The sequence below is a fragment of the Lindgomyces ingoldianus genome, assembly GCF_010093535.1.
Source record: "Lindgomyces ingoldianus strain ATCC 200398 unplaced genomic scaffold BDR25scaffold_45, whole genome shotgun sequence".
In the NCBI taxonomy this organism is placed as follows: domain Eukaryota; kingdom Fungi; phylum Ascomycota; class Dothideomycetes; order Pleosporales; family Lindgomycetaceae; genus Lindgomyces; species Lindgomyces ingoldianus.
The window spans coordinates 885-68,517 of record NW_022985206.1 but is presented as its reverse complement, the minus strand read 5'-3'; the positions used below and the strand labels follow the sequence as shown (position 1 = coordinate 68,517).

The 67,633-nt window shown below is 42.5% G+C and overlaps 16 protein-coding genes across 16 annotated transcripts; 8 read left to right on the top strand and 8 right to left on the bottom strand.

The window, feature by feature from the left end:
* The first annotated feature begins 20,598 nt into the window (after positions 1-20,598).
* BDR25DRAFT_96328 (uncharacterized protein) lies at positions 20,599-21,881 on the top strand. The gene has a single exon (XM_033699311.1). It carries the CDS (start codon positions 20,819-20,821, stop codon positions 21,638-21,640), a length of 822 nt encoding a protein of 273 aa, XP_033541286.1. The 5' UTR covers positions 20,599-20,818; the 3' UTR covers positions 21,641-21,881.
* Positions 21,882-22,123: 242 nt separating this feature from the next.
* On the bottom strand, positions 22,124-23,214 carry BDR25DRAFT_361509 (uncharacterized protein; the record flags this gene model as incomplete). The annotated part of the gene is made up of 8 exons (XM_033696427.1): positions 22,124-22,135; positions 22,168-22,431; positions 22,512-22,546; positions 22,587-22,597; positions 22,657-22,782; positions 22,895-22,971; positions 23,019-23,097; positions 23,126-23,214. The coding sequence occupies 8 exons, from the start codon at positions 23,212-23,214 to the stop codon at positions 22,124-22,126; spliced, it is 693 nt and encodes a 230-aa protein (XP_033541285.1).
* Positions 23,215-23,886: 672 nt separating this feature from the next.
* On the top strand, positions 23,887-27,111 carry BDR25DRAFT_242350 (Arginase/deacetylase; the record flags this gene model as incomplete). Its single annotated transcript, XM_033685780.1, has 1 exon — positions 23,887-27,111. The coding sequence occupies one exon, from the start codon at positions 23,887-23,889 to the stop codon at positions 27,109-27,111; it is 3,225 nt and encodes a 1,074-aa protein (XP_033541284.1).
* Positions 27,112-28,065: 954 nt separating this feature from the next.
* Positions 28,066-29,746, top strand: BDR25DRAFT_296669 (DUF1774-domain-containing protein). The gene is made up of 3 exons (XM_033688946.1): positions 28,066-28,484; positions 28,571-29,010; positions 29,070-29,746. The coding sequence occupies exons 1-3, from the start codon at positions 28,105-28,107 to the stop codon at positions 29,258-29,260; spliced, it is 1,011 nt and encodes a 336-aa protein (XP_033541283.1). The 5' UTR covers positions 28,066-28,104; the 3' UTR covers positions 29,261-29,746.
* A 3,137-nt stretch (positions 29,747-32,883) lies between these two features.
* On the bottom strand, positions 32,884-35,797 carry BDR25DRAFT_346668 (AP-2 complex subunit beta; the record flags this gene model as incomplete). Its single annotated transcript, XM_033694166.1, has 3 exons — positions 35,464-35,797; positions 34,053-35,107; positions 32,884-33,973 (listed from the first exon to the last, which is right to left on the bottom strand). The coding sequence occupies exons 1-3, from the start codon at positions 35,500-35,502 to the stop codon at positions 32,884-32,886; spliced, it is 2,184 nt and encodes a 727-aa protein (XP_033541282.1). The 5' UTR covers positions 35,503-35,797.
* A 258-nt stretch (positions 35,798-36,055) lies between these two features.
* BDR25DRAFT_242381 (uncharacterized protein) lies at positions 36,056-37,083 on the top strand (the record flags this gene model as incomplete). The annotated part of the gene is made up of 2 exons (XM_033685783.1): positions 36,056-36,312; positions 36,750-37,083. The coding sequence occupies 2 exons, from the start codon at positions 36,056-36,058 to the stop codon at positions 37,081-37,083; spliced, it is 591 nt and encodes a 196-aa protein (XP_033541281.1).
* Positions 37,084-38,120: 1,037 nt separating this feature from the next.
* On the bottom strand, positions 38,121-39,035 carry BDR25DRAFT_346666 (uncharacterized protein). The gene has a single exon (XM_033694165.1). The coding sequence runs from the start codon at positions 38,978-38,980 to the stop codon at positions 38,132-38,134; it is 849 nt and encodes a 282-aa protein (XP_033541280.1). The 5' UTR covers positions 38,981-39,035; the 3' UTR covers positions 38,121-38,131.
* Positions 39,036-41,454: 2,419 nt separating this feature from the next.
* Positions 41,455-42,998, bottom strand: BDR25DRAFT_307171 (uncharacterized protein). Its single transcript, XM_033690792.1, has 5 exons — positions 42,800-42,998; positions 42,701-42,744; positions 42,473-42,642; positions 41,834-42,414; positions 41,455-41,782 (listed from the first exon to the last, which is right to left on the bottom strand). The coding sequence occupies exons 1-5, from the start codon at positions 42,938-42,940 to the stop codon at positions 41,465-41,467; spliced, it is 1,254 nt and encodes a 417-aa protein (XP_033541279.1). The 5' UTR covers positions 42,941-42,998; the 3' UTR covers positions 41,455-41,464.
* A 538-nt stretch (positions 42,999-43,536) lies between these two features.
* Positions 43,537-44,751, bottom strand: BDR25DRAFT_296663 (uncharacterized protein; the record flags this gene model as incomplete). Its single annotated transcript, XM_033688945.1, has 2 exons — positions 44,254-44,751; positions 43,537-44,184 (listed from the first exon to the last, which is right to left on the bottom strand). Exons 1-2 carry the CDS (start codon positions 44,710-44,712, stop codon positions 43,537-43,539), a joined length of 1,107 nt encoding a protein of 368 aa, XP_033541278.1. The 5' UTR covers positions 44,713-44,751.
* Positions 44,752-48,181: 3,430 nt separating this feature from the next.
* On the top strand, positions 48,182-49,194 carry BDR25DRAFT_307170 (uncharacterized protein; the record flags this gene model as incomplete). Its single annotated transcript, XM_033690791.1, has 2 exons — positions 48,182-48,242; positions 48,330-49,194. A coding segment is annotated over exon 2 (367 nt), but the record flags the coding sequence as incomplete, so codon positions are not given.
* A 2,855-nt stretch (positions 49,195-52,049) lies between these two features.
* BDR25DRAFT_361503 (uncharacterized protein) lies at positions 52,050-52,639 on the bottom strand (the record flags this gene model as incomplete). Its single annotated transcript, XM_033696426.1, has 5 exons — positions 52,050-52,241; positions 52,271-52,319; positions 52,373-52,448; positions 52,498-52,540; positions 52,574-52,639. 5 exons carry the CDS (start codon positions 52,637-52,639, stop codon positions 52,050-52,052), a joined length of 426 nt encoding a protein of 141 aa, XP_033541276.1.
* Positions 52,640-52,664: 25 nt separating this feature from the next.
* Positions 52,665-54,792, top strand: BDR25DRAFT_361502 (uncharacterized protein; the record flags this gene model as incomplete). Its single annotated transcript, XM_033696425.1, has 15 exons — positions 52,665-52,748; positions 52,780-52,818; positions 52,850-52,869; positions 52,908-52,969; positions 53,032-53,304; positions 53,344-53,439; positions 53,466-53,529; positions 53,561-53,619; positions 53,685-53,894; positions 53,935-54,013; positions 54,061-54,253; positions 54,326-54,422; positions 54,449-54,566; positions 54,626-54,742; positions 54,774-54,792. The coding sequence occupies 15 exons, from the start codon at positions 52,665-52,667 to the stop codon at positions 54,790-54,792; spliced, it is 1,530 nt and encodes a 509-aa protein (XP_033541275.1).
* On the top strand, positions 54,775-56,956 carry BDR25DRAFT_271722 (MFS general substrate transporter). Its single transcript, XM_033687273.1, has one exon. It carries the CDS (start codon positions 54,876-54,878, stop codon positions 56,772-56,774), a length of 1,899 nt encoding a protein of 632 aa, XP_033541274.1. The 5' UTR covers positions 54,775-54,875; the 3' UTR covers positions 56,775-56,956.
* A 289-nt stretch (positions 56,957-57,245) lies between these two features.
* BDR25DRAFT_346662 (glycosyl transferas-like protein) lies at positions 57,246-58,937 on the top strand. The gene is made up of 2 exons (XM_033694164.1): positions 57,246-57,957; positions 58,084-58,937. Exons 1-2 carry the CDS (start codon positions 57,423-57,425, stop codon positions 58,767-58,769), a joined length of 1,221 nt encoding a protein of 406 aa, XP_033541273.1. The 5' UTR covers positions 57,246-57,422; the 3' UTR covers positions 58,770-58,937.
* On the bottom strand, positions 58,808-62,674 carry BDR25DRAFT_361500 (uncharacterized protein; the record flags this gene model as incomplete). The annotated part of the gene is made up of 24 exons (XM_033696424.1): positions 58,808-58,826; positions 58,858-59,029; positions 59,058-59,108; positions 59,179-59,230; positions 59,296-59,350; positions 59,388-59,408; positions 59,446-59,735; positions 59,768-59,807; positions 59,874-59,946; positions 60,003-60,071; positions 60,112-60,141; positions 60,189-60,206; positions 60,239-60,342; positions 60,401-60,456; positions 60,489-60,509; positions 60,576-60,731; positions 60,832-60,961; positions 60,987-61,084; positions 61,125-61,188; positions 61,238-61,267; positions 61,309-61,375; positions 61,414-61,592; positions 61,820-61,872; positions 61,925-62,674. The coding sequence occupies 24 exons, from the start codon at positions 62,672-62,674 to the stop codon at positions 58,808-58,810; spliced, it is 2,598 nt and encodes an 865-aa protein (XP_033541272.1).
* Positions 62,675-62,697: 23 nt separating this feature from the next.
* Positions 62,698-64,388, bottom strand: BDR25DRAFT_361499 (uncharacterized protein; the record flags this gene model as incomplete). Its single annotated transcript, XM_033696423.1, has 9 exons — positions 62,698-63,011; positions 63,077-63,133; positions 63,218-63,305; positions 63,352-63,522; positions 63,681-63,888; positions 63,940-63,982; positions 64,060-64,077; positions 64,112-64,243; positions 64,304-64,388. The coding sequence occupies 9 exons, from the start codon at positions 64,386-64,388 to the stop codon at positions 62,698-62,700; spliced, it is 1,116 nt and encodes a 371-aa protein (XP_033541271.1).
* Between the last annotated feature and the right edge of the window lie 3,245 nt (positions 64,389-67,633).

The following is a 67,633-nucleotide window of genomic DNA, read 5'->3' as shown; positions in this document are numbered from 1 at the left end:
TATGCACATTAATAAGCTAACTACTCTAAATAACTATATTATAAAAGTAATAACTTATAATAATTACTATAAAGAGTGTAAAAAAGAAAAGAAATAAAAAAGAACTCTTTAAAAGCTAAAGTTTATCCCTAAAAAAAAACTTTTATAATATAATAAAAAACTAATAGACTTTAGCTATATAAAGCATATATAAAGCTCTCTCTTAAAAAAAAAACTAAGTTTTAAGACATATTAAGTGGATTTAACAAAGAAATAATAAAAGTAGTTAAAAAATAAAGCCTACTTAAACTATAAAAAAGTAAAACATTTTTACTAAAATTACTTAGACTTTTAAAAAAGAAAGAATAAAAATACTACTATAATAATAAAAACTATTACTGCTAAATACAGCCTTATAAATAAGGAAATATTAAAAAGACTAAATAATAGACTTTACTAGTAATGTAAAAGAAACTACTTTTTAAATAACTGTTTTAAAGTGTATTAAAAAGTAGCTATTTAAGACTTTAGTAGCCTAAATATAGTGTTATAGGACTTTATAATTTTTAAAAGATACAAAAAAGAGACCTAGATCTAAGAATATATTATAAATATTTAAAAAAAAAACGTTTCTCTTTTTATAACTAAACTCTTAGCACTTTAGTAAGAGAACTCTTTAAAAGGTTCTAGAAATGTAAATACTAAAAGTGTAGGCTATAACATAACTACTTAAGCTACTGTATAGTTATGCTCTACTAGATAAACATTAGTAACAACTACCTTACATTTAACATTATACAGTAGATAGCTAAAGTTAAGTATAATGTTATAAATAAAAAGAAATAATAGCAGTTTTTTATTAAGATTAGAGATTAAAAACTAAAAAAACTAGGCAGACCTGCTAGGTTTAAAGCCCTAGAGCTAGTACCTAGAAAACCTAAAACACTACTCCTAAGCCTTATAATTAGTAGGAAGGCTTTAGTAATGCAGTAAAGCCATAGCTAGTGCGTGCTCTGCAGAAGCAATGCCTATAGCACTAACAATTACTAATAGAAGGGGCACCCTGTGCAGATAGTATAGACACAGGAATACCCTTAGTAGACTTAAGAAAGCCCCCTTAATATGCTACATAGGCCTAATAATTATCTATACTCTTAGTACTAATGCACACAACGCTATTATGTTAAACATTAGAATAATAAACACTAAGTAGGCTAGTAGCCTACATAGAAAAAGAACTATAATAGATGCCTATAGCAGGGAACAGCCTTAGCCTGTAAAACTACTAACTGTTATACTTGCTAAACAGCTCCTCCCTATAAATAAAAAAAATAAGTAAAATGTAAAAAGTAAAATAACTATAAGTTCTATTATTTTTAATAAAAAGTAGCAAGAAAGAAAGACTATTTAATATTACACTACTTAGTTAAAGACTATAAGTGTAAAGCAGCTAACTGCTATAATAAAAAGCATTAAATTTATAAAGAAGAAAAAAATTAATTTAATAATAACTTATAAAACATTAATTTTTACTTTTTTTTAAACAAAGAAGTTTTTTATAATATATTAGCCTTAGTTATAGTAAGATAAGAAGTAGGCTACAGCCTAACTACTACTTTTATGTATAAAGGACAACTAGGACTAGCCCTTATAGACAGCAAATGCATGTTTACTGTAATAGATAAAAATTAAGTAGAATAATAGAACATTTTATTTTAAATTAAAATAGACTTATTTAAAGTAACCCTTACTAACACCTTATTAATAAAGTATAGTAGAGGATAAATTAACTTAAAGATATATAAAAAAAATCTTAAAACTTTAAATATAAGAAATTAAAGATCTATAAACATACTTTCTTTAAAAAGCAAGTATAACATAATTTTAGAATATAATTAGCTTAGAAAACATAACTTAGTAATTAACTAGAGAATAATAACTATAAAAACCTCTAAAGACTACGCACACATAACCTAGTTAGTATGCTATAATAATAGATACCTAGTCTATAAGTAAGTAAAACAGGGCAGTAGTTACTACTCTACGAAAAAGAAACTTTAAAAGTTTCTCTACTAAAAAATTAAAGCATAAGTAATAAAGTTAATAAAAAAAAGACTTAAAAAAGTCTTTTATAAAAAAATTATAATGTCACGATTGTGCACGAGTAAGGTTATAGAGCTTCACGAAGGTCTAGTTTAATTACTACGTAAGGTATTATAGTAGGTACAAGATGTTGTGTGAGGAATAGGAAGGTTTAAAAGAAAATTAGTAATTAAATACTTAGCTTAGAAGTCTAAGCGCTTTAGGTATAAATTAAGCCTGTTCTAAGTTTAGTTAGTGTTAAGGCAGTTTATGCTTAAGTTTATGTCTATATTATGTTATGTTTATGTTAAACGTGCACTAATAATACTCTAGTACACGTCTAATACAGTTATGTCTAGGATCTAGGGAGGATACTGTAACAGTACTCCCCCTCTTATTAGAAAGAGAATCTTTTACATTAGTAGTTCTAGCATTAAGTTATCTTTATTAGGGTACAGGTTTAGTTTAGATAGGTATTAAGCGTAGAATTAGGTTACTGCAGAGTTCTTTTATAGAGCTTTTATAGGTTTTTATAATAGTTTATTATATCTAGTCTATTTTATAAAGTATTTATAGATATGTTTTTTCTTATTAAACTAGATCTGTTTAACATCTTCTATAACATATTCTAGTTTATTATTTATAATAATAGGTTTAGGTAGCAGGTTTAGCTGTCTAGGTAGATAGTTAGATTTAAGGGCTGCTTAGCGCAGCAATAATACGTGGAACACAGGGTGTATTTTTATGCTGTTAGGTAGGATTAATTAGTAAGTGTAAGGCTAAGATAGTGCTTACGTGCGACAGGTATATATACTATTCTGTACGCAATAATTAACTGTTAGTTAATTATTTACACCTTTTTAGTTGTATTAGCGTAGTAGTACAGAGCTCTGTCCTTACATAATAATTAACTAATAACAAGGACAGTCGCGCGTTTAACCTACACCTTAGACAGCTTTACTAGTTTTTAGACTAAAACGTGAGGCGGCCTCTTCTAGCGCCACGTTGTAGCTGCTAGGAGGTCTAGTGTGTATAGCTTAGCTAGCGTGGCCACTAAGCGTTGCGTCGTGTTTATCCCGCGCCTCTAGGCCGCAGGTGGTCAGCCTCTGGCCGGTAACCAAGACATGCGCATAGGCGCCTCTGAGCTGCGGGTAGGTCATGTGACGCCTAGGACATGCGTCTGCTAAGAAGGGGGATAATGTAAGGCTAGGATGGCGCTTACGTGTAAGGCCGAGATGGTGCTTACGTGCGACAGGTATATATACTATTCTGTACGCAATAATTAACTGTTAGTTAATTATTCGCACCTTTTTAGTTGTATTAGCGTAGTGGTACAGAGCTCTGTCCTTACAGTAAGCATGTAATAAGACTATATAGGCTACTGTAAAGGGGCTAAGGTTCTTCTAATTAAGTTTCTTTAATTATTAGTTTGTTTAGATATTTCTAGTGTCTAGCTAGACCTTCTCGCTAGCTGCATACGCAGGGGTAGGGGTTTAAGATTAGTTTACGTACTTTTATTAAAAAGCTTAAGCCTATATAAGCTTTTTATAAATATATTTAAATATGTTTTAGATTTTATTAATAAGTCTATTTACATCTATTACTTATATAGATTAATAAGTTAGTTAGAGAGTATTTAAAAGTAGTTTAAATTTTATTTAAAGGTAGTATTTATAGTTTGCTAAGAATAGAAATACTTATGTTAATTTAGATGTTATGTTATTAGCTTTAAACTATGCTATAGCTAACTATTTTACTTAGTTATCCTACTAGTAGTTTGTGTACACTTATAAGACTTATTTTATTACAGTGTTTATGTTTTTAGTCTAGCTGTTAGTCTCTAGGTAAAAAGCTATAGATAGATAAGGAATAATTTAAAGCTATTTATAGAGTTTGTCCTAGAAGGCTAAGACAAACTGTGTACCTCTGTCTAATATAATTATGTTAGGCAGGCTATAGTAAACCTATACATATTAGTAGAATAACTAGGCTATATTAGGGGCAGTTATAAAGGAACATAGTATTAAGTGTTAATACTTAGTTAAGTAATTAACAACTACTATAATATTTATGTACCCTTTAGATAAGGGTAGGTCTATAATAAAATTAATTAATATGTCTTTTTAAGTTTATTTAAGAATTAGGAGTAGTTTAAGTAGGCTATTATACCTTTTTTAAGAGGCTTTTACTTTACAGCAAGTATAGCAACATAATACGTATTAGCGTACAGTATAGAACATACAGGGCTAGTAGTACTCTCTTTGTAGTAGGTTAAGAGTCTTTTCTCTGCCTAGGTGTTCTCTAACAGGTAAGTTATGTATAATTTAGAGTAGTTTAATTCTTAGTTTATTAAAATTAAAAATTATAAGTTAGTTATAGTAATATAGCTTACTATTTTAGTTTTTATAGTTAGCTAGTGTTACTTTTTTTAACTAACTAGTGCTGTTTTAGAGTAGGTCTAAGGTTTCTTAGATAAATTTATTATTTAGATACTTATTAGTAATAATTTAATTAATTATCTAATCTATTTTATTTAGGTTAAAGTCTAAAAATAGCTTAAGTTAGAGTAAAGTTTAGTATTAAGCCTTTTACACTTTTTTTTAAGTAAGGATGTTTTAGAATTACCTTATAAAGGCATCTAGTTTCCCTTTGTTTTAACTAGAATAATAAGTAATTTTAAAATTAAAATAAGATAAGTATTTAAACTAATAAGCTTATTAGTAGCTAAGTTATTTTATAGTTACAAAGTACTGTAAGTTCTTGTAGTTAAATAGAACCTATATTAGATACGCTGCACCTTCTAGTTTAGGTTGCTATTATTTAAAGTAGTGTACTATAGCAAGTAATTTCTTGTTGTAGATCTTATAATTACCTTTTATAAAACTTATTTTTTTTAAGAAATATATAATAGGCCTAATAGTCTTATCTAGCTTAGTCTAGAAAAGAACTTCTGCTACTACATAGTCTAAGGCATTAGCTTCTACAAGTATTAGTAGTTTAAAGTTAAAGTAGTAGAGTATTAAGGCTTTAGTAAAGGCTTTTTTTAGCTAGTTAAAAAACTATTAGTAATTTAAGTTAAAGTTAAATTAAATCTTTTTTTTAGTAAGTGTAATTATAAGGCTTACTTGCTGTAAGAAGTTGTTAATAAATTATTAATAAAAGTTAGTAAATTTTATAAAGGCTTAAACATCTTTTACATTTTTTAGGTATTACTAATCTAGCATAGTCTAAACCTTAACAGGGTCTATTTAGATGCTATTTATAGAGATTACATATTCTAAATACATAACCTTTAATTAGTAGAACTTGCATTTATTTACATTAAGTTATAGACCTACTTCTTTTATAGCCTTTAGCACTAGGCGTACATGCTGTTTGTGCTTTAAAAGGCTATTGCTGTAGATTAGAATGTTGTTAATATATGTAGTGTAGAACATGTCTAGGTAGGGTTAGAGCAAGTTGTTTATAAAATGTTAAAAAGTACTAGGCGTGTTAGCTAAGCTAAAAAGCATTACTAGGTACTTAAATAGTTTATATTAGGTCTAAAACGCTGTTAGCTACTTATTACCTTTTACTATTCTTAGCTTATTAAAAGCAGCAATAATATCTAACTTTATAAAATACTTTGCTTTGCTTAGTTAGCTTAGAGTTTCCTGTAAAAAAGAAATTAAGTATTAGTTTTTAATAGTAACAGCATTTAGTTTTTAGTAGTTAATATAGAATTAAAGCCTACTTTTAGGTTTCTTTATAAATAGTATAGGTAACACTACTAGTAAGAAGCTAGCTTAAATAAACTCTTTTTTTAAGTTCTTGTTAAGGTATTTTTAGAGCACTTTTAATTTATTTAGTAACATTCTATATAGTAGCCTATAACTAGGTTGTTTACTAGGCTTAAGAGTTATCTAGTAATTATATAGATGTTGTATTAGAAGCTTATTAGACTTGTCTTAGAAAAAGACATATAACAGGTTATAGTAGTCTTAAGGGACTATTATTCTTAGGTTAGTGTGTTTTTAGGGAGCTAGAGCTTAGTCTATATTAGAAATTATAACTATGTAGATTTTGTAATCTTGTCACAGTATCCTCCCTAGATCCTAGACATAACTATATTAGACGCGTACTAGAGTATTATTAGTGCACGTCTAATATAAATATAACACAACATAGACATAAACTTAAGCATAAACTGCCTTAACACTAACTAAACCTAAAACAAGCTTAATTTATACCTAAAGCGCTTAGACTTCTAAGCTAAGTATTTAATTACTAATTTCTTTTTAAACTTTTTTGTTTCTTACATAACATCTTGTACTTACTATAATACCTTACATAGTAATTAAACTAGACTTTTATAAAGCTCTATAACCTTACTTGTGCATAATTATAACATTATGTTATGTTAAAACTTTAGCTAAGAATAGCCTTTAAATCTAATCTAATAAGCTTAGTACTTGCATAACTCTAAGCTATTAAAGTAAGCTAAAAAGCTTTTTAAAAAGCGCTTACTTTATAAAAAAGCTACTATGTTATAAGCTTTAAAGCTTTTTAAAAAAACTTTAAAGAATAGCTTTATATTATTAAGTAGTCTGTTTCTGCCTTAACTTTTGTTATAGTAGTAGAAACTAAGAACTTACTAGCCTTAAAGCTTACCTAAAAGTCTAGAGATAGCTTAACTTTTTTCTGCCTAACACTACCTATAACTTGTAACCCTTTTAACTTAGTAATAAAATCTAACTAACTTTCTAATCCCCTACTGTTTAATAAAAAATAAAAAGACCTACCTTTCTTTCTACACAAGCTCTAATATAAACTTAAAGGAAACATAGACTAATTCCTCTCTAAACACTTTTAGTTACTATATGCCTACTTTTAACTTAACTATAACATAACAGCCTTAATTAACTTACTAATAAATAAGGATATTATTAACTTAGATTAGTTTATAGCGTTTTTATAAGTAACTTATAGAGACTTAAATAAAAAGTTAACAGCTCTAAGTTGCCTAAACACTTTATAATAAAAAAAGAAAAGCTTTACTTTACACTTTACTAAGTTCTGCTAACTTACATCTAATATAGGCCTAAATAAGATAAGTTTAATTATAGCCTTATATAACTCCCTCTTAACTAAACTGTAACGCGCTATAGTAGGAGAACCCCTTCTAAACAACTTTAACGCGTATGCAAACTTAATTACTACCTATAATAATAACATAAGGTTCCTCCTTGTACAAGCCCTAATACGCCCCTAAACTAGCGCAGTTGCAAATAAGAACTCTAACATAATAAAAATTAATTTAAATTATGCTTTAGTTAGTTCTAGAAAGTGTAAAAATTATAAAAAAAAAAGTTAATGCTTTAAGTGTAGTAAGCATAGTTATATCTTTTAAAACTGCTTTATTTTTTTTTAAGTTTACACAAGTAGCGCTGCTAGTACTTGTTAAAAATTTTTACTATTTTAATTTTATTTTTATAAGGGCTTTAACTTATATTTAAGCTCTAATCTTCTTTGCTACTCTTAACATAGCTGCAGCTATAGTAGTAGAAGCCTGCAAAAAGGCTTGTTTTAGGGCTAAGTTGCCCTTTAGGACTAATTTAACACTAGATCTTTGCTAACTTATAAGCTAAGTCCCCTACTAATAACTAAAAGTACTAAGTTAATATTTCTATATATTTATAATAAGAAACTATATTAGCCCTAATATAAGCTCTTATTAACTTAGGAGTAAATAGCATAGGTTACATTAATAGAGAACTAGCGCGTAAACTAAATCTTTAATTAATACTACTTACTTAAATAATTTACTTAACTAGATTTAATAAAAAATAACTTAAAAAAGGTTTTATCTTTTATACTATAACTATTATAATTACCTACTAACACTATAAGGAGTAGATTAAGCTCTATGTAATAAATATAGGATATTATAACCTAATCCTAAAACAACTATAGCTATATTAGCATAAGGTTGCCTTTAATTACTAAAAGTAAGTTCTAAACTTTAACTCTTTCTAATACTAAGATATATGCTTACACTTACACCTAAACAACACCTAAATAGCACTTAATATAGAAAGTTTTTAAACTTACTTTTTAATAACCTAGAGAAAAACTACTTAAGTAAGGCTAATAAGCTAGGCCTTTTACTAAAATAAGCTATGTAAAATAATTTAATAACTGCTTAAACTTAAAAAAGAGAAAGCCTTTAAGAAACCTTTACCTACTTAATTTAGACATAAACTAGGACTTAAACAGCAGATAGACATCTGCTACATAGGACTTGCCCTATTTGTGACCCTAGCTTAATAACTAGATTATAAAATCTACGCAGTTACAATTTCTAATATAGACTAAGCTTTAGCTTTTTAAAAACATACTAACTTAAGGACAATAGTCTCTTAAGACTACTATAACCTGTTGCATGTTTTTTTCTAAGATAAGTTTAATAAGCTTTTAATATAACATTTATATAATTACTAAATAACTTTTAAGCTTAGTAAACAACCTAGTTATAGGCCACTATATAGAATGTTACTAAATAAATTAAAAGTGCTTTAAAAATACCTTAATAAGAACTTAAAAAAAAGGTTTATTTAAGCTAGCTTCTTACTAGTAGTGTTACTTATACTATTTATAAAGAAACTTAAAAGTAGGCTTTAATTCTGCATTAACTACTAAGAACTAAATGCTGTTACTATTAAAAACTAATACTTAATTTCTTTTTTATAAGAAACTCTAAGCTAACTAAGTAAAGTAAAGTATTTTATAAAGTTAGATATTATTACTGCCTTTAATAAGCTAAAGATAGTAAAGGGTAATAAGTAGCTAACAGCGTTTTAGACCTAATATAGACTATTTAAGTACTTAGTAATGCCCTTTAGCTTAGCTAACGCGCCTAGTACTTTTTAACATTTTATAAAAAACTTACTCTAACTTTACCTAGACATGTTCTGCACTATGTATATTAACAATATTCTAATTTACAGTAATAGCCTTTTAGAGCACAAACAGCATGTATGCTTAGTGCTAAAGGCTATAGAAGAAGTAGGTTTATAACTTAACATAAATAAATGTAAGTTCTACTAATTAAAGGTTACATATTTAGGATATATAATCTTTATAGATAGCATTTAAATAGACTCTGTTAAGGTTTAGACTATGCTAGATTAGTAATACCTAAAGGACATAAAGGATGTTTAAGCTTTTATAAGATTTACTAACTTTTACTAATAATTTATTAACAACTTCTTGTAGCTAGTAAGCCTTATAATTACACTTACTAAAAAAAAGGTTTAATTTAACTTTAACTTAAATTACTAATAGTCTTTTAACTAGCTAAAAAAAGCCTTTACTAAAGCTCTAATACTCTGCTACTTTAACTTTAAACTACTAATACTTGTAGAAGCTAATGCCTTAGACTACATAGTAGCAGGAGTTTTTTTCTAGACTAAGCTAGACAAGACTATTAAGCCTATTACATACTTTTTAAAAAGAATAAGTTTTATAAAAAGTAATTATAAAATCTACAATAAGAAATTACTTACTATAGTATGCTACTTTAAATAATAGCAACCTAAACTAGAAAGTGCAGCGCATCTAATATAGGTTTTATTTAACTATAAGAACTTATAGTACTTTACAACTATAAAATAACTTAGCTACTAATAAGCTTATTAGTTTAAATACTTATCTTATTTTAATTTTAAGATTACTTATTATTCTAGTTAAAACAGAAGGAAACTAGATGCTTTTATAAGGTAATCCTAAAACATCTCTGCTTAAAAAGAAGTGTAAAAGGCTTAACACTAAACTTTACTTTAACCTAAGCTATTTTTAGACTTTAACCTAAATAAAATAAATTAGATAATTAATTAAATTATTACTAATAAGTATTTAAATAATAAATTTATCTAAGAAACTTTAGACCTGCTCTAAAACAGCGCTAGTTAGTTAAAAAAAGTAACACTAGCTAACTATAAAAACTAAAATAGTAAGCTATATTACTATAACTAACTTATAATCTCTAATTTTAATAAACTAAGAATTAAACTACTTTAAATTATACATAACTTGCCTGTTAAAGAACACCTAGGTAGAGGAAAGACTCTTAACCTACTACAGAGAGAGTACTACTAGCCCCGCATGTTCTATACTATACACTAATATGTATTATGTTGCTATACTTGCTGTAAAGTAAAAGCCTCTTAAAAAAAGTATAATAGCCTGCTTAAACTACTTCTAATCTTTAAATAAGCTTAGAAAGACATATTAATTAATTTTATTATAAACTTACTTTTATTTAAAGAGTACATAAATATTATAGTAGTTGTTAATTACTTAACTAAGTATTAACACTTAATACTATGTTCCTCTATAACTGCCCCTAATATAGCCTAGTTATTCTACTAATATGTATAGGTTTACTATAGCCTGCCTAACATAATTATATTAGATAGAGGTACGCAGTTTGTCTTAGCCTTCTAGGATAAACTCTGTAAATAGCTTTAAATTATTCTTTATCTATTTACAGCTTTTTACCTAGAGACTAACAGCTAGACTAAGAACATAAATGCTATAATAAAATAAGTCTTATAAGTGTACATAAACTACTAGTAAGATAACTAGGTAAAATAGTTAGCTATAGCATAGTTTAAAGCTAATAATATAACATCTAAATTAACATAAGTATCCCTGTTTTTAGTAAACTATAGATACTACCTTTAAATAGGATTTAAACTACTTATAAATACCCTTTAACTAACTTATTAATCTATATAAGTAATAGATGTAAATAGACTTATTAATAAAATTTAAAATATATCTAAATATATTTATAAAAAGCTTACATAAGCTTAAGCTTTTTAACAAGAGTACATAAACTAATTTTAAACCTCTGCCCCTGCGTATGCAGCTAGCAAGAAGGTCTAGCTAGACGCTAGAAATATTTAAATAAACTAATAATTAAAAAAACTTAATTAAAAGAACCTTAGCCCTTTTATAGTAGCTTATATAGTCTTATTGCACGCTTACTAATTAATTCTACCTAACAGCATAAAGATACACCCTGTGTTCTACGTATTATTGCTGCGCTAAGCAGCCTCTAAATCTAACTATCTACCTAGACAGCTAAACCTGCTACTTAAACCTATTATTATAAATAATAAACTAAAATATGTTATAAAAAATGTTAAATAAATTTAGTTTAATAAGAAGAAACATATCTATAAATACTTTATAAAATAGACTAGATATAACAAACTGTTGTAAGAACTTGCAAAAGCTTTATAAGAGAACTCTATAGTAACCTAATTCTACGCCTAATACTTATCTAAACTAAACCTGTACTCTAATAAAGACAACTTAATACTAGAACTACTAATGTAAAGGATTCTCTTTCTAATAAGAGGGGGAGTACTGTTACAGTATCCTCCCTAGATTCTAGACATAACTATATTAGACGTGTACTAAAGTATTATTAGTGCATGTCTAACATAAATATAACATAACATAGATATAAACTTAAGTATAAACTACCTTAACACTAACTAAACCTAAAACAAGCTTAATTTATACTTAAAGTGCTTAGACTTTTAAGCTAAGTATTTAATTACTAATTTCCTTCTAAACCTTTCTATTCCTTACACAACGTCTTGTACCTACTATGATACCTCACGTAGTAATTGAACTAGACCTCTGTGAAGCTCTATAACCTTACTCGTGCACAATCGTGACAGATCTAGTTATTAAGCTAGGGTTATAAATAGGGCAGGTCCTATGTAGTAGATGTCTATCTACTGTTTAAGTCTTAGTTTGTGTCTAAATTAGGTAAGTAAAAATTTTTTAAAGGCTTTCTCTTTTTTAAGTTTAGGCAGTTGTTAAATTATTTTATGTAGCTTATCTTAGTAAGAGGCCTAGCTTGTTAGCCTTACTTAGGTAGTTCTTTTCTAGGTTATTAAGAAGTAGGTCTAGAGACCTTTTATATTAAGTGCTACTTAAGTGTTGTTTAGGTGTAAGCATAAGCATATGTCTTAGCATTAGAAAGAGTTAAAGTTTAGAACTTACTCTTAGTAATTAAAGGCAACCTTGTGCTAATACAGCTATAGTTGTCCTAGGATTAGGTTATAATGTCCTGTGTTTGTTACATAGAGCTTAATCTGCTTCTTATAGTGTTAGTAGGTAATTGTAACAGTTATAGTACAGAAGATAGAACCTCCTTTAAGTTGTTTTCTATTAAATCTAGTTAGGTAAATTATTTAGGTAAGCAGTGTTAATTAGAGATTTAGTTTGTGCGCTAGTTCTCTATTAATGTAACCTATGCTGTTTACTTCTAAGTTAATAAGAGCCTGTATTAGGGCTTGTACAGAGAGGAACTTTATGTTATTATTGTAGGTAGCAATTAGGTTCGCATACGCGTTAAGGTTGTTTAGGAGGGGTTCTTCTACTATAGCGCGTTGCAGTTTAGTTAAGAGGGAGTTACATAAAGCTGCAATTAGACCTATCTTATTTAGGCCTATATTAAATGCAAGTTAGTAGAACTTAGTAAAGTGTAAAGTAAAGCTTTTTTTTTTTATTATAAGGTGTTTAGGCAACTTAGAGCTGTTAACTTTTTATTTAAGTCTCTATAAGTTACTTATAAGAACGCTATAAATTAATCTAGGTTAATAATATTTTTATTTATTAGTAAGTTAATTAAGGCTGTTATATTATAGTTAAGTTAAAAGTAGGCGTATAGTAACTAAAAGCGTTTAGAAGGGAATTAGTCTATGTTTCCTTTAAGTTTGTATTAGAGCTTGTGTAAAAAGGAAAGTAGGTCTTTCTATTTTCTATTAAATAGTAGGGGATTAGGGAGTTAGTTAGATTTTATTACTAGGTTAAAAAAGTTACAGGTTATAAGCAGTGTTAGGCAGAAAAGAGTTAAGCTATCTCTAGACTTTTAAGTAAGCTTTAAGGCTAGTAAGTTCTTAGTTCCTACTACTATAACAGAAGTTAAGGCAGAAATAGACTACTTAATAATATAAAGCTGTTCTTTAAAGTTCTTTTAAAAAGCTTTAAAGCTTATAACATAGCAGCTTTTTTATAAAGTAAGCGCTTTTTAAAAGGCTTTTTAGCTTACTTTAATAGCTTAGAGTTATGTAAGTACTAAGCTTATTAAATTAGATTTAGAGGCTATTCTTAGCTAAGGTTTTAACACAATATAATGTTATAATTATGCATAAGTAAGGTTATAGAGCTTTATAGAGGTCTAGTTTAATTACTATGTAAGGTATTATAGTAGGTATAAGACATTATGTAAGGAATAAAAAGGTTTAGAAGGAAATTAGTAATTAAATACTTAGCTTAAAAGTTTAAGCGCTTTAGGTATAAATTAAGCCTGTTTTAGGTTTAGTTAGTGTTAAAGCAGTTTATGCTTAAGTTTATGTCTGTGTTGTGTTGTGTTTGTGTTAGACATGCACTAATAATACTCTAGTACGCGTCTAATACAGTTATGTCTGGGATCCGGGGAGGATACCGTGACATATAGCTAATAAAGATGTAGATTAAGTTAAAATCTTTAAAATTTAAAAAAAAGCATGTTTATAAAATATAAAAATTATAAAGATATGTTTAAGACGCTTAACAACTTAGAAGAATTACTGCTATATTAGCCTTAGGACTACACTATTAACTTAATAAAAAACTACAACTTAAAAACCTACAGACTTTGTCCTCTAACTAGAATATAAAAAGAAGCCCTACAGGAATATGTTAACTAAATGCTAGTGTAAGGCTACATTTAAAAAAGCTATAGTCTAGTTGCCTTAGCAGTAGTTTTTATAAAGAAAAAAAAGAAAAAAAATCTAAGTTTATTAAAACTATAGAACTGTCTGTACGTAAGTACAGCTATGTCTGTACACGCGTACAGCTAAATTAGGTTGCCTAAAACGTTAGCTATCTAGCCTATGTGTTAGGGGCTATGTGTACTTAAGAGCCCTCTTTCTTTGTATAAAGAGAAAGGGTAGTAGTTAATAATAAAAAGATCTTTACCTACTTACCTTTTAGTACGCCTTTTAGGTGTATGTTTGTTTAATTAAACCTAGGTTAACTAACACTAATTAGTCTATTAATAAACTATTTACTGCGTGCATAGCTACGCAGAGGATATTGTCTTTAACAGACAGATTTGTAAGGATTAATAAAACTGCCACTATACAAACAGCTTACTCCCACTGTGTGCGTAGCCACGCAGAGAGGGCTTAGACAAGCATTGTGCGCGCCCCTAGATTAACTAATTACATAAAGACAAGATTAGTAACCTGCTGTGTGCGTAGCTACATAAAGAGGGCTTACTGCTAAGCCTTTATGCGCCCTAGAGCCTTCTGTTAATACAGGCTGTGCAACTACTTGCCTACTGCGTGCATAGCCACGCAGAGGAGACAATACAGGCTGCATAATTAGAAACCTACTGCGTGCGTAGCTACGCAGAGGAGGCTCCTTATTAGCAGCCCACCTTGCTAACACCCCCCCCTAAGAACAGCCGTACAAACACACAACTAGCACCACCTACCCCCCCTAGACAACAGCTGTACAAACGCAACCAGCCCCCCCTACCCTAGAGCTAACCTGCTACTCTGCACAACAGCTTGCTCTTTAAGAGCTACTGTACAGTTAACTACTACTACCTAGACAACTACTATACAAACGCAACTAGCACCTACCCCCCCCTTAATTAATTGCCTACATAAAAGGTAATAACTAACTAACACCTTCTCTTCCCCCCCCTTTTCTTAGAGATTAATTACTTATATAGAAGGTAATTAACCTACACCCCCTTTAAGCTATAGCGTCTTTGTACACCTTATATAAAAAGTTGTTAGGGGTTACACATGTGTCTAAAATAATCTTACACAGAGAGGTAGATTTAGATTTTCTATATAATAAAATAAATATAGACTCTCTTCTACTAAAATAATAAGCTTTATACATAGTGTACATCTTTTTAGACATGCGTAAGCTGCTAAGAGAAAAGTACACACTATAAAAGTAAAATAACTTTAAGGGATAGATAATACATAATTTTAATAACTTTTTTTATATAGTTAAGTAAGAACTTTCTTTTACTCTAGCTAAGTATAGGCACTATCTTAAAAGTAAGTTAAATTATACATAAGCTAAAAAGCTAAAGGATATTATAAATAAAAAAAGCACTAAAAGTTAGCTCTAGAAAAAGAAGTAAAAAAGTAAAATTAACATATAAATAAGTAAGTAACTTTATAAAAGTAAAAAGTTACTAGTGTTTATACATAAGTACAGCTATATCTGTACACGCATATAGCTAAATTAGGTTGCCTAAAACATTAGCTATCTAGCCTATGTGTTAAAGGCTATATGTACTTAAAAGCCCTCTTTCTTTATACAAAGAGAGAGAGTAGTAGTTAATAATAAGAAGATCTTTGCCTGCTTACCTCTTAGTACGCCCCTTAGGCGTACGTTTGTTCAATTAAACCTAGGTTAACTAACAAGAACTTTAAATAACAATATAATTTAAAACTAATTTCCTTTACTAATTATATAAGACATTATAAACTAACTAAAAGGAACCTAGTATTTTATAAAGTTTAACATACAAGATAGATTTAATAAAATAAAGATAAAAAAAAAAAGAATAAGTAGCTTATAGTATTTTAAACTTTATAAAGACTTTATAAATTATTAGTAATGCTATTTAGCTTAATAAACGCTTTAGTAACATTCTAGTAAATTATTAATATAGCTCTTAACCTTTACTTTAATATCTTTACCCTAGTATACCTAGACAATGTCCTTATCTATTTAAAGGATACTCTAGAGGACTATGTACAGAAAGTATAAAAAGTTTTAGAAAAGCTAAAAAAAATATAGGCTACACCTGCAGCTCTCTAAGTGCAAATTTTATATTACTAAAATAGAATATCTAGAATTTATAATTAATAGTAAAGAAATAAAAATTAACTTAGCTAAAATATAAAAAGTACTTAAATAGCTAAAACTTATAATAGTTAAAAAAGTTAAAGAATTCCTTAGACTATTAAAATATGTTAGATAAATAATTAAAAATTACTTAAAAATTACTATACCCTTAATAAATACTACTACTAAGAAATAGGTAATAGTAAAGTTTGTCTAAACTTTATAAATAAGTAAAGCATTTATAGCGCTAAAACAAGCTATAACAGCTAAACTAGTATTAAGAATATACAACCTACAATTAGATACTAAGATCTATACAGATGCGTCCCTAGAAGCTAGCAGAGCTACACTATATTAGAAAGAAGAGAATAGAAAATAGCACCTAGTAGCCTATTACTCTGCTAAATTTTTAGGACCTAAAGCTAGCTATAGTATACCTAACAAAGAACTTAAAGCAATACTAAACGCAGTTAGAGTATAGGCTACAAAGCTACATAGGATAGTAAAACTCTTTAATATTATAACTAACTATGCAAATTTAGTTACATTTTTAATAGTAAAGAAACTCTTCTTTATGCATGTTTAATAAGTAATAGAACTTGCGCAGTTTAACTGCACTATTAAACATATTCTAGGGACTTAAAATTAGCAGGCTAATGCTCTTAGCTAAAGGCTAGATTACTTTAATAAAAAAAAAAGAACTAAGAAATTTACTTTTTTTAAAAAAACTAATAAAGAATAGATTTATAATAAGCCTTAACTTATAAAAAAACTTTGCATACTAATAGTAAGTAAGTAAAAATAAAAAAACTTAATTTATAAATACTATAAGTCTCTAATGTTTAAACACCTAGAAATAGGCCCTTTTTAGAAGAAATTAAAGGCTGCTATACTTTAACGCATACTAAAGGTAAAACAGCTATGCATAGAAGTACTTAGAAAATATAACACCTGCAACAAAAATAACTTATAAAAGTATAAGGCTTATAGATACTTATAACTAATTAAAGCCTTAAAGTAACTATAGATAATAATTACTATAAACTTTATTATAAGACTTCCCTTATCTAGAGAACTAAAAATAGAAAGAATGTGTAATATAATTATAGTAGCTTTTAATAAAACTACTAAATATTTATACACTTAGCCCTTAAAAAAACAATAATAGCTAAAAAATTTATATATAAACTTAAATAAAATGTTATATTAGTGTATAAATGTCCTAAGACTATTATCTTTAATAGGAATAAACTGTTTACTAGCAGATTCTAGAAAGCAGCTATGCAGCATCTTAGCATAACGCATAAACTATCTACAGCATACCACCTACAGACAGACAGCTAGACAGAGAGGGTAAATGCTAAAGTAGAGAAATACCTAAGGAAGTACATCTTACATACCTAGAATAATTAGGCAGAATAGCTTCTAATAGCTTAGTTAGCTATTAACACTATAGAATCTACTATAATAAAAAAATACTATATAAAGCTAATTTTAGCTACAACTTATATTTTAAACTATAAAGAAACTAGCCTATAAACTTTTAAAAATTAGTAGACTAGTTACTAAACTTATAAAATATATATAAAAAGTTAGTAATTAAAGCTAGATCTAGTTAAGAAATAATAAAACAGTATATAAATAAATTATAATAACTAAGACTAGAGATCTACCTAGGAGACTATGTCTACCTTAACACTAAGAACCTTAAGATATCTAGACCTTTCTAGAAGCTAGCAGAAAAAAAATAAGACTATATAAAGTTCTATAAACCTAACAAGACAACTACAAACTTAAGCTTCCCCTATACATAAAGATACACCTATAGTTTTACATCTCTAAATTAGAAAAAGCACTTAAAAAAATTCCTCTATCTACATAAAAATAAAAAAACAAAGAGGCTAAATATAAAGTTAAACACATTATTAGTAACTAAAGAAATAAAAAAAAGTTTTTAGTAAAATAAAAAAGATAGCTTACTAGTAAAAACATATAAAAACTAGCTAAGAATTTATAGAACACGCAGCTATTAGTATAAAAGTACCTCTAGGCTTATCTAAAAGAAACTAGCTAGGTAATAAAGCACTTATCTTAAAAAAAATAGCTATGTTATTACTAAATAGCAGCAGCCTTTAGAGACAAGTGCTTACTAATAAAGGCTATAAAGAAGGACAACTCTCTACTTTAGCCTTAAAGGCTTTTATTTTATCTAAAAAAAAAAGGTCCCTTTTTAGATACTTAGTGTAATAGGCCTCTAGCAAGTCTAGTAACTTTTAAATATAATCTTATTTAGAACACTTTTTATCTCTTACTACTAGCATCTTCTTCTATAAATAAAGCTATTTTTAGTTATAAACTAGCTATTTATCTAATAAGACGCAGTCCTAGGCCTATAAAGCCTTAGTAGACTAAAAAAGCTTTTCTCTCTCTCTCTCTAAGCACTCTTACATAGTGTTAGATATAAAAGTGTTACATCTATTATTTTTTCTTACACACTTAATGCATTTGTCTAATAACAGAGTTAGTACATAAAATAACTCTAATAACTAGTAAGCACTATAAAGTTTTATTTTTATTTAATAAAAAGGATTAAAACAAAGGGCAACATAAAAATAATAAAATAAATAAGACTAATAAGCTATTTAGCATAAAAAAAGTAAATGCTAAAAATGCTTTTTAGTAGGCAGACGCCTACTTTATAAACAAACCCTTACTAACACAGTTATGTAAGCAGAGCGGCGAGGACGCTGCTAGGGAGGAGGGGCAGCGTGTTACAATCTATAGTTAGACCAGCGTAACTCCACTAGCAGTGCTCTATAATTTAGCCAGGTTAGAGCAGGGTTTGCTTATAGACTAATTAGAGGATACAAAGGCAGCACTAATGCTTATAATAATAGAAGAGTGCGCTATCTAATAAAAGGAAAGGACGTAAATCCCTAGAGTTAAGCAAGTTAAGGTAAGTTAGCAGCATACTTAGCTTAAGAAGCTTACCCTAACTTATCTTAGCACCTTTTGTATATGTATATAGTTTTGTAATAAACAGCCTTTTAGAAAGGTGTGTTTAACATTTAGTTTATTTCTTACATAGACTAAGTAGCATTTAGCTTTTTAAAAAGCTATAATACTATTTATATATCTTGCACTATATATACCTCTAATCCTGTTTAACAGAACTGTTTAACCTGGCCACTATACTGCCGCATACAGGGCAAACCACGATCCGGTCACTCTACCTCCCTCCAGTAGCCCATTAGCCCATAAGTAGGACTGTACACCCTACCAATTGGCCCCTACCATCCGACCTACTTTCCCCGTAGGAATATTATAGACCCGAGTGCTTCCCAAAGCAAGGATTGTAACAAAAGGCTACAACACTTATATAGCATTAAAAAAGATAGAACAATTACAACAGAAGTTATAGAAGTGTAACAGCGCAGGCAAGACAATGGGTCTAAATGCAGTAGGAATCTACTTAGAGGCATATAGAAGTGCGTGGGGACTTAATAACCTAGGAATTTTATTAACACCTATAGGCCTTGTATAAAAGGATATTAGAAAACTACTAAGCTAGCTAAGGGAAGAGGTGTGACTAAATACTTAAGAGAATAGAGGTAACTGCAGGGGACAGGGTTAAGTTAGGGTTGGGGCCAATACAGGGACCCTTTAGATAGGTTCCGAGCGACCTGAGATGGAACGATTCATGAGAATTGTTACAAGGAGAATGCGCAGATTGCTACAGGAACAAGCTATTAAGACACCTACTATATGTAAGGCCGAGATGGCGCTTACGTGCGACGGGTATATATACTATTCTGTACGCAACAATCAACGTTGGTTGATTATTCGCACCTTTTTAGTTGTATTAGCGTAGTGGTACAGAGCTCCGTCCTTACACTATACAGGTTACTGCAACTAATAGAAATTCTAGAAGGACTATAGCACACTATTATAATAGACAAGTTTAGCTTTTCTTTATAGTGTTTTAGAGTTTTTGTTTTGGCATAGTATGATCCATTCGTCCACTAATTAACTTAAATCTGCAATATTAGCGTTAGCATCCACATCATGTCTCTCATATGCTTGAGGCAGTTAGCTACAATAGATGCTTGAGGTTTTAGCTCCTTCTGTACAACCTTCGTAAGTTTACCCTCATGCATTAAATATCCTAGAATAAGGGCTGGGGAAGAGGAGAATAATGCTAATTTGTGTCTTGAAGAAAATAGTTTTTTTTTTTCGTTTCGCTACGATCGACATCCTGGCAAATTCTATACACCTTATTATTATATTTTAACAGAAACCGCTAGGAAGTAAAAGGATTAATTTTGCGGATAAGCGACAAGGAGTAAACAAATCTAGTCAGAAGCTGAAATGGAGCAAGTCCGCTCGCTGTTGTCAATTGCTCCAAATTCTGTTCGTTGTTGCGCTACAGGTCCTGCTACTGAGCGCGGATCACCATGTCCAATAACATCGTGGCTGCTAAGGTTGTACCACGATGTTAGCGCGCCCTACCATCCATGGATGTCTCTCCACAATGTGGCCCGTGCATTAGGCATCATCCAGATCAGTCACCACCCTATCCCTCCGTTTGTGAAGCCCAAGTCTTATGGTTTTCTCTCTTTAGCCTTTCGTAGTGATTCGGGTTTCTTGTGCACTACTCACGTAGTTCTAAATACGCAGAACATACGACGAAATCAGACTCACAGCCTGCAGCGGAGTCAATCAAGAAATTCCTAAGCTCACATCTAGTCTAGCCGTCTAGTGTTTGCATGCGAAGCGCCACGATTAAATAAAATAAAACCGGAGGTGTTCCTGACTGCAAATCGTCGTCAAGATGATTCTGATCCGACTATTCGGCTTGAATCCCCGTCCTACGCCGCAAAGGAAGTCCCGCTTGCTCAACCTTCCTTTAGAGATCCGAAACGAGATATATATGTACGTCTTTGCTTCGTCTCTAGTCAACGAGCCCGACGAGAAGCCTCTGTCGACCTGGGATCACCTTCTCCTCTGCTGCCGTCAGGTTAAGAAAGAGATGGAGTCCATGCCCTCTCAGCCGATCATTGGGCTCGTCAAAGCGCATTGGGAAGAAGAATTTCCCAAACACCCACTCCAAGTCTCGGCTACTATAGAAGATGGAAAAGTACAAGAATTAGTCGTCGCAATTCCCCGCGCAGTTTTTCAGCCCGCATACAAGGAGCAGGTCGCCACATATATTCCGGATTACGTATCGCCACTCTTCCGGATCTTCACGGAGAAGCTAACACTTACCATTCACGATGACGGGGCGCCGCTCATTCACAGTGGACACGTTCCGGTTTATGAACTCTTCAGCCAGGTTCTCTCGCTTGTCTGGGCTCGAGATCCGACTATGACTCGACTAGGCCGGAAGATTTACTCTAACCCCCTACCGCTTCCTCCTTGCCGCAACTTCTTCAATACGAGACGACTCGCCATAAGATGGGAAGGCCACATGGTGCCGTGGCAGGGGACCCACCACAGGGTCCTTTTTTTAATGGGCCTGGAGTGGTTCTTCAGCAAGCCATGGAGGAGTAGAATCGGGTTGCGATCGCGTCAATTCACTCTGAGTTGGGAGGACAGGACCCATTACATTATTGAGGGCGTCAGCTGGGAAAGCTCCTCCAGGTTTCGCAGGTAAATGGACATGAGGCTGGTTTGCAGGGTAGAACGAGTGTTGCAAGTGGTAAAGGTCAGCCTCCGGCCGAGCACAGCAGAAAGACATATATAAGAGGGAAAATATACGTGCGACATCGAGTACTTGAATGAGTACAAGCTTACATCGTCGCTCATCATTCACTAGAGCTGTGTCGGTCATTGGCCATCCCGAAAATATAGTGAACCCCCTTGCTCAAGCACTGCTCGAATTCGCAAGTCGCAACCACATCTGTCGACGCAAATCGACTGGTATTTCTCAGTCACCGAAGTCAATTGCATGTACCCAATCGAACATCAAATCCGCGCGGCCTCAGTCGACATGCCGTCCCTCCAAATCCAGATTTCACAGCACGACCTTCTCCCACCTGCGCGGCATCGGTAACAAGTTCTCTAGCCTCGTTCATCTAAAGCCCACCTCGTGCAAAGGAAACATCTCTTTTAACCTTTCTAATGTCTAGACAGGCGATCACTTCAAGTGCTATGGGATAGACAGCCACACTAGTGCTGGACCAATCTATGTAAACTGATTTGACATCGCAGTGGGGACGTCAAAGCATTCCGTACGAAGAGTAGCAAGAACATCAGCTGTCGGACTGCTTCATAGGGGTCCCTACCGCTGTATGATGGCTGGATAGCGCAGGAGGAGACATGGAGGAAAGAGGGAAAGAGGGGGAGGTGTGGGAACAAGGTGACACACGATGTGAAACTCGTAGAGTTGGTACGATGGAAATAGAGGAGAAGTATGATAGTAAAGACAAGCTGGTGAAATAAGAACTACGGCAAGGAGATTCGATGTCTGGCAAGAACGTCAGCATACATATTCACGGGTTGAAGCGTATAACTACTAGTGCGACAAGCCTCAACCCAGAAGCGAGGACGTAGTCATGAGCTTAGGCATCATGGGCTTCTAAGGGGCCTCTCGTCATTACTACTTATGCTTCTGCGGCGAGTTCGGTGAGGAGCTATGTCGTTCTAGTCAAGATAGAAGGTGTAGGGAACCTAGGCGAATAAGCTTTGAGAAACCCCGAACTACGTAACGCTATGAGGAAATAATATGTTGATGTAGAGAAGAATGGCATTTGGAATCTGTAGTGGGGGTTGGACGAGATGTTACAAAGAGCGCAGCTTGGAAGAGGTGGAGCTTCTTTTATACTACAGCATTTTATTGCATATTACGGAGCACTGCTTGAGCGCATTCAATCTACAAAACCCCTTGCTAGATTTTAAAGAACTTTACGAGTATGCCAATATTTGTTGCATAGTAGACCATATTTTTCTAGTATTGGTGTTAACATGCTGAAAGTTGGTTCTCTTCTGAACAGCGCCCCCCCCCTTTTTTTTAGTACACTCTTCTAGTTGACCAAAGGGTGATGCACAAGGGCATTTGATATTGTAGCCTTGTAGTGGGCATGAGTTATGAGAGAAGTCATGTATTGTGGACTCAGGGGTCAAGAGAGCTAGGTGGGACGCCAAGCACAAGTTTATAGTAATTGGGCAGACCATCGTGGAACCCTCGAGCTCACAGATACAAAATAATTCAAAGTAACCCTTGCGCATCGAAACCTCCACGGTTAGTAAGGAAGGCACCAGTTTAGGATAGCAGCATTCACTAGTTCCCGCACGACGGGAAAAAGGACTGTCAGCCCTACCATGTATGCATGCATCCGTGCCATCGTCGATTCGAAGGTCCCCGCGCTCTCGCTTGGGGGCTTGGCTGGCCTGAACTTGTTTGGGGGTTGCCGCGTGCAACACATTCCGGCGTCATTGCAACTAAGCTCTTTTTTTTCCACGCCCTCTAATCCATCACATACACACATCGCAGACGACACACGCGCCGCCGAGCGCATACTCACCGCCGCAATGCAGAACCATTCATATTCTGCGTTAGGATCCAGTGACGGTGCAACAAGATCTCCGCGACCGTCAACAAACAATGACGCGCACCTCCTTAGCAATTCCCTGAAGCGACTTTCACTCCACACGGCTGCCAACACGCCACTACCGCAATCACCGAGTCTGAACTCGCCTCGATATGCCTCTGACCTTCAACGGCTGCCCTCCTCGCCCGGTTACCCGTCTAGCTCGCTGCGCCGAAGCTCCAGTGTTGCTAGCCTCAACAGATCTGCTTCCCCCGCGCTAGCAAGAAAGTCCTCGAGCTCATCGCTGCGAGGCGATATGCCAGGAACACCGCGAGCACCAATTTCACGTCGATCGTCCTTCAATCCGAACATGCCGTCGCCCATCGGAGCTAAACCCGTCTTGCCTGAGATCGAGGAGAAACCCCCGCTCCGAGCCTGCGATGTGGCCGACGACTACTTCAGGAAGGAACTTGGCCTTCACGAAGGCATGGCAGGTGCAGTGACAGCTGGAACGATAGTCATTGTGCATGACCAATGCTATGGACACCGTTTTTCGAGGTCCAAGGCGCCAAAGGGCACTTTGAATTTGATTGTTGAGCGGCCCGAGCGCATACTGGCCAGCGTGTTGGGCATATCTACCGCCTATGTGCGGCTTGGAGAACGCCATGCTGGAGGAAGTAACCCTCCTCACCCTTACCGAAACCCCTCGGACCAAATTCCGTTCAAGATTCGCAAGACCTCCCGAACAGTAGATATCACATCACCCGTAGTCACCAACGTACACGGCGTTAAGTGGATGGAAGAACTGAAGACTATGTGTATGAATGCCGAGAAGAAACTGGCATCCACTGGGAAAGAGTTGGCTAGGGAGGGGCTGAGACTACCAGGCCATCCACCCAAGGAAGCTTTCCACGAAGGAGATCTGTACCTCTGCGGGGAGTCGCTTAATGCACTTCAGGGCGCTCTGGGTGGCGTTCTGGATGCCGTTGACGCAGTATTCCAAGGTACCGCAATTGGAAGTGGACCATCTCGCGCATTTGTCTCCGTCCGACCCCCTGGCCACCACTGCTCTGCCGACTTTCCATCTGGATTCTGCTGGGTTAACAACGTACACGTCGGCATTGAGCATGCCTTCACGCAGTACGGGCTGACGCACGCAGCTATCATCGACTTCGACTTGCACCATGGAGACGGCTCGCAGTCTATTGCCTGGGGCCGAAACAAGAAGGTTCAAAACATGCCGAAGAACACGCCAAACTCGAAGAAATTTTCCATTGGATACTTCAGCTTGCATGACATCAATTCTTTCCCGTGCGAATGGGGCGATGACGAAAAAATCCAATCGGCAAGTCTTTGCATCGACAATGCACACGGCCAGTCAATATGGAACATTCATCTAGACGGATGGAAAGATATGGATGACTTTTGGAGAATCTACGAAGACAAGTATCTGGCTCTGCTCGAGAAGGCGCGGAAATATCTGAAGGTCCACACCCATCGTCTGCGAACTTCTACCAACCACCCACCGCCAAAAGGCGCCATTTTCCTCTCTGCCGGATTCGACGCGAGTGAATGGGAGAGCTCAGGCATGCAGAGACATGGCGTTAATGTCCCCACCGAATTCTATGCTCGATTCACCAGAGACGTCGTACGGATCGCCGAAGAAGTCGACACAGGTGTAGAGGGCAGGGTCATCTCTGTCCTCGAAGGAGGCTATAGTGACCGAGCTTTGACGAGTGGTGTTCTCAGCCACTTGAGCGGTCTTTGCGATGGTCAAGTGTTTTCCAACACCATGCCTTCGAACGGGCTAGCGCAAGATATGCGCCGTCGTTTTGGAGGATTGAGTCTGGCCGAGGAGGATATCCCCATCCCGTCAGCAGAGGCCGAACAGACCCCAGTCACATATGATCCTCGCTGGTGGCATGATTCGAGTTTGATCGAGCTCGAACGCCTGGTTAACCCACCACCAATCGTCGCGCCAAAGAAGCCACGAACAGGCCCTACCCAAACTTATTCGTCCCCAACCCAATCCTTCACCGCGAAGGTCGTCGATCCAGCCAAGCTTCATCGTAGCGTGTCTGGTAAATATATATCGGCCAGTCCCTCTCGAGCCCCATCGCCACCTCCACCAGATGTCGATTGGGCCACAGCAGCTCACGCTTTGAGTAAGCTGTTGATCCCAACTGACCGACAAACTCGAAGCTGGAAGCTGGAAGACCTCACGGAACCGAAAGTCAAGAAGGAAAAGCCAGCTCCAGTCCCTGCTTCAAGCCGAGTCGACCCATCTGGAAGGCAACTGCGAGGCAGGAAGCTAACTACATCTTATGCTGACCCAGACTCAGACGACGACAAGGCAGCTGCGCGTGTGACATCGAGGGCTAACAGACGGAAGACGATTGCAGACTTTCCTGTGGCAGAACCTCCTGCAGCCACCCGGGCGGTGTCGCGCCGTATGAGCATTGCATCGAGTATCGGATCCGTCAATGGTGATAGGAGCGCCAGTCGTGCACCCAGCGTTGCACCAGGACGGAAGAGCATTACACCAGCCCCAGGTGCATCAACCAATGGAGTACAAGTGAAAAAGGCGAGAGGAACTACTTCCACCGCAGCTCGCGCGCCAAAGAACGAACCTCCTGTACCACGCGTGCCTTCGAACTATCTGAGCAAGACGGCTTCCATCAAGGAGAAGGAGAATGACATGGATCAACTTACTTCAGGCCTGAAGCGCATCACCTTGAAGCTTCCATCAAAGGAAGAGTACGAGGCAAGGGAGAGACTGAAGGCTCTTGAGGCGGCGAGGAAGGCTGCCGCAAAGACAAATACTCGAAAACCAGCTGCAGCACGCACCACGAAGACGACGACTAAGTCAGCCACCACAAAGACGACTGCAGCAAAGAGAGCTCCAGGACGGTCAACCAAGTCACCCAAGCCCCCGTCGCCAGTTGAGCCCGCACCAGAGCCCATTTCCACGAACGGAGCCATCTTGCCCGAGCCACCAAAGATCGACCAGACGGTAACACCTCCCCTCGAGCAACGGCAGCCTCTGCAGCCACAGCAAGTCAAGAGCATGATTCCTGTCGCAGCGGCCGACACACGAACGTCCGGCGAAGTAATCAATCCTCCAACGGAGCTGGCAGAGATGGACATTTCCCCAGACCAACTGCCCAAGTCGTCCTTCACGACTGTCGACCCATTGCCCATGACGACCTCTCCGCCTCGCCCCGATACACCTCCACCACCGCCACCGTCAAACGTTGCGCAATTCGTCAACTATGGCGCACACACATTCAGTGTATCCTCTTCACTGAATACCAATCAGGCGAACAAAATCGAGCCTCAGGCACCACTGCAATGGCTGCCTCCGAACACAGATGCCGCGCTCCCCACAACTGCAGCTCCTGCAGCACCACCAATGACGCCTAGCAAACGGCAAGACTTGCCCGTATTTACAGCCAACGGGGCAATCCCATTTGCGCCGAACCCGAATGTTGCGTCAGTGCCAATGAGTCAACATAATACAGGTGATACGATCAAGAGCAGGGAAGGAGAGAAGGAGATGGATATTTGGGAGGTGCCCGAGACACCTGCACGATAGATTTTTCACTGCAGGGCGAGTTCGTGTCTGCCAGCTTCGTCTAGGGACTTCATCAACGGAAGACGAGCATCTATCAATTCAATGCGCGGGTTTCTTCCTGAAACACAACGCTTGCGTTTCCGTGCTTGTGGCCGGGATGGCGCAGCAGGGAAGAATGAAGTGGGTGATGTTGTTCGTGCTAGGCTCCAGGGTTTGTGATTGGCCGAGGATACTGGGCGAGTACAGTGCTTTTTCTGGCGTTCGTGGGATTTTGGATGTCTTGCCCTCGCCCAGCTCCTGGCATGGCAATGTGTGATCTTCGATGGCCACGATTCAGTTGCCCATCATTGTTCTATAATTCTGTCTTTTCCCTGTTTTCATTCGCTCTTTAGCTGTTTTCCCTCCCCGGCAAGGGACGGGATCCTGTGGGTGCGGACATTTGCTAGAGATACCCGCTTGTGTAATGTTGTGTGCTTGCATGCGGGAACAGGGTTATTGCAGTGTTTCGGAGTTTTGGCCTTGGAATCGAATGTCATGTCACTTCCCCGGGACCCTCTTTGATTAATTGCTCAATTGCTCAATTGGTCTCGCTTTTCCGGGCGCCTGGTGCGGGAACACACGCTCTCTTTGATGCTCGACGCGGCATGCCCCGCTCGAAAACTGTCACAAGGTACCCTCTTGTAGCGAGCCGTGGACCAGTGAATGTCGGTGTGGCATGTCATGCGGCGTGGTGGTGGTGTGCAGGGGAAAAGAAAGTGCGGGGAAGCTTGGACTTGGGCACCAGATGCCAAGCAGTGCTAGAATGACGTACCTGCCTTTACGTGGTTTCAATGACCTGACTACAAAGCCGTGCTAGCGCCATACCACTAAACAAACAGTCTCTTGTTCATCTTACTCTCTGCCTTCCTTTTCCTTTCTCCACTCCTCTTCTCTCCACGCGTTCGTACAACTCTCAGAAAACTAACCCCACCCGTTCACACAGCTATCAAAAATCTACCCCAATCGTTCGAACTCATGCCGGAGAACGGAGCCGCAGACAGTGCCCAGCGAGGCATCAACCGCCGTAGGTACTATTTTCCTTACGAGCTCTTCTCTAGTTCCAACTCTCCAAACCTCACCCCAAGCGTGTCTACTTCTGGTTCCGAGAACAATCCCACGGATAACGAGAGCACTGTAGTCAACCCCTTCAGTCGCCATGATGAGTTCTCCCGCAAATCCATCCTCGCGTACAAGATCACTACCGCTGTGACTTGGCTCATCATCGTCGTCACGTCCTTCTACTACACCTTCAATGCTCCGCATGAGGGGAAGTATGAACGGAGAACGATCTGGGGTCAGAATCATGCGCATCCGAGTCCTTTTGCTATGAATGCCATTATTGTCAGCGTCTATTGGTAAGATCATTCAACTTCCACGTCACCACCTGCTTGTGAACTGTGAGAAGTTTAGAGCATCTGAGCCGCTAACCACACGCCTCAAGGCTCATACTCTTCATCCTGCAACTCGCCTACTCCTGGCACCTCTACTCCTCCAACAATGTCTACATAGCCGCCGCCGCTAATGTAGGCTCACACTTCATCGTCAACAACCTCCTCCTCTTTGGTTTCATCCACCTCTGGGTACGCTCGTACTTCTGGCTCGCCGAACTCCTTCTCATCATCAATTTCTTCAACCTCTCATTTGCCTATTTCCGCCACAGTGCTACGCCTCGCATCATTCACATCTCAACTGTGAGTGGCCCGCTGGCATGGAACTTCGTCGCGCTCTACTGGTGCGGTGCGGTTATGGTAGATGCTCATAATCTGCCTGCGCGCATTGTCGCAAACATCTTCATCTGGGGGATTCTCGCATACGGTGTTTTCTTCCTCGTCGCATTCAAAGACTATACCATGGGCTTTGAACTGTCTATCCTTGCAGCTGGTAATCCCCTCTCTCCCCTCTTTCCCGTCCTATGGGCAGAGTAGCACTAACTATCCCAGCAATCGGCGTAACCCAATTCCTAACCAAGGTCATCGCGTTCCAATGGATTTTCGCATTCATCATCATGGGCATTTTGTTCGTGCTGTCACTTGCTGTCGGGGTCCCGGGACTCCTAGGTCGTGATCCTTTTGCCCGCGGGGAGATTGTCAGTGAGGATCGAGAGAGGGCTCCGTTGTTAGCTAATGAGTAGGTGGTTTTTTCGGGGGGGAGATAGGGGTGATATGATGGAGGGTGATGGTGGAGGGAGCTGGTGAAAGAGATGGGGAAGAGAGGTAAGAGAGGTAAGAGAGGGGGATTGGGTTAAGAAGATCTTTTTAACGGTTTTCGTAATGTGCAACAGAATGGTTTCTGTTCAAGTTTGGGCTCGGTTCACAAATTAGCACACAAGGGGATGCAACTGCAAAGATACCCTACATAGCCTTTTACAAATGGGATGGGTTTTCCTTTCATTGGACCTGTTATTGTGGGTTAGGAAATATCTTTCGAATGAGGATGTTTCGATGCTTGCTAGCTTTATAATTTCGGCGTTGGTTGTTTTCCTGTTACTATCCACTCCACCATCATATTGCCTTTCAGCTTCCCGCGCTGTTCAAGTAATGCGTTTAGAACAGGAAGAGTATGTCTTAGACATATTCTTGATGCCTTCGCGCTCACAACATTGGGTGCCATTTCCCTGTTTAGTATTCACTGCACAAGCTTTAAAAAGATTGGATAAGTTGTATTTCTCAAAACCTGCACTCGCCACGTGGGCAATACTTTAGAAAGATAATAAACTTTCTAGACGCTTGCTAGCTCGACGAAATTGCCGTTTAGAATTCTTTTTAGCTCTCGCGGTTTACTGTCATTCACAAATTCAACAGGACGTCTATAGAGCCGGAGTAAGTTGCCTGTATTATAAGGAATTTACCAGAGGGCAAAAGAGAATAAAAGCTAGGAGAAAGTCTCTCCAATGGTTTTTTTTCAACTCTCTGCAGCCGCTTAAAGGAGCCCTTTCAAGTTCTCGGGAAGTAGTTAGCGACATTTAGTCAGTCCTCCTTGCGGCGCTTAACCGAATGCTTGAGATTAGCGGGAGACCCTTCACCCTTCACCTCTCACCTCTACTCTTGTTGTACTCGCTAAGAAATCTGATGTTACTTCATATAGGGCACGATATCGTAAGATAGAGTAAGTTCTACCCTAAAGAAGATGTTGGAAACTGATGGGTATGCGCTAACTTTACTGTCCTCGTCTATTCCGGCTAGCGATCGCACGAAGAATACCTACATCTTGCCTTAACTCGTGACATGACAAGATGCCGACTATACGAAAGGGCCGGGGAGCAAAGATACGCACGTACGTAGGGGTAGGAATAGAGGAGGCGTCGGAAACTAGACAGTTCCTCGCGAGTTCGCAAATGGAGCTAGTATCTAGCTCCTGGAATACTGCGTGTGGAAAGCGAGCAAACAGCGCACATTTCATTGCTTTCTTCATGAACACACTGTAGAGGCTATTTAGGCGTCAGAGAAACTATGTGGGGTCTTGAAAGCTTAGAGATGAAGATAGCAATCGGTTCCGGAATCCCTGGCATGGAGCACTGCCAAACAGCCTCCCGCATGTTCTTGACGTGCAGGCAAATCGCACGCAGGGGATCCGCGCGCACTGTCAGCGCCTGTATCAGTGCGCTCGCAGAGCCTCAGTCAATCGCGAATAGATCATGACGATGATGGGTAATCCCTGCCATGAAGACGATCGCTAGCCCTGCCGGCGCGCGAACTAGACTGAGGTCAGCAACCGCCATCGCCATCACATCCATTATTGATTATCAATAGTGCTATACTTAGACGAGGATCGCCATACTTGCTACGCCCGTATTTTCTATGGCAGTTGGCCGCCGAAGTAGCGGAAGCAAAAGAGCACTCAGGACGGGAATACAGATGTCGACGAGGCCGTTATGCCAACAATCCAATCTAGAAGCGCGGCGGTGAGCTCCATGACAGGTTTAAAGGGGTCTTAGCTTGCTCAGCCTTGCTAGCAGGTACAGGACTACGAAATTTCTTTAAGATTCCGTCCCTGGAACTTCCGACTGCAATCCGTATCATTGTACTGGGCGAGGTTCTAGCGACGATTCCACATACCATTGTCTTCTCCATATTAACCAAAGTAAACAATCATACAAAGCATTATCCTATGAGTGGTGTCCCTTGGACAATACTGGCTTATCAATTCCACCGAAAGCTGCCATGTTCATGTTCGAACGAAATTACGCGCTGCTCTATGCAAACAAGGCTTGAAAAGCAGAACCAATATATTTAGACCAATGCCTTGAGTATTAATCCCAGAAAACACGAAAGAGAGAAATCGCGAGCCGAAACCAATACAACAGTTTCATTACTGGAGGAGTTGGGGAGAAAAATAGGACTAGATGCTACCTACACTTGTTCCTGAAACTATAATGGGAGAAAGCCGAGAAGTACAAACATCGTCCTGACACTTCGTTCCCGCTACTCGCCCATACCCCGTGCACAAGTGCTTGGTGTCTATCAAGAAGGATGAGTGGTAGCATCTCCTCACCTAGATATACTATGATTCCGTTCAGCTAAAAAAAAAAAAGGTGTTGGGATACTATACTACTCTACTGACCTCGATGCCTAGTACGACGACTGCAGACTTGACAGCAGTGTGTCCAACCGATAGCTAGGAGTGCTTTAAGGCTGTATAGTACAGTTACGGAGTAGTCGGCTGTTACTAACTCACTGTACGGAGGAGGTGACGTAGGTGTACAGTTCGTATACAGTAACTGAAGTATTATGAGGTATTTAAGCTAAAGCTAGAGACCATACCAGATTAGGAAGCCGTGATAGCCAATATCCCAGCTGCTCGGCGGTTAATTTAACGCCAGAACACTATATATTATCCCAGTTAATCTCAAAGAGAATTCTAACACAATAGAAAGCATTATTTATGCGCTCCCTAGCCCAGGTATCTCGCATACGCTTTGAAAGAGTTGCCCCACGCAGGGACGGTGTAGATAAGCTGGATGAAGCCTGCTAGGCGGCAACACGCTGGAAATATTGCCTCGTTGATTGGGATAGGAATTGGGATATCATGATGGGCAAGAGGACAAGGGAGATGGCATGGTTGTTGAATTTGTTAGGAGATTGCTAACAAAGTAAGCACGAATACCATTCTCTGCATTAATTTCTGAACACAAGACTCCTGGGCCTTAGAAACCTGCCCTAGCAACAATAATCAGCGCGTGAAATTACCTGAAATCCTGTATAACTGCTGTAAACAGTACAGCAGTCTCATATACAGTATAGTATACTAAGTAGATGTCCTGTACGTACGTGCGTGAGCAAAATTAGTGTACTGCAGCACTGTACTTTTAGGCGTGCTAGCGGTTGGTCACACTGCTTGACGGTTATTAGTATGTTAAATTAATCGACAGTACATTAATAACTGAGTTTTTCTATGAGTAGATATACAGCTACGTGCTGCTGCACACATATACAGCAAACCAGCTGAGCCCTCTACCTGGAGTAAAGTTGAAATGGGGTCGAAGCTCTTCGAACGCTCGCTCGAATGCATTTGAGACAAGCGCGGAAAGGCCTAGCTATAGCAACAAAAGTCTAGAACAAGACTTTGTGCAACGACAACAAAGCTTTACTAGTCAAGCCTATTCCATTATATTCCACATGCTAGATTCTCGAATAATTAGCCACAGCTACGGCAATACCTCACATGAAAATATCAACACTTAACGTATTACAATCCTAGCTCTCATCTTCTATGACCCATGAGCTATCTCATTCCACCTCCACCTCCCCCCTCTCACTACAGCAACAAATCGCCGCCCCCATCTGCACCCCCCGGACTTAGCACCGCTTGCTGTGCCGAGTTCTGATTTACCACCCACCCACCGCCCACATTCCCTGCATCACTTCCTACGATGGGACTACCACCGAATGTACTCTGCCGGCCGACCCCCGCGAAATAAAGGTCTGCTTCATTAACCGCCGCAGCCAGGTTATTGGAACTAGAGTTCGCAGTTCCATTACCGCTGCCATTACCGTTTGTCGGTGCGAGCGTACTGCCACCATGCCCGTTCGTCGGATGCATATTCGAGGTAGTGGTATCTAGCCTCGCCCGTTCCGCAACTGCGCGATCTCTCGCAACCTTCGCCGCCACAACCGTCGGCAGCCCCGCTTTCTGCAGTGCAGGGCTGTCTTGCAACCTCCTCTGTCTCGCGGACCTAAACACCTGATTCACCGGTTTCAAATACACCGTCGCCAACGTACCCACATTCAAACACATTTCCTCCAACGTCCCGGGATCAAGTTTCTCGCTTTCCTCAGCCGTGATGGCCGGTTTATCGCCCATAACGATACGCTTCGCGTCCTCGGGTGCGGAGGACAGGAGCCGCCAGTACATGTACCCCCGATCACGGAGGTCGGGGTTATCTGTTTCTTCGGTTGCCCATTTGAGAACTTTTGGGACGAGAGAGGAACCACGAGTTGGCCGCTGAATAAACAACTTCACCGTCGCCGTCAACAACGCTAATTGCACCTCATGCGTCTCCTCCTTAAACCCGTCCAAAAAATCGTCCAATAGCACATCGCTATCCTCAATCCTATCCGCATACTGCCCTATAACCCAAATCATCGCGGCTTTGGCTTCAGGCTCGTCGAGGGAGTCGAGGTTTTCGCACAGCGTGGAGATGATAGATTCATACTGGTTTGGATATTTGCGGAAAATGTTTCGGATCACGACAGTGGCTTCTTGCACGATGTAAGAGACTTTTGTGGAGACGAGGGTCAGGAGCGTGGAGATGCACAGTTGGGATGAGGGCGGGATTTTTATGGCGAGTTTGCCGATGGCGCGGACAGATTTGCGGACGAAGTCGACGTCGATTTCGGTGGCATATCTGTGAGAGGTTAGGATGTGGGGGGACAGAGAGGGGGGAGGGGGGGGCGTAAAACATGGGAGGGCAAAAATACACTTACTCTGCGAGTTCAGTCAGGACTTCTTTGATATTTTTTTCTGTAGCGAGCATGAAGATGAGCTCGAGCTTGGTAACTTTGACGTAGATTGGGTCGTTATATTTGCAGAAGAAAACACGGATGTCGTTCCGCAGGACCTCAGGCCGCCGTTGGAGGATGAGTAACGCGTTTCGAAGTGCTAGATACTGGATCTCCGGGCCTTTCGATAGAAGGGTGACGAGTGGCGGGGAGAGCTTATTACAAAGCGAGGTGATCACTTTCTGATCGGAAATATAGTTCATGAGGTATAATATCACACGGATGCAAGTGAGCACCACGGCAGAATTCGAGTGCGAGAGCCGAGGGGATATGCGCTCGGCAAGAAGGGCAGCTTCGGAGGAGTCCTGTGGGACGTAGTTCATCATGGCTTCCAGGATGTACGTCTGACCCCATTCAGAGCAATCGGGGAGGATGGACACGATCTTCGATGCGCTGGCATAGTCAATGGTCAGTTTGATGTTCTCGCTCCGTTCCCAGATGTCCATCAGGCCGGCCAAGGCGCTGGAGACAACGGTGGGGTTCTCGTCCCTCAGCATGCCGTTCAGCTTGTCGATCAGATCCGACGACTCGACCAAGTGCCGGTCGTGGTCATACAACTTTGCCACGCAGAAGGCGGCCGTCTTGCGGACATAGGGATCGTTGTCACGGAGGAGGTTTTTGAGGTGTGGGACGGTGGCTTCGACGTACTCTCTCACGTGGATGTAGGACATGGTGCGGAGAGCGAGGGCGCGGACGAGGGGGTTATTATCATGCATGTCCTCCTGGATGATGGGCAGGGCCTTGAGGGCAATGTCGGGTTTTATCCTGGCATAGTTGACCAGATACAAGAAGCACATCTTCTTGATCTCCAGACTGGGAATGTGCATGCAGCCGACGATGTCGGGGAACAGGGCGACCATGTCGTTATTGCTCATGGTCATGTTGGCGACGATCTTCTTCAAGGCCGTCTTCTTGGCGGCGAAATTCTTATCCTTCTTCCCACCGCTGTTAAGTTCCAGCCGCAGCTCTGCTACTTTGCCCTGTGGGGAAGGGAGATATGGTAAGCGGGCGCTGTCGAAAGCGTAGGGAAGGAACATGGCGGCGACATGGTAGGGGGAGGGGCAGGTGAGGGGCAGGTGAGGGGCAGAGGAGGGGCAGGAGAGGTGAGGTGTGGGATGGCAGTCACAATGTTGTAGCCAAAGGGGATAGATACGGGGAAGGGTAGGAATGTAGGGGAGGGGGGGAAGGGGGGGAAGAATGGAGGTGGGAAGAATGAAGGCGGGCAGAATGGAGGCTGGAAGAATGTAGGCGTGCAGGTTGGGGTCCGGGAGGGCGATGGTGTAAGGCGTGCAGAGATATGGGACGGGGGGGAAGAGGGGAGGTAGAGGGGACGTACTCGAGCGAAGAGCTTCGCATCCTGGCCGCCTGCGCTCATGGCGGGCTATTCGTGTCTCGTGTCCTTCCGCAGGGCGGGCGATGTGCATGTGCCTGGTGGTGACACAATCAAGCAGCAGCAGCAGCAGCAGCAGCAGCAGCAGCAGCAGCTGGGCAGCAGGCAGCTCGCCTCTCTTCGTCGTCTTAGCCGCCCCCCCTCCTTTACGGCAGCGGCGAGGCTGTGCGCAAGTTGATTGGACCGACCAGCGCTCACTCGATGTACGTGCCAATGCGCATTATGTGAGAGTCAAGGGCAGAAAGTGAAGAGGGTTCAGATGAGTGAAACGGCACTGGCGATGGAGTCAACAGATGTTTTTGGAGAACAGACCGGAGTCGTCACGGATGAGGAGCGTGCGTTGCGCCAAGCCTGTGCAGCGGCTCAGCACTCCCACGTTTTTTGCGGAGCGGACCAGCCAGGACAGTGAAACACGGCGACAAAACATCTCCCACCTCCGCCGCAACCTTCCACCCTCCACCCCCGCAACCGTCAACCCTCCTGTGTGACGCCCTCTCTTTGAAATCAGCTTCATTTTTGGCCTACATACACGGCGATAATGTCCGCGCTGCCTCCGCCGCCGCCACAATGGGTTATCGATCTCAACTCGACGCCGGCCTCCAAGCCCAAAAACCTATCCATACCAGATCCCCCAGGCTACACGGCTGCCCTTAGCTCGAAGCAACGGTCACAGTCATCCAAGACGGCAGTCCGAAAGGCCCCAACAACAGAGGAGATGGACACGCTAAAAATGAAAAAGGCATGGGAACTCGCCATTGCTCCAGCAAAGCAGCTCCCCATGAACGCAATTGGCACGTCCAAACACACCCACACACACCCACACCCACACCAACACCTACACCTACACCTACACCTACACCTACACCTACACCTACACCTACACCTACACCTACACCTACACCTACACCTACACCTACACCTACACCTACACCTACACCTACACCTACATCTACACTCACACCTACACCCTCTCTCACACCCATACCTACCCCTACACTTACGCCTACACCTACACCTATACTCACGCCTATACCTACACCTACACTTACGCCTACACCTACACCTACACTCACGCCTACACCTACACCTACACTCACACCGACACCCACACCCACACTCATACTGAAATCCACACCTACACCTACACTCACACTCACACCCACGCCCTCTCCCACACCTCCGCACCCCGAGACCCACACTCTCCGTCGCCCCATCCTCACCCCCGACCACAGACTTTGCGCTAACTCGCATCTCTATTTAGGCATGTACATGACCGGCAACACGCTCCAGATCTTCTCCATCTTCATGGTCTTCACGCTCTTCAAAACCCCCGTTATCGCCGTGTTGTCCCTACAACGCGTCTTCGCTCCCTTTGAGACCCCCGGCACCTCCGGTCGACTTATTGGTGTCAAGATTGTATATGTGCTGATGAATATGCTAATGTTAGGGCTGGGAATTTGGAAGGTTAATCAGATGGGTTTGCTGCCGACCACGAGATCGGATTGGTTAGCTTGGGAGGGGGAGAGGACGTGGTCAGAGAGAGCGGTGCCCAGGCAATGGCTTTGAGGTGGTGGTCAGCTGGTGGAGGCGCGATATTGGGAGGACTAATTTCATGAGGTCGAATTACATGAGGCCGGAGGGCCCGCCCAGCGCTCCGTATATGCTTGTCCTTCACGTCCAACCAGCTTCTCGCAGCTTCCAGTGTGTGCTTTTTCTGAACCATGCCACCAGGCCCCGTAGACCAATTAGGAAAACGTTCAGGATCTACCTACTCACTAAGAACCACGAGGCAGCTTTCATTTCCCCAACTCTATACGATGCTGCATTAGAGCCGCTATCGACTCCTTAAAAAGAACACACCCCCGGAATCGTGTCTTTCATCCGCGGCGGCAAACCGTCTAATCCATTCGCCTTCCTCGGAGCCTCGGCTCCCTATTGGTGCCATAACCGCGCCACTCAAAGCTTCCTTCCGTTTTCTGGAAACCCTCGACAGCCCCGGTGTTGCCAGCCTCCTTCATGATTTTGTGATCAAGAAGCGCAACCTCGAGCCGGTTCCCCAGCGGGGGCCCGTCACTATTCTGGGGGACTTGTGGCAAACTAACTTCCACGCAGCGGGGGCCCGTCACTGTTCTGGGGGACTTGCGCCAAACTAACTTCCAATACAACTTGGAGCATCCACATTGTATCGCCCGCTGATTCCATTGCTCCAACCTTCAACCCTCGCAATGAATACAAGCTCCAGCAATCTGCTTCCAGCTGCATTCAACATTACCACAACTAGCACCTCCCACGGAACATAGCAATGGTCTAATAAATGATTTGGGACGGATCTTGGTATACCCTCTGAACAACCTGTCTAACCCTAGCAAACGGTTAAACGGATGGAACTCCTCCTATTCCCGTCCCCTGATATGCTGATGCTGGTCACGTTGGCTTCTTACGGCAGAATGGCTGGGCGCTGTGGCATCCGTGGCGGGTGAGGCTTTGATATGTGCATGATGGGCATGATGGAAGGAGGATTATTACTTCTCGCGCGGCTCTTCCTATGGTGTTCCTCGCCGACGGCCGCTCCTAATAGCACCAAGTTCTTCAGTCACGGTTCCTCTACCGACACCTAGTCAATAGTAATGGCCTCCTCCACTGCTGCCTCCATCGCCTCGTCGCTCACAACCAGTTTCCCGAGCTCCACAAGCAAGCCCTCTGGAACAACGAACGGACCATCACCTCTCCGTTTCGTCGCCTCCTCTTGCCACCTTAGCCAAATCTCATCAGGCGAAGGATCTGGAGAACAGGCATAGGACTCGACAATCCCGTGCAAAAATCTGTCCCCTGTATCATTAGCTAGACACGCCATAAGCCCCCGAAACTCAGTTGCATCATAGCAAACCGCACCATCCATATCCTCACACCAGCCTCCAGCACCAAAATCTACCATAACCACATTCGGCAACCCCAGGACCCGCAATCCCCCTGCACGGGGAAACATTTCCAACATAATATTCGCAGGATTTCCAATATCTCCGTGAAATATCCCCTTCGGGTTCAGACCGTGCAACCAGCGGATTGCCTCCAGCACTTCGATGAAGATGTGCGCGACGAGCGATGCCGGGAATGTCCGCACCTTGCGGCGGGTTGATAAAGTGAAGAGATCTTGACCAAATACGGGTTCGAGAGCAGCCCATGAGTACCTTGCTGGCGCGATTTCGTCTCCCTTGTCGATAAGCATCCCTCCGATTCTCTCAGATCCGGAAATGTGTATGTTAGAACGGATCGCCTCTAAGAATGCGACTTCGTCTTTGTAAAGGCGGGTTTTGATCACGACAAGCTGGGAGCGAAGAGTGGAGTGGGTTGTGGGTAGCGTTAGGCTGGTTCTTGGGAGACAGAGAGGAAGTCGATGGCTTGGGTTTTGCGGGATGTTCAGTTGAGCGTATTTTTTTGAGGCGGTTTCTAGGTTTTTGGACATTTTGCTGCTGCCAATGTAGGGTTGCTTGTGGGGGAGATTTCTGTTTAGAAACGGCGAGGGAAGTTGTCAAGGCGTTTAGGAGTTGGGGATTTTACGCTGGAGAAAAGCGTGCGGTTACGGTATTCACATCAACTTCACATTCACTGCCCTGGCTTAGGCAGCAAAGGAACGAACGAATTCCTTCGTTGTGATTCCGTTACTCTTCCCGCGTTACAACTTCTGACGTCCGTAGTGATTATTTCCAGAGCTGCAGCCAGACTACCTCATTCCGCAATGTTATGTCTTCCAGTCCCTCGTCCGAAGTTTCGTATTTCCCTCCGCCTTTGCGAACACCTCCTTTATCTAATCCCAGCCCCTCACCATGACGCACCTTCTTCGCGACTTCCCCAAGCTCGGCCCAAATCTCAGTCAGGAAAACTTCCAACCCTTCTCTGCGTCCCTTACCCTAGATATACAGATGAAGATAAAATCGACCTATTTCCTCCAATAAGCTTCTATGCGCAACCTCCTCGCTACAATGTCGAAACACTTCTGTTGTATCCGGCGACGTTATACGTGAGTAGCCGGAACTCGTAGCGAACTGCCTGGTCTTCCACGTATGTGGTATACTCTGAGAAACTTCCAAGACCAATAAAAATTACCCCTAGTAGTCCTGCTACCAGTATACTACCGTTGTGAGGATCCTAGCATCAAATTCTCGCATTGAAGATCAGACACATCAGTCTATGACGCCTTAGGAAGTCCGAACCACGCCGTATCGCGATGAAAACGCGAAACATGAAGAATGGCAGCGCATCTCTATCCACGACAAGAAGTTGCCCGGGTTTCGGGCCTCGAACTGGAGCCATGCTGCACTAAGCTTGGTCAGACTCAGAGGCTTCTCCGATATCTGAAGTTGCCGGGGAAAGCCTCGTCGGTGGCGCTGTTCTATCCTAGATTTCTTTCATCGCTCTGTTTTGCTCTTCCCCTTACTAAGATCTTTTCAGAACAGGCCTGACATCGAGAATTGTTGAACACAGAGGGGCGGTGTTGAGGCGGGCCATATCTATGAGTCTGTGACCAGTGAGCGCGTCAGTTGCCATGCCATCTTTCTGTGTGCGCAAGACAAGAATTCGGAATCTAAGTGAGGATATTTATATACGTCCATGCCGTAACCCCTCTCTCGCTACGGCATTATCCTGAACCTCAACGACCAGTCCCCGACCTTCTATCGCGTTTTCCATCTCCGATTGTCCAATTCTCTCAAAACATTATCCGCGACTCTTTTCTCGCACCCTTGCTCTTCAATCCCCTTCGTGATGCTACCATATTCTAACAATAGGCCTGTCCTTGCTTCCCTTAATCCCGTATCTGAAATTAAATATATCCCGGCGGAAGTTATCCAACATATTCAAATCTGTCTTAAGACAGTACCTCCGATTAATTTACGCCACAACGCAGGCCGCAAAATGGATGCGACTAAAAGTACAGAAGAAATTTTCATTCTTCACGTAATTCACTGGAATTGACATCGTCTTAACAGTAGGAATAGCCAACGTTGCTAAGACGGAGTTCATGCCTACGAGCGGAACTCTGGGGTGGTTCACTCTGGAATTACCAGTGTCTAGTTCTTGGAGCACATGTTCGCGGTTCGACAGACTGCATGAATGCTGAACTAGGAGCTAGGGTACAGGTCTTGAATCAATGGCATATGCGTTTGTTATTAGGTACCAATCCAGGGTCTTGTGCTTAGTGTCGGACTCCGTTCGCGATGTGCGTGCTGTAGCGAGGAGGTGGTTGCGCAAAAGACAGATGTATGTTGCGTAGAAGAAGATTAGATGTTCAAAGTAGGGAACGTATTTGAGGGAGTAGGAGCCGGTTCCTCCGATGCTGACGCGGACTAGCTAAAGATTATTAGCGTTTATGCTTGATGGGTGGAGGGGAGAAAAAAAGCTATATATGGAAACAGCAACTTCTTACAATAAGTACTCACAAGATTTCTCAAAAGATTACTGAATGGGTTACTAAAAAATATAGGCGCCTGCTGTTGGTAGCGTGTTATAACGTATCAAGGCATATGAACAGTATAAGGTTTCCCTGCTAGGTCTCCTGCTAGAATCAGCTAGGTTTATAAGAGGATGTAATTTCTGTCCTTCAAATCAAACTATTATGCAGATTTCGGCCGAGCACAACAGCAAAGAGAAAGTCTACTACGTTCCTCAGGTTGGTAATGTACCGAGGTAATAGTAAGGCCAAATGCGGCTCGGCCTAAGTCACCTAATCCCATGTTAATCAACTTCAGTGGTGCAAGGTGTCATCCTGGAAACATTTACAGCTAAGTCTCTTCTCTTGGCTTTGAATCACTCGCGCTCTAAAGTGCACGCATGATTATTGATAGGCAATCCATAAAGCGGTCCCTTATCTTGGCAAACACCTTGAACTGCTGATGCTGCCCGTGGACAACTCTTCATGTATTATCAGTCATTTTCTTTCTGCTAAGTTACATCAATCTGTCACCTCTTTTACTATCAATGTTTCCATTTTCCTAATGGTAAATGGCCACCGCATTGACTTCAACCACTTACCTCTCCATGCAACAAATACCGTAACGGTCAAAAGACCTGTGATTACCCAATACAACCAGACCCATTTCGAGACAATCGGGCCGGTATTTGAAGGCCCGAAATTCCAAAAACTCGCACTGAAAAGCGTCGCCACGAAGGTTCCTGGAAGGAAAATAAGCGTGACGATTGCAATCGTCCGCATATCTGAACCATACATAAGGTTCAGTTCATTTTCCTTCTGGCCGATAAGACTGTACACCTAAGGAATGTTAAATGTGGAAAATTGGATGAGGGAAAGGAGAAGTCATACAGCTTGGACTTGCGCCTGGATTGCTTCTTTGATGTAGACGTTCGTTCTCTTCTCAACGAGTAGACATTGATGGACAAACGCCAGTCTCTCTTCAAGTTCAAGAGAGTCAATTGTGCCTGGGTGGAGACTCTCCCCTCTGTATTGCTCCTTTGAAACCTGCTCTTGAAGGAAACCCACAATATTCAGGTGCCCAGTTACTAATGCTGTCACAGCGGCACTTGAGCAAGTCACACCGGTGAGCTTCCTACTAGCCTCCCCTAAATCGATATCGGGCTGCGACTTCGATCCGTGACTGCTCAGATATACGTCATTACCCAAGCAAGCCTGTATATCGCCCAGATTTTTACGATGACCTTGATTAAAATTTTGGGATACTTCGAGGCTAAGGTCCGCTAGAGCGATTGGAACGAAGAGGCGACTTTTGGCGAGATGTTTGGCATTGATGATGTAGTCCAGTAGTTGGCTTGTCTCCTCCACACTCAGTCCAATACAAATCCCGTAGGTAGTGAGGGCCTTCTTATCATGCGATATCACAACACCGTACGACCAATTCCAGCTCCGTGATCCGCGGAGCAAGAAGCCTAGAATATGATCAGATATACACAGTCCATACGGATTTATTACGAAAACCAATCTTACCGCTCCAGTCTGGGTTCCCGTATAGAGGAGCGAACGTCAAAGCACTGCCACTGATATGTAAAACGGCTCTAGCATGTCGTTTGGGTATACGCCAAAAGTATTGCAAGGCTTCCATCGCATCCTCTGAAAATGGCGCACCCATTCGTTTGCGATGATGCGACGAAAGTAAGCTATGATGCGCAAATGGTTAGATATATCACAGCTTGAAGCTGGCTGGGGTTTGCGCACAGGTTCAATCTCCATCTATATCGATCATTCGAATTCGAGCCGTCCTGATAGGAAGTCCATGAATACGTTGATCAGGAGCAAAGGCTGGCTAATAAATACCGTAGCCCTCCTGCAGACAGGTGGAATATCCTCCTCACCAAGGTCCTCCACGTGGTGATATATTTGACCCTCGAAGCTATCTTCCCAAACTTGGACGTTGGTAAATCCTCCCAAGTGAGCTGGCTCTTCCGAGCCTTTCATCTCGGCGCCGATGCTTGAGCCTGACCTACTGTGAGGCTGGGGGGCTTCTACATATAAGTGATGAGTTGAAGAGGTATGGAGAGGACCAGTTCTATAGTTGCTATGTGTCGGAGTTGAGGCTGTCGCGGGGGCGCAGCATGAGTGGGGCGATGCAGGCTCTGCGCTAGGCCTAGAGAAGCTTAGTCCAAGTTCAACCCTTACCATCAACTGGACCTATTAATCTCCAAGCATGCCCTGGATGCGTCTCTAGCTCTCGTTCTCTATTTCCACCGTACATAGAACCATGAACTTCATTCACTCAATATAATACCCTAGATATTCGTAGTTGTTTAGCAGTAGAGAATTCATGTGCAGTATATCTTATGCAGTATGAGGGTTCCGTTTATTGAACAAGAGGGAAATCCAACATTAGCAGTAAAATAGGCCCTTAGTGTGCAGCATTTTATCACATAAATGGAGCAAGACCAGGGTAGACTCTATGTATTGTCCAAAACCTCTTCCTAGATTCAGGGAGAAGGTCAACAGAGTGTTAATTTCTGTCCTAAATGACCCTGCTGTAATTTTCAATGCTAGGTAGCAAGACGAAGAAACTTCGATCAATAATTTGTTCCCCCTTTAGCCTCTGCTGCCTCTCTCTCAACTCTCCTCCAATTCTTCGGATAACCCCTCTGCTCCCTCCACTCTTCGCACTCCTTTTCAACTCTCGCCATGAGCCCTTCTCTCCATCCACCTTTCGTATCACCGATCGAGCCGACTTTCCCTAGAGCCCAAGAGTGAAACCCTTCAGCTCTTGCACCATCTGAGGCTTCCAGAACACCAATAGCAACATCCACAATATCTGGACGGTCGTCCGCAGCATAAAAGACACAGGCACCACAAGAACCGCAGAAGTAGCGCTGGACATTGGGAGAGGAAGCGTAGTACGTGAGCGTGCCGATTGACGAATCTTTGCGGTCCACCGCAGCCTTGAGCTCCGATGTATTCCGTGGGAAGACCTTTCCATTCTTCGTCAGAGCCTCGGAATAAGAGATGTTGTTCAGCTCCGCAAAGCTCCAATTACAAACATCGACACCGAATGAGAGACGGCAAGAGTCGCATGCGCAGAATCCCGCGATAGCTTTGTGTGTCTTGGGATCAATGAACCACGGAAGCTCTTCTCTCTTTTTCCCGTTGTAGTTACCTCGATGCAAGACGAGATCCACGCCCTTGCAGTGACATCGAATGGGAATAGCATTCTCCGTGGACTTTTCCTCGTACGTGGTGTTAGAACCAGGGGTTTGTTCTGCAGGCCAATCGAAGCCATATTCATGCACATCCTCTCCACGACTACGTTCCTTAAACCTCTTCGCCTCGCTTCCATCCGCATTCGGCTTCCGTAGCCACATAGACGCCCCGCCATCCCGTGTATCTCCAACAAATATATGCCGGATGATCTTTAGATCCATAACATCTCCAGCATCGTTCTTCACTGCGCCTGTGAAAACATCCAGATCTCCCAAATCGCCATCTTCAAAGAATATCGGAGTGGAACAAGTCCGGCAGAAGAAAACCCTAATACGGGAAGAAAATGCATACCGGGCGAGTTTAGATATGTCTACGTTCACGCGTGGTTCCGGCCAAGGCAAGTTGATGGAGTATAATGCGCCGGTGACGCGGCGGCAGGAGTCGCAATGGCAGGCGGTGGCTAGGAGGGGGAAATTCGAGGCAGGGACCTCGGTAGTGAAGGTTTGGGCTTTGCATAGGCACTGTGCGGTTACCATGATGGAGGCCATAGTGAGAGTGAGTGGACGTATGGAAGAGAAGAGGATGCGATGTCAAGGTGAAGATAAGGAAGTGGACTGTTGCCTTCGCAAAACGCTTGTAGTATGCTGGTGTTTAATTGGCCAATTTGTGGCCTGTGTGTCGATCGAGGAGGGGTAGCTCGTATCGGAACGGGTATGGAACACGAAGTAACGTGACAAAAGCTTCTCTAAGTCCCAACTCCCTCAAGGCCTGAACTATCTCTGTTACCGGCCTAGGGTCCTAACGCTAGCCCTTAATTTCCCTTATAAATCGAAGCCCTGCCAAATTTGAGCCTAATGCCGAGAGGCCTTCGCTCCACACCTCATAATAGCTAGGTCCCGTTCCCATTGTGTGCTAAGTTCTTTAAGGAGATCGTTTTAAGAGCAAAAATATTTCTGAGTGCGTTCATACTTTCCAAAGAGATGCGGAGAATCGAGTTGGTCTATGGTCGAAGCCTCGGGAGTGTGCCAGGCCCATGTCGCTCCATAACGAGATAGCCGACAGTTATACTTGCTATACAAGGGCTGCGGGCCAGTCGTTGGAGAGCGGTGGCCTACGAATAGCTGTTGCCATAGAGAGAACTGCTCTTGAGCTTCTCTTCTCCAATGGATGTCTGCGGGAAGGAGTGGGGCTGCAAGAGTAGCTGTCGCTATGGTCTCGCGGTGGCCCGGTGCTGACAGCCAAGTGAGTACACGACTTACCGAGCCTTTGTCGCAAGGATACGTCCGTATATTGCCCTTGTTGGGGAAGGAGGTAGGCGAGTTAGTCATTGCAAATGAGTGTGCTTCCAGGCTTGGATGACACCCGCGAGTGGGAGAGCCGAAGTCAGGAGGGAAGTGAAGTTCGAAGACGCATTGAAATCAGTTGGGCTTACAATATTAACCCATTTCATACTGATTTTGAGACGTTACTGGTATACACAATGGATTCAACTCCTTGCAAGATCTATGGATGTGTCTCGTCATGGTAATGGAAGTACTATAGGGTTTCATGGTCCTGCGTGAGACGGTGCAACGTGATGGTTGGATTGGTATGCATGGAATACAGTGATGGAGTCAGCACAGAAATGTGGAACGGATATTACATGTGAATAAGAACCGTGAGCTACTTTGCATGGTTACCTGCTGTGGCACTGGTCGTCGCCATCTGCACGGACTCGGAATGACGAGAATTCTCACCGGTGTCGATGAGTTGTGTAGTAATTTGCTGTAAGTAGATAGTTATAAAATGCGTAATCGTTAGCGAAGACTTAGTCTGACGACGTGGAAAGCATCGAGCAAAGGGATTTCGAGCGCTGAAGCCTCCTCGAGCGTGGGTCGTATTGCACATTTTGTGGTCTTTAAGGTTATTAGACGAACTCCCCCCCTTGAAAGAAGCTGTGAACAACATTCGAGTGCTGCCTGTGCCCCACTGCACTGGCCCTTCCCCGCTTATTCTTGCTATCTCTCGTTGTCAAGATCGAGTGGGTGTAAGCGAGACAGTATGTATAGCATGTGCAAGGCAAGTTGAGCGTATCTCGTGCAGCCACCGCCAGGCGTGCCGTACTGTAGTATCAGACATAAGTAGTGTTCGTGATCGGTGCCGTTGTTAGGATCGCTAAAACTCTATTTTTCTTTTTTTTTTAACCAAAGCACAGATCAAAAGCAAGATGAACCAGCAGGATCGCTCATGCAACTGTGAAAGTACTCTGCAACAGCCTTTGCTTATCCCACCCCGCAACAACCACGCACACTACTTATGCTTGATACTACAACAGAACGTTGGCGGTGGCATACGTTGATCCCTGTTAGAATGCCTGGAAAGTTGCTGCACGCGCTGAGCTAGGGTTCGTTCGGGTCGAAGCGAATCACCGAGTCCGTCGAGATGCACTGTTGAACGCAAGTTCGAGACCGTAACCCGGGCGCCGGGGCTCATACGAACGATAAAAGTGTTGGATATAAGCGCATGTCAGCCGCCACAAAGACCTTTGGAAGCGTTGATCACAGACTGAATAGTGTAAGATGAGGAATCCTGGTACCCAGAAACGCTGTGGCTAAATGTAATTACGCTTGGCAAGCGTGTCAGCATCTCTCTGGCCAATTATCATTGTTTCCACAGCTCGCTTCAGCGCCCTTGCCGTTGGTGGGCTCGCTCACTTTTGAACTGGGCTCGAAGAAAGGGCACGAATTAAAGAGTTCGAGTGCATTGTGCAGAGGTGATACGACTTACGGCAATCTCTGAACAAGAGTTGCGCCCCGTAAATACAGGATGTAGAAACCCCACAAGAACATGAAGGTACTGCCTCAGACAATCAATTAGCCAGAGTTTTCCATGGGGAACCTGAAGTTGTGATTGGAAACTTATGATCATTTGCAAGTCGACGACTTACGGCTGTTACAATATGGGAGGAAAGTGGGCAGGTTGGGACCGATCTGATCTCATCGCTATGTCCAGGAGTTCGGAGGGGTCCAATGCAAATGGCGCATCCACCTGCATTTATGTGCCTTAGGTATGGTTGGTGGAGTAATCCCACCAGATTTATCTCGACTACGACCACTAGAATCTTGTGAAGGGTACCGGATCTTCGGTTGCGCATCGCTTGACGGGCCGTCGTCCCTCTCATCTTCGTGGCCTCTTGCAAGTCAGCTTCGCTACTCCGTCCCCATACAACTTCCTCATACGATGGAGTTGGCTTAAGCTCAAAAATTTCGTCAATAGACTCGTGCAGAACACCAAATGTGCTACCCTGGTCATCGAAATGGCGTAGGATCAACATGCTGGGCAACACATGGCTCAGCTGGAGTAACAAACTCGAAGGTTTCTAAGGGGCATGTGAACGCTTGCTGGGCTTTGGAGGCTCGAGCTGGTACAAGAATGGTGTCGATTTCCCCCTCTCTCTAAGAGAAGTGGCTTCCCCAGTGATCTTTTCCCCCTCTCATGTACCCAAGAATAATGTCTTCCACTACTGAAAAAACATTCCAGACTGAAGGTTTGGGCTTCTGGGGGCGGTTGGTGCGGAGGTTCAAGTCGAACCTTCCTCATCAAGGCCCAGAGTACTCAAGTCTCGTAGAAGATGATGAGGAGTCATTAATCTCATCCCGACCGGACACCCAGACCTCCGAGCCAGAGCCTTCAAGTGGTTGGGCATGGCTGAAGGCAGTAGCCATGTTACGATACCCTTTATATATTTCCATCATCATCCACACCCTCATTTTGATCGACCTCATCTGGGCTCATTGGGTTGGGCGGGTTTCGTTCGGGGCGTATGGAAACGGGTTCCACACTGATTTTGGTATGATCGCTAGAACCTTTAACAATGGGTTTCCAACTAACACCTAATCAAGACTTACCAAAGCACTTACTCAAACTGGAGAAAGTCAGATTCACGCATTCTCTCCACGCACACGAGAATGGCACGATTTACGGCAAGCTCAACGACGACGACTTGCACTATGTTGGTGTACCAAATCCCGAAATTGACGCAAATTGGGAGGCGCTCGTTGCAGGTATGTCTTTCAGCGCAAGGTAATCAGCAGTAACACTGACAAGTTTAGAACGGTACATCAAACTTTATCCCAATGAGGTAGAGAAGCTGAACAAGGATGGCCATGTAGCGGAGTTGACTCACCTGGAAGCGGCTAAGGATGTCGTGGATACACCTGGGTTCTACGGCAGTGTCGACATGATGCACAACCTGCACTGTCTTAACACCATTCGACAGCAGTTTGACCCGGATTACTATGAGCAGCATCTACAAGCTGCTATGAAGCATGCACATAGGATGAAGATGAGAATGCATGTCGACCACTGCATCGACCAGCTTAGGCAGGCAATTCTTTGTCATGCCGACTTGACACCGGTAACATTGCGACCTGTCCTCCTGAATGATCCTTCGGCCGACCTAGTTGGGGAGACAGAGCGCGTGCACACCTGTCGGAACTGGAAGGCGATTCGGAAATGGATCACCGAGCGAGGCCAAAAGGAGGGTTTCTTGCCGCCGAAGCATCATTCACATTCGGAACCGGATGATCACCGGGATTCTCGTGTAGACTAAAACCGGGCCGCGGTGGCGGGGGCTTTGAGGGCGACTTCTCTTAGTTTGATTCGTATTGGAGTCGCCGGGCCATTCTAAAGATTGGTTCATTTCTTGTCGGGATGTTCTGCATTTTCTTCTTTTCTTAAATTGCGGTATAGCGGTCTTAGAATAGGGATTTAGCTTCACCTCGAAGCTGGGTGGCTACGAAGCAGTAAGTGGCGTCGCTATGCACACGAGGGCAATCGAAGGCTAGGCTCGACGTAGTGTATCAAAAAACTATCAAGCAATCAGCGTAGATTTGACGACGGGGACTCGAGCATTGAAGAGGCAGTTCGAATTGTCTGTTGCGGAGTTCGGTGCGACAACTGGGGTTTCCGATGAAATTGGTAGTGATATTCGCTTTTGCTAAGAAGAAACTTCCGAACCTAGTGAGTCTTGGTGAAATATAAGAGTGCGGTAATCGAGGAGTGGCGCGCCCCGTGTGAATATGGGATGGAGGGTGTAGAGAGGATGAGTCATCTCAGCAAAGCTGCCAAGACATTCTCAATGATATTAAGTCAGGTGACTGATTGTTCTTTGACAATGTCAACTTCTAAGGTCGATTCACGTGAACCAGGAATTGCGACGGCGACAGGCCGCGGTCCCAATGATTCCGCTCATTGTTGGCTCAGCTTTAATTTCACTCACTCAGAGAGGTAAACCAGCGATGCCCCACCTCAGGTTCGTACCCTGTCGACCCAACGTGTTGCATAAAATCGACTCACGTGAAACATGATAAGGGCATGATTTGGGACAGGAATTCGTACTCTGTTCACGTATTCTTTGGTTCTAGGAAGACGAGAGGGATTTATTGGGTCCTTGAAGGTTATTCCTGGGGACATCTAGCTTCATGCAGTTGTTGAAACGTACCGTATGGATGAATGGGATCATTAATTCATACCGGACTATTCAAAAGAGTTCAGATTTCCAAGGAAGCGAATGTGGAAAGAGCGGTCTATTTAACGGCTATACGTACTCCCAAGGTTGCGCAACACGTTTGCGACACGTTTGGTATCCTAGCCAACGAGACCATCCGCACGTAACGGAGTGGTTTTGAGGCTTTTTGGTGTTCTGTACTATTCAAGCTGCTTGTAAGTACTATCTGTACTTTATAGATGAGGGGGGTACCTAACAGTGCACTGTAACGGGCGAATTAATAGATTTACTCTACTGTACGGAGTATAACGGGCCATTTACGGAGTATCCAACGTAGCCGAGAAGGAGTGGTAGGTCTCGCATGAGGTGAGTAGGGGTCATAGGGTAGGCGAGTCAACAAAGTATTGAGATCCAAACAAGGTGAATTGAACTGGTGTATTGTAAGGTCTAAGGAGCGAGAGAGAGCTCTAGGCTGACTATATACTGTGCGAAAAAGGATCTAGTACTAATGAGTGAATAGCGTACGTGGCCATAGTATCGCGTGAGACACGTGCGACAGTAGGAGCATAGGTGGATTAATCTTCCTCCTAAGCCGTACTTCATACTAGTTTAATGCACTCTCTAGTTTAGTTAATTTTCTGCTTACCACTATATTGTATTGCTAGTTCTTCTATAGCTCTATAACTTAGTTGTTGTATACAAGAGGTAGTTCCTATTAATCACGACAGTTTGGTTAGCCTGCAAGAAGCTCCTCTCGCACTTGCACAAAGCTGCTCCTTCGCCCGCATATTGCGCACAGCTTTGAGAGTATTAATTCAAGAAAAACCGACGCAGATAAGGGCGAAGAGAAAGCGTTTTAGGGGCGCTAAAGATGTTCATAAGCGGCACAATGTTGAACAGGCACCTTCTTAGAGGAAGATCAACGGCTTGAGGCCTCAGTGGCAAAAAAGGGCTGAGGGCCTTAGGGCTGGCGGGTAATGTACTAAGAAAGTAACATTATGGGGTGAATACAGGGTCTAGATAACGGCTTTGTGGAGTTTCTTACCAAATCGTTAACATACTGCGCAGGATAGGCGTAATCTGAGTTAATTTCTGACCAACGTATGGCCTATTTGCACCCTCTACACCTCCCGCAGCCGCGCTGGCACCTCTCCCCCAACTAAAATATGTATAAACGGCTGTAACCGGCTAGTAACAGGGCTTTAAATACAGTTAATGTAAGCCGAAGGGCTCTACGATGGGCTGTGCAATCAACCTTGGACTTGGCGTCTCATCATGCTATATAAAGTATATAGCTCTTCGTACCCTCATTCCGCAATACATCACTTCTCTAATAACTTATGCCCACATGAAGTTACAGTTACTGTACTGGCAACCCCCCGCATACTACTAACCAGTACTAAATTTGATGTACTTCAGTACGATATAGCTGGGTGTATTAACAGGTGGCCATGTTTAGATTTTTAGCCAAGGGCCTTTTTACCATAACTGTATATCACCATGACCTGCGGTTGCTGGCCATTAGTGGCTCTAGGCTAGAGACCTATGATCGTTTATGTAGCATGACAGAAAGCAACGAGCATGTAGATTGATCACACGCTATATCGTGGCTTGAGGGGGAAACAATGCTACCGCGGAATGAACAACAAAATCGAAGAACAAATCTAGGACAAGCGTCTGAGGAGCAGCGACGTGATTGTTGGGGCAACTATTGCAATCAGTATGGGCATCGACAAGGCTAGCACTTGGAACATCATTCACTTAAATACCTCTTGTAGTTTCGAGTCTTACTATTAGCAAATCAGAAAGGCTAGGAGAGTGCGTCTTCCCATTCTCTTAGCTGCAGACTTTTGCCCCGAACTATTTATACTTAGAGCGACAGACTCTTGGTTTAAAGCCTCTAGATACCCCCTGAACATGTCGCACGTGTCATTGTTCCACGTGACCCTGCATTAGGGTGAATGTGGGTCCTCGACTACACCCGTTTCCCATTGAAGACTAGCGCATCTGGGTGGGACTAGCCCTATTTTATCGGCTATATAGTTGCCCCAGAGCTCTCTCGAGCTCGAGAGACCTTACACTTCAGCTCAATCTACCCAGTTTGGCTCTCACCGCCTAGTTGAATACTCGAAACTCCATACGCCCTCCTCTATCATCCATCAGCTTCATAACTAACTCTGCGATAGAATATATCTGCTCTCATTCAAGAGCTCACTTGAAGGCTGGAAACGTGTTGGAGGAGACACAGGTTCATTAACAACAGATTTCGATATCAGGTTAAGTCATGAATACAGTCCTGTTCGATACGATGAATCTGAGGGCAGCACACAGCTCAGAAGAAACCTGCTAACAAAACTTTGCCTACAACACTTTGAATCGTCTACAACAAGCTATAATTTATGGTTGCAGTTGCTTCGTGTGCTGGTTATCCACATGCTGAGCTGAAAGTATGAGCCACTGGAAGCGCCTAACCAAGCCCCTGAAAAGTTGGTACTCAAAGTCTGCCCTTGCGACAATCCTAGGCTCCTTTAGAAAGTTGTGTTTGGGGCTAGAAGCCTCAAAGCCAGATAGCCAAAGCTTCGTCTCTGTCTGTGTTACAATGCATGAATGTCTGTGACCTTATAGCAGTTATCCATGTCCCTATCCCCTCCGACTACTTGCTGACGTCTTTGAGGGGTTGTCCCACATATTTATGGAAGAGTACTTATGAATATAATAACGGAACTAGTATTTTGAGATAGTAACGGAATTTATACGAAGGGAAAATAGCGCATACTAAATGATGGAAAATTAGGACTGGAATTTGGGGCATTATGTTTGTTCAAGGACGAAGGCTCTGACATACCGTTAGTCATCAAAAAGGCCACGACGGGCTGTGCTTTCGGCTTCTGTAGAACGTCAATTCACCCCAGATATGAAACCTGGTTGTTGTTGACGAGTTGAGGAGTCCGGGCTTGGCAGCATGCAACCTCGCGGCCTATGCGCATTTTGATGATGGCGATCGGAATCCATATGACACGTTGCAGTCGCCACGAAAGGGTTGTAATACATCCAGCTTCGAGCATGGAATTCGTTCAAGTGCTCACCCCGCGCTCCGTTCTCGATTGGCAAACGAATGAATCGACAGCATGGTGACGTCGTGTTACGACCCGCCTCCACTGCATGCGTTTAAATTCTTCGAGGGGACTCGACGCAAGATTGAAATTCGATGGTTGAAGTGATGTTAAGATTAAGTATCCAGGCTGCCATGCAGAGCCAAGAGATAGCAGAGATTGCCACCGCCGGGGCCTCGGGGAAGCGTAAGCGTCGCTTGGTAGGTTTCACAAGCTTTTCTTGTTAAATACTTGTCTAAAGAATTTCTTGCTGATGCCATGCCTAGCCCTGCCCCACCAGAAGCCCCTCGAACGCGTCGCTGACGGCAGGGACGGAGCTGTCTTCGTCATCGGAAGGCTTGTAAATAGCCCTTTTAAGGACTTGTCACCTAGGGCACAATCAGGTTTCGTCTCAAGTCGTTCGAATCGCCTGTGGCAGTCCATCCCCATTACTCATTCGCCAAAACAATCCACAATTCCTTTCTTGGATGCAGTAATCCTTCTATCAGATCTGATAACTGCTACCTGCATTTCCGAAGCCGGCCAGCCACAATGTAACAGTTGCACAAGGTTTTATAGCTCATGTAGGACGGCGATAGGATTCTATTTGCGCGAAGCATGGCTCATTACTACCATTCGATTATTGGTCCAAACACTGATTGGAGGGGACGATGCCGAGACCTTGTTGATGAATGGTGTTGATGACGGATAACCGCTGCAGGCTGTATGCGTCCCCCAAATCAGAATCAGACCAATAGCTTACTGTCTATTTGGCTATTTCTGAAGTAACGCGTCACCTCCACGATTTCATGAGAGTTCTTACATCAGCGCGGGAGGTTTAAATTCATTCTTTTGGCCTGCTGGTGGTTGTTGTGGTTCCTTCGATTGAGCGTTTTCTCCGAATAATGGACTGACGCACACTGGCATCCTTAGGAAATAGGTAAGGCTGAATACTTTAAATCCCCACGTCTCGTTCTTTTGCTGCACTCAGAACGTAGATTGAGCAGGGCCTCGATGAAGCAGTCCCTTATCAGTCGTCAACATGGATGTCTCAAATACCCGGATTGGTTTCTTCTACACGGCTTGTCTCCACATTTCCAGGTTTCCCGGTATATTATCTTGAAGAACTCTTTCCCATCATTAATCCCTGGTATACCCCATGGGACTCTTCAATATCGAAATGCACCTAGACTGCACGAGGGACGCTGACATACCCTGCGCAACAGCTTTGGGTGATGCCGATCTGCTCTTCTTCGATTTCCTAGAGGAGTATAATAAACCCGCTCGAACCCTACTACATTTGGTGAGACAACCAGACGAAAACTCTTGGTGTACGCACCTCGGAATGACAATTTCCAGAAATTTGTATCCTCCCCGATCAAGAACGCGAAGGGCCGTCGGCGGCGCGCCAATGAAACCGCATCGAACCCCGGAATACTGGAGAATGAGGAGCCTTTTGAGTGTATCGTTCTGGGATGGCTGTGTTGTAACCATCCTTCATCTTCGATGGTCGCTGTTACGCGCAGAGCAAGTAGCAACAACTCTAGCTGATACCACAACGTAGCGCTAACCAATTTCTAGTTTGAAAAACAGTTTTGTTTGACGAATGATGGCGCATGGTGCCTATCGTCACGGCGTTTGACAACCCGAACCTCCGATGATGCTGTAGCCTTGGCCGGTACATGATGAGGAACCGATCAACAGCCAGTACCGGTTTTGTGAAGTTGGTTAACAAATCGCAGGCTCTGACCTCATCTCGTATCGAGTTACGAAAATCTCTCCGATCGCAAAGTTTTGGGCAGACAATTATTTTGCATGGCGGGTTCCTAGGCATGTTGTGCTCAACATCATGCTGTGCTCCGGCCCCGCCATTCCCCGAAGCATTTCTGCAAGCAATTTACCGATACACCACGAGTACACAGCCGGCCGTGGCTTTGAGCTGGCCCTGGGCTGCCTGCATAAGCAGGATGCTGACCTTTCAGCGGACCTATCCGTAGAGTGCTTGCTTGCGAGCCTACGACCCCCTCAGTCTTCAATCAATGATCTAATCAACCCGAAATATTTCTCACGTCCTTAATATCTAGAGGACCTGCGTCTACTTTCACCACCAAATCCTCATCACTTCGTCAATATGACCTTCAAACACACACCACTTCGACGCTCGAAACTCGAACACACGCGTTGGCCTTCACAGGATTCACAGTACGTTGCCTCAACACATACGGCAGAGTTCCGCCAGGATGATCAGCCACCAGACTATCCGGGACGTGCCAAGGTCGCACTCATTATGTTCTCCCTCTACATCTCCATTTTCCTCGTCGCGCTCGATCGTACGATAATTGGTCCTGCGATCCCAGAGATCACCAATCAGTTCCACTCCCTCGACGACGTTGGCTGGTACGGTTCCGCATACATGTTGACAGCATGCGGCTTTATCCTCCTCTACGGTAGAATCTACACCTTCCTACCCACAAAGTGGGTGTTCTTATCAGGAATTCTGCTCTTCGAGATCGGCTCCGCAATTTGCGGTGCTGCGCCTAATTCTCTGATCCTGATCGTCGGACGTGCTATAGCGGGGCTGGGCTCTTCTGGAATCTTCACAGGTGCCATCCTTATCATGTTGCATATCGTTCCTCTGCATCGTAGGCCGATGCTCCAAGGTCTCTTTGGCGCCTGCTTCGGCGTTGCATCTGTCACCGGTCCTTTGTTGGGCGGCGCTTTCACGGGATCCAAGGCTACATGGAGATGGTGTTTCTACATCAACTTGCCTCTTGGTGCCATCACCATTGCGGTATCTATGCTCTTCGTTCACCTCGACGAAACAAAGCCAAAACTCCCCTGGAAAGAAATGTTCATCAACCTCGACCCTCTCGGCACGCTGATCTTTATTCCTTCCATCACATGCTTGCTCCTCGCATTACAGTGGGGAGGAACAGAGCATGCATGGTCGGAACCTCGAATGATTGCGCTTCTGGCCGTTTTCGCTATTCTATTCGTAGCCTTCATCGCCCTACAGTACCTGACCCGGCGCACCACAGCCACAGTTCCGGCCCGCATCATCTTCCAGCGCAGTGTTGCATTTGGTGGCTTATCCCAATTTTTGGTCGGATCCACCATGCTGACTGTGTCAATTTATCTCCCAATCTGGTTTCAAGCAATCAAAGATGCATCTGCGATGAAGTCAGGGATCGATATGATACCGCTTGTTCTTTCCGTGGTCGTCGGATCAATCCTTAGTGGTGGCTTGGTCCAACGATTTGGCTACTACACTCCGTTTATGATTATGGGTTCGATTCTGATGTCAATTGGTGCGGGCCTGCTTACAACTTGGACTGCAAACACCGGCCACTCCGAATGGATTGGATATCAAGTCATCCTCGGTCTCGGAGTGGGGTTTTCTATGCAACACCCCAACCTCGCGGTCCAAATCGTTTTACCAAAAGAAGATGTTCCATCGGGTACCGCACTGCTGTCATTCTGTCAGACTCTAGGCGGGGCAGTATTCGTCGCTGTGGGCCAAAACGTTTTCATGGACAAATTCATAATGAAGCTCGGGGACATCAGAGGCATCGACCCAATGCACGTTCTCCACTTAGGTGCGACGTCTTTTAGAGGCGCCGTGCCAGTGAGTCTCCAGCCACTGGTGAAGGAGGCTTACAACTACAGTCTTGTCAAGGGCACATTTTTCGTGGCTCTCATAGTCGCTTGCTTGAGCTTTTTGGCTGCTATTGGGATGGAGTGGCGTAGTGTCAAAGAAGTGGCGGCACCACCTGCAGGAGCTTATCCTGTAAGGGACGAGGAGGAGAGTCTGAGTTTTGAGGCCTTCCGCCAGAACGCAGGCGCAGAGCTGGCAGTTATTCGACATGTTTCCCGTGATTTTGAGTCTGAGATGTCATCAATTATCATTGATACATTCTCGCACGACGACATCGAGTCGCCGATATCATCGAGGTATTCGGCTTGGTCCTTTCGCGGAGCTCAGTCCGAAATGTCACTTGCTCTGGAGAGGAAGCCTGTTGAGACGCTATGATCCTAAGGATCCCGGGTTCTGGGAACGCCTTTGCCGTCGGAAGCTGGGGTTGATGATTCTATTCATGGATCAATTACCCGGACCCACAGCATTCCTTGTATCTGCACTCAGCAAATCTAAACGTCGCAACTAGATAATGAAATCCTGAATACGAAGCTCAGATAAGCAAGTCTTGCAAACAAAGCCTCAATCATATTCTCTCCGTCTGCTTTTTCCGGTTCCCCACAAGGGTGATCAGCTTGATGCAAGTATGCAAGGCTTTTACTTGTCTTGGTTTAGAGTTCGGCATAACATCTAGCACATCGAGCTGTGCACGCCTACTACTTTTTTCGGCTTAGATCTCAGGAGCACGTGGAGGCAGTGTATCACTCCGTATCTTTCAGAGCATGACCGGATCATCGGCGAGTGCAGCCCGTCGGGCATGAACATCTTGACGACCCAGGGTGCTCGATATAAAGTGCTCGAGATCGTTAGCAACGTTCAACAACCCCTCATTGCAATCTACTATTCATAGTCCCCCAATACTCAATACCCCAACTCATACAACTCTCATTACAATTCTTCATACAACTCTCAATACAACCTCACCCCCTGCCTCTAAACCACAACCTTCACAACCCCGCCCGGTCCTCGCACTCCTACGACGTTATGGCGACTACAAGCACCCACCTCGTCGTCAGTGTGGCTTTCCAAGACGCCGGAGATGCTACGAGAGCCATCGCCATAGCTGTCGCGCTGCGGGAGAGCTGTCCCCTTGGACACGACCTAAAGATCACCTTCCTTTCATGCGGAAGTCGTTTCGAGCACTTGATCACAAGTGCTGGTTTCGAAATTGTCGCCTGTCAACCCCGTGTCAAAGGCCGCAGCGTTGCCCACGATTTGGGATGGGATTTTCCAGAATTCTTTGGCTCGGAGCAAATTGCCAAAACCTTCATCGATGGCCAGCTGGAAGCTTTCCGTTCTCTACGACCAGATGCTGTGTTCCACGGAATGTGGGCTCCTGCTAGCATTGCAGCACGCTTACTTGGCATACGGACTATCAACTTCCTTCCTGTGCCGCTACACCCATCTAGTTTCACCAATGGCTTAATCCGGGACCTACCTGACATGATGCCGCTATTCACTCGTCTGCCTCGCCCTATCCGCCAGAAGCTAGCATGGTGGGGGAGCGGCCTGATGATACGTGCGCCCATTTTTCGTCAACATCGACTTGGCGCTGCCGCCGCCGCATGTGGCTAGCCTATCAAGGGGCCGATAAGCCTTTTTGATATGAATATGGCTGACCTAAATCTTGTCAACGACCACCCAGTATTCCACGCCGACTACTCCGACCGACTGCCACGCAATATCGCTATAACGGGCCCACTCTTTGCAAAGAGCGACGCTGAGCTCGATGCGGATATTGTTGCACACATGCGCAAAGGCCCCGGCCCCGCTATTCTTGTCACAATGGGTAGCTCCGGTACCGAAGAATTCCTTTTCGAGGCCATTCGCGCTTTCACCATGTCTCCCAATGACGACTGGAATATTGTTGTCCTTGCATCGCCATCAATTTGCTCACCAGACGAAGCCCGTGCCGTCGCAGGCAATGATCCGCGCCTGCTTGTGACGGACCGATTCATCCCTGCTCTGAAGGCGACTGCACTGGCAGATGTTGCTGTCATCCATGGTGGTCAGGGCACAGTACAGACTGCAATGGCGGCAGGTACCCCCATTGTTGGCGTGGCATTGCAGATCGAGCAGCAGACCAATCTCGACAATGCAATGAACGCCGGAGTTGGTATCCGTGTGCAGCGACAACACTGGAACCCTAAGGCCATCCGCGAGGCTGTGCAAAAGGTACAGCGGGACGCTAGCTACAGGTCGAATGCAAGGGCTCTTGCTGAGAAGATCAACGATATGGATGGGGCGAAAGTTGCAGCAGACTGCATGTGGAATTTCCTGCTGAAGGATGAAGAGAAGGTACCAATCCTCAGCTACGAGACGAAATCGTAATCTCGAGGTCACTCTCAGAGTTTTCTTGGGTCAACGAGCTAGTCAGGCGTACTGCCGCTAGAGGATGAGGTTGCTCGTATTCGCGAACATGATTTTCTTATGCGATATGGTTGCTGGAGATCGACAACTTTTGCAGATTTCATATGCAGCTGGTGATGGGTGTTTGGTATTATTGATCTTCACGCGATTTTGGGGTTTCAGATAGCCGCGAGTAATGCGATTTGTTGGTCCACAGAATACAGGTGCGCCACCACATTGGGCTGCCCTTGATCCATGCAGGTGCATGACCTGCGCTGCGTCCTGTTTGATCGTCGGTCGGTCGGCGACAAGTCGTCAATCCTGTGAGAGCCGTCAGTCCAAGAATAGCTAAGAATAGCTAAGGTGCTTATTGCCTGTTCTTGGTTCTGACGATGTTCCAATCGACTGGAGGATTGATAGTTTTCAGGCTCCCTGCCGTACGCCTATGTTCCTGAAGCTCTCACGTAAAATTCTAGTACTTGCCCTCTCAGCCGTGCACCTTTCTCACGTTCTGGAAGTTACGCCCTGTGAGAAAATAGAGCATTTTCGAGAGAAGTGTTGCGCTCTTAGCTCATCCGCTAAGAGTTTCTAAGACATTACCTTTCGCGCCCTTTCCTCATTCTGGCCCCGTCTGGGGCGGCGAAAACTATCCGTCTACTTCTGTTTCTGATTCTGTTTCCTTATATCGGCGAAGCTTCGAGAAGTACTCTTTAGGCCTTCGTCATGGCCCTTTGACCGACGCGAATTCAGCCTCTTCCCCCTCAATTCAGGTTTAGCAGTATTCTTCTGCACTCCTACCCAGTCACTTATACTACTTGGGGAGGCGATCTTGCTCAAGTGGATGAAGGATATTGCTAAGATAATTAATGGCAGCGTTACCCCCCAAATATGCGTATCGTAGCCATTCGGAGGACTTGGACTCTTGTTATCATGTGAACTGCAAGTGAACTGCAAGTGAACGTGGATCATTTCCCGGACACCCCACCTTCAATTACTAGGGGAATGCCGTACCCCAACATGCTGGATCATGATGGAAATAACCCATGGAAGTTGGGTTGGCTCTGACTTTTACCTACCAAACCTTACCTGGACTGCATCTCTCTACCCTTCACGAACGAAGGGTTTGTGTCGGCGGGCTCTGCCCTGCTCTGCCAGAACGCTCGGCTTGTCTCAAAGATGCTTAAAATTCTAAAAGAAGATCTCTCGCGGCATGACGCCTCGTTCCATGGTGGTATAATTTACAATCCGACCCTTTTCCATAGAGGCGAATGTGAGTTCTATGAGCTATAGTCTCGCACGGGTTCGTTGCTTTATTGTAATTCACGGGCGGGAGGCACTACCATTTTGAGCTTCCCTATTTTCCTCAGTCTCCTTTAGTCCCTTTTGTGTTCATTCTCATACATTCTCCCTTCACGGGCTCTGCATCTCACATCGTGTTACTCTTTAGCCACTCTCGCTACTGCAGCTCCGGAGGCGGCGATGTGGAACTTTGTCTTCATTTAAATTAACCTCAGACGCCGAGTTGACACCTCCACCATTTCCTACTAGCATGTATCTTCACCCGATTGTGACCAATATTTGAGGCCCGTGAGCCATTATAAAGCTATGGGGACTTTGGGCGTATTATAACCTTCGCGCTCGTTGGAAGAATTCGTAATTCTGTAATCGCCTGCATCATTCCCAAATTTCTCCTAAATCAACTGCAAAATGTGGGTATCGTGTCTTATATCAGGCCCTCTGTGTCTAAGCATATTTGTGGCTTGTTCTTGGGCATTATTTTGTAGTGACGGCCTGAGTAGTTGTTACGGAATATGGGCATCGCCCACGACAACATAAACGGTATCTAGCCGCTTGATCTTCAACCCAGTGACCACTTTTCACACTGCTGCCAAGCAATGCTGTTCCTTCATTGCTGCCTCCACCCGTTCCACTACCCCAGCAGCTCTATCTCGACCCCCACTCCAATTCTATTTGGCACATCTGCTCCATAATAAATTAACATGCTAACTACCTACGGTTTTCCTTACACTTACAGCGCACTCACAAATAGCCCGTCTCTAACAGGCCCACAATAGGATACATGCGTTACGCCTGCTTCTGTATGGACAGGGCCTGTTGTTGATATCATTTGGTTGATCAGTAGCTTACTTCCGACGTAGCTACGACTGCTTGCTCTCCCACCCGTCGATCATGCAGGACTTCGAACTGCCCAGAAAGTTGTAATGCGACTGGACTAAACCCTCTTCTATCTGCATGCAAAATGGCTCGTACTTCAACTTCCCTTTCTCTACATTTACCTAGCTACCCCTAGGGAGAGTATGCCAAGGTGGCGTCTACATCACCCAAGCCGTTCAGCCCCGTCTTACGCTGCGTGGTGTCCAACGTGGTCACTAAATGCAACCTAACCTATCGACCAAGACTTCCGCCGCATTTTCTGAAGACTACGCGACTTCAAGTTGCTTGGGGACGTGTGCTCGAAGCTATGCCGACATTCTCACAGCGATTTCATGGGTGTAGCCACCATGATAGGCTCATAGCGGCCGTGGGGTAGTGCAAGAGGAAGCCGGGGTGGCCTTGTGGATTAATCTCTCATTGTCTGGGACATTGCAGAAAGGATGGTGTACACGATGAGTATGAGAATGGTCATTGACGGAAGCGTGATATACAGATGAACGTAAAATTGCCTCGATATCTTCTAGCATATCATTCAATTTGTGATTTAATTGAATATTCAGTTGTTTGAAGAAGAATGCATCTACGACAGTGAAACAATAGGGTTCCTTTAGCAGCAATTCTTGAGAAATGCTGTTGCGTTTGCCAAAAGGTCAACCTCCCAGCTAGCACTGCAGAAGGATATATATAGGCGGATAGTTGTATGTGACAAATGCACCTAGAATATTGTGAATGTGGCGTTACTGTTTAAGACTAGTCAGATGATTGTGAACGTTAAATTGTTTGAAAGTTGTCTTTCTAAAAAGATTTAAGTGCTTTTCCTAAATATACAACATAAGAGAAAATAAGCTGAAGATGACAACCCTTCGTAGACAAGCCTTCCTGGCTCATCAACCGCTCGTAGCACTACAAGCTGTTTCGACGCCAATGCCAGCAAACTCTGCAACCTTACTAAAGGAAGGGACCATGCCAAGAAGACTGAAGACAGATCCAAGAGCACCACACAAGGCCTCATTTCCTGGATCTGGATCACACTTGATATGTGCTTCCATCCTCGATACTTCGTAACCAAACCTTGAATTATCTTGGGGTATGGCTCTAGCGATGATTTGAGCAAACGTTGGCATTGTGCGATAGGTTCGTTCGACAGTATTCCAGCATGCAGGTGTGCACCCAGCATTCATTACCTGCTCATTAACCACTTCCGTTGTGAACAAAGCTGTTGCACCGAATTTGGTCATCTGTTCTCGCAATGCTGGGAGAACGGCGGGGTCCTGGGCTACTGCAGCGTTGTTGTCGTTGCAGACAAAGTGGACTTTACACCCTTGGACGCCTAGGTCGACGGGAGTGGGATCGCAAGTATGCGTCGCGTCGTTATATCTTTCCGAGAGATGCGCATAGATTTCGTTTGCTGGTGGGAGGCCGCTGACTCTGATGCTGTCCTTGGATGCGGAAACTGCAACCTGGAGGGCATCCTTTTGAACACACCGGGCGTAGGAATAGCACTTCCCATATTTATCGTCCGTGTATTCGAATGCATCATCAGTAAGGCAGTTGTACGAGTTGGTACCATAAACAGCACGTCCAACCCAGATCTTGTTAGGCGGCTTGATTTCACCCGGGTCTTGGAAATCGACTGTGAAATGAGTTGCTGCTGGTCCTATAGAGTTTCCTTCATAATGTTTGTTGGCGCCATTATAGAAGCTGTCTTCCATTGCAGTATACTATGCACATATCATCAGTTAGCGAAAGATATTCCATACCGTCTACGGAGGGGCATCAGGCTTACCATCTCAAAAATAACGCGATCGGTAGGTTGCGCCGTAAAGTCGGTTTCTCGCTCCCAGTACGCTGCCTGGCCCTGCTCCCAGCCTCCAATTCCAGCCTTGACGGTGAAGAGATTGGCGCATTTCATGAGGCGGATTGCATCAACGTGAACCTCCTCTCTAGGAACTACTTCACGGGGAACAACGGCAGAGTGAGCGAGAGGAAGAAGAACTGAAAGGACCTGTAACCCCTTCACGGCAAACATCTTGGGAGTTGGGAGGCGTTCTGAATTAGTGAATCAGAAAGGAACCTAGAAAATTTTGAATAGAAAAGGGTTATAATAATCAGACTAAAGAAGTCGGTTTGCGTGCTCAAGACTGGTGAGTCTTTGTTGGCAGTGTTGGCTTCTTAAATACCTGGATATTTGCATAAAATACACAATATTTTGAGTGTGAACCTTGTTACATACCGTTGGCAAGTCTCCAACTAACCAACATTCCACTTCATCAGATCGCGCATGAAGGTTCCTGGTCTGCTCAGTCGCAAGCCGGAAAGGGTATAGCTTCCTTCCCCATTGGGCTCAGACCCGTCATTGAGCACAGACCTAGGTAGGGTTCAGCCACACGCCATTCCCGCGAAAAACATCACGCACGAAACCACGCCACACCTTACTGTAACATATCGCCAAGCCAACAAGACTGCGTTTCGGACTCCATTTGGGGGTAGGCTGTGAAATAACGAGGACACGGAGATTGGAAGCGTTTGTTTCAAGTTCAATTCCCCATCCTTCAGGATCCTATCTCATGAGGGCAGCCTTTGTCCTAGGGCGGCTGAAAGAGGGTATTTCGGGCAATTTTGTGCGTTTGTACACAGAGTAAAGATAGAGACACTTTGCTAAAATAAATTAGGGGTGGAGGAGCGGGAATAACAGGGGCTTGGGTTAAAGAATTGAACCTTGGAAGATTGAGAATGGAAGGATTGGGCGCGTTTCACTGGCCCAAAGTCAGTGACCAGTCTCTCTCTGCCAACAACTAGCACAACGTTCGTTATGACCAGCGACGTTGTCGAAATATGCTTAATGACCGTTCGCCTAATAAATCGCAGCCCTGAGGTTTTGAAACCGGGGTTCTCCGCTTTCTTCTCACGAGGCTGCCCGCGACACCTTGGTCTGTGGCAGAGTGGTAGTTATGTTAGGTCCCGTTAGAAGCGCAACTGTTCAATTGAGGTGCGGTCGATTCGATAAGCTGAGGCTTCTCCTTAAAGGAAATTGTCGGGTGAATACAACCTCTCGGCCCTGCAGATTTCGGCAAGCCATCAAGGATTCATCGCTGACCGACCAGTACGCATTCATCTCATTTAGAAATTTGGTATTCGTTTAGTCTGACGCTCTCGAGAATAGTCGAGCGGTTGCGTCAACAGTGAAATCTTTAAGACTTGGCGCGGACAATAAGAAGAGAGTCCAAGCTCGTAAACCTTGCTAGGCTCTCGAAGGATGAGGCTGAGACGGATACACGAGGCTGTCTCGAGGAAAATCATCGTTGAAGAGATGCATATAAACTGCTAAGCAAAGTTTCTACGCCTTGCGATCGGTAAGACGCTTTTCGTGGAAAGGCAGTCCGCCTGGTCGTAACTTAACGCGACAACATGTCGCACGTGTCTCATTAGGACTAGCTCCTTTCTCATACAGTATATAGTCAACCCAGAGCTCTCTCAGGCTTCTTAGACCTTACAATACACTAGTATAATTCACCTTGTTTAGATCTTAATACCTTGCTAACTTGCTTACCCTATAACCTCTTCTTAGCTCATGCGAGAGTTATAAGCCTAGAGTTGCGCTTCTAACTAGTACTATAGTTACTACTACACATTTAGCTTTTGCATCTAGCTAATAGAAGCCTTGTAAAGTTTAATACATACTAATTATAGCTTGCTTACTAGCTAAGCCTAATTTACTAAACAACAACTTTTTATCTATTCTAAATATACTAATTATAGTTTACTTACTAACTAAGCTTAATTAACTAAATAATAACTTTTTTTCTATTCTAAGCGTAGTTTACTAAGCGCAGGCTACTAAACTAAGACTGTTTAATAATAGAAAACTTACTTAATTTATATAAGTAACTTTTTACTTTATTAACACACTTTAAAATAAATTTAGCTATTAATGTCTTTATATAGCTTACTAAAGAGAGTAACTAGAAGCTCTAGTTTAATTATAATAAAACTTAAGTAACTAAAGAATGTATCTAAGAGTATATTAACTTAAATCTCTAGCTAGAAAATCTATAGATTAACTCTATGCTATAGAGGCCTATAGTGATAAATTTTTATATAGGCAGCAGTTAGCTAAGCCTTAACTATATAGTCTCTAACCTAAACTATAATAATTAGCAATTCTATATAATAGCTTATAAAGACAACTATAATAACCTAAGGCTATATAAAGCTTAACATAAAGCTTTATTAAACTTCTATATGCTTATTAAAAGCACTATTAACGCAACAAACAACTTTATAATTAAGAATAAAGAAACTATCTATAATAAGTTAAAAGCTTTAAAGGTGATTTTAAAAACCTTTAATAAGTAGCTTAAATAAAGCTTATAAACTACATATAACTACGTTGTAACGGCACAGGCAACATAATAGGTCTAAATGCGGTATGAATCTACTTAGAGGTATATAGAAGTGCGTAGGAACTTAGAAACCTAGGAATGCTATTAAAACCTATAAGCCTTGCATAAAAGAATATTAGAAAACTACTAAGCTAGCTAAGAGAAAAAGTGCAACTAAATACTTAAGAGAATAGAGGTAACTGCGGGGGACAGGGTTAAGTTAGGGTCAGGGCTGATACGGGGACCCTTCGGATAGGTTCTGAGCGACCCGAGATGGAACGATTCATGAGAATCATTACATGTACAGTGTATAGAGTAGGTAGGGTAGGCAACAGATTTCTAGTTATTGCTTATCTTCTCTCCTGTATACAGATAAAAAGGAGAATATCTACATGTTCGCGCATAAAGGTTTGTGCACAAGCATTATGTAATATAGTTATGTAATCCTTCTTACGCAATAACTAGTATCTAGACTATAACACTGCTACTGTGTATAAACACTAGTAACTTTTTATTTTTATCTAAAAAGTTACCTTTTATACTAGTTACTTCTCTTTTGTTTGTGCAGGTCTATTTAATTATATTCTGCTTATACTTTACTCTATTTGTTAGAACTTGCTCTAGTAATGCTGTACATTAGAATAGGTTAGTTATAGTTTATAAATAACTTTATAAATAATAGTCTATCTTCTAGCAAAAGCTTTAAGCTACTATTATTTAGCTTTATACGTTTATCTGTTACAGTCTCTGAGTGGACCATAAGCGAGTGTCAGACAGCTACTAGATTATGCGATAATCAGCAGTGGAATTTCTTTCTAACAGCGCAACACGAGAATCACGTGATCAGCCAGAAGTCCCTAGAACAGAGATAACAACTTGTAAAAAGAAAGTGTTTTCTACATTTAAAGCGCGCTTTATTAGTGTAGCTATTAAAAAAAAGTATTCTAGTTAGATTAGTTATTCTACTTATAAGAGAAGCTTTCTTTTAGCTTATAGGTACTAAACTATAGTTTTAAACATACTTAGGTAAACTTTTTTAAAGCTATAGTAGCCTACCTTATAGCGTATAATCTAGAAAGAAGAACTTATAAAAAAGACTTTATTATTTTATCTAAATTATCTTTAATTAATAAATTACACTTGCTACTCTAATAATTAAGAACTACATGTATAGCATTTAGTTTAGAAGACACTACTAGTAGTACAAAAGAATACTTTAAGTAAAAACACCTAGCTAAATTAGACCTAGTTTAGTTTAAGAATAAAAGAAGTAATAGTAATATTTTTTACCTAAATTACTAATAAAGACTATTAGTTTATAAAGAAGAGGGTAGTGTAATAATTCTTATAAATTATTCTATCTTAGGTTGCCTAGAACCTATCTAAAAGGTTCTTGTATTAGCTCTAACCCTAACTTAACCTAGTTCTAACTCTGCTCTACCCTCTACTGTACCCCTATTCCTTTATGTATTTAGCTGCACCTTGCCTCTATAGCTAGCTTAGTAGTTTTCTAATATCCTTTGTACAAGGCCTATAGGTGTTAATAGAAATTCCTAGGTTCATCGTCCCCACACACTTCTATATGCCTCTAAGTGGATTCCCACCGCATTTAGACCTATTGTCTTACCTGTGCTGTTACAATTATCTAGTAAATGTTTAGTAGTATATAGGCTGTTTATGTAGAGTTTTATAGTAGAATAGTGCACAATCTTTATATAAAGAGGTGTATATAATAAGGTTTTCTCTCTCTCTTTACCTTCTTTTCTTTAGCATTAACTTTATAAAATTTATTATATAATCCTCTAGCTCTTTTCTCTTTTATATAGTGCTAATAGTAATAGATTCTTCTACATAAATATTTCTCTTTAACCCTCTAACTCTAACTTTAATACTATTAGCGTAGGTGTTTTTAACGTTCTTATATAATCTAATAGCACTAGGCGCATTTATGTTATCTTTTTAACTAGTTTTAATACTAATTAGTAGTTTATATAGCACTTTTGTAACGATTCTTAGGAATTGTTCCATCTCGGATGGCTTGGAACCTATCTAGAAGGTTATTGTATCGGTCCCAACCCCGACCTAGCCCCGACCCTGCCCTGCCCTCTGCTGTACCTCTATTCCTCTATTTAGTCGCACCTCTTCTCTTAGCCAGCTTAGTAGTTTTCTAATATCCTTTTATACAAGGCCTATAGGTGTTAACGTACTCCTTAAGCAAGTTGCTTACACACCTAAGTTACTTACTTTTACTAAGACTCTACTAAACTACTTTTTTTACACTAATATATT

Bases quoted from the DNA above. Each gene is read 5' to 3' on its own strand.
- BDR25DRAFT_271722 (XM_033687273.1), top strand. From the start codon at position 54,876: ATGACCTTCAAACACACACCACTTCGACGCTCGAAACTCGAACACACG.
- BDR25DRAFT_307171 (XM_033690792.1), bottom strand. From the start codon at position 42,940: ATGAAAGGCTCGGAAGAGCCAGCTCACTTGGGAGGATTTACCAACGTC. The intron at 42,745-42,799 runs GTATTTATTAGC...ACTTCCTATCAG, and splicing joins CTGTCTGCAGGAGGGCTACG to GACGGCTCGAATTCGAATGA. The intron at 41,783-41,833 runs GTATGACTTCTC...AACATTCCTTAG, and splicing joins TCCAGGCGCAAGTCCAAGCT to GTGTACAGTCTTATCGGCCA.
- BDR25DRAFT_296669 (XM_033688946.1), top strand. From the start codon at position 28,105: ATGCCGGAGAACGGAGCCGCAGACAGTGCCCAGCGAGGCATCAACCGC. The intron at 28,485-28,570 runs GTAAGATCATTC...ACACGCCTCAAG, and splicing joins ATTATTGTCAGCGTCTATTG to GCTCATACTCTTCATCCTGC. The intron at 29,011-29,069 runs GTAATCCCCTCT...TAACTATCCCAG, and splicing joins ACTGTCTATCCTTGCAGCTG to CAATCGGCGTAACCCAATTC.
- BDR25DRAFT_346666 (XM_033694165.1), bottom strand. From the start codon at position 38,980: ATGTCCAAAAACCTAGAAACCGCCTCAAAAAAATACGCTCAACTGAAC.
- BDR25DRAFT_96328 (XM_033699311.1), top strand. From the start codon at position 20,819: ATGATTCTGATCCGACTATTCGGCTTGAATCCCCGTCCTACGCCGCAA.
- BDR25DRAFT_346662 (XM_033694164.1), top strand. From the start codon at position 57,423: ATGGCGACTACAAGCACCCACCTCGTCGTCAGTGTGGCTTTCCAAGAC. The intron at 57,958-58,083 runs GTGCGCCCATTT...ACGACCACCCAG, and splicing joins GGGGAGCGGCCTGATGATAC to TATTCCACGCCGACTACTCC.